The sequence below is a fragment of the Protopterus annectens genome, chromosome 9.part0, assembly GCF_019279795.1.
Source record: "Protopterus annectens isolate FY-2018-M chromosome 9.part0, PAN1.0, whole genome shotgun sequence".
NCBI lineage: Eukaryota > Metazoa > Chordata > Ceratodontiformes > Protopteridae > Protopterus > Protopterus annectens.
In genome coordinates, this window is record NC_056743.1 from 1,309,203,774 (window position 1) to 1,309,275,862 (window position 72,089).

Below are 72,089 nucleotides of genomic sequence, written 5' to 3' on the forward strand. Positions count from 1 at the left end.
AGCTCACACCTGGAACTCCCTTCCACTTAAAATAAGAAGCATCCCCCATAAGTTCCATTTCAAACTACAACTCAAACACTACCTTCTTAAGACCTGGTCCTGCCCTTGCCAAACTCCGATCTGATCCCTAACTGATTTCTTCCTAAATTCTACTTTTGATTACTTTAAGTTTTTCCTCTCTTTTTATCCACCTTTCTTTCTTGCTCTTCTAACACTCCACTTTACAGTTTATCTGTAATCAAGTTCTTGTAAATATTCTTACTCAGGGTTTATCCTGCCGCTGTTGTACTGGATTTTTTGAAACTTATATATAAATATTTTGTCTTTGTTTATTTCATTTTATGTAAATGTTTCTTGTCAATATTACTATTGTAATTTTTAGTCTTTGTATTAACTAATTTTTTTGGCATGTCTGTAATTGTAATTGGAGCTTTTCTCCTTGAGTCTCCACTGAAAATGGGCCTTTGGCTCAGTTGGACCAACTCGGTTAACAAATGACAATATATATATATATATATATATATATATATATATATATATATATATATATATAGACCTGTTTCCATTTTGGTCTATGTGCCTTCTATCTTAGTACACCATATTTTATTTACCAGTATTTATACCATGTTGCTATGCCAGCACCTCTTTTCAGGACAACTAGAATAACCATAACACTTTCTCACTAAAAAAACTCAAGGCCAAATCAGAAGAAATATACAAACTGTCTCAAAGCCTTGTCTCCTATTATGTCAGATCTATTACACATACATAAGTCTATTGGTATCATAGACACCTGCAAACGGATGAGTAACTTTAAATTCATCCCACACTTAGCACCACTGGCCCTTATAGATGGGGGAAACATGTAAATGTCCCAACATAAGCTTGCTTAGCCCATGCCTGGTTTATTCGTATGCAAACTAAAAAGGGTAGAAATGACCATGGGAATGCAAGGCTAGGCTTCTTAAGATCCTTCCAGACCAATAACCTAGTGAGTACCTATGAACTATATATAAAGGCTGTGCACACTACTGTGTGTGGCACTGGCTGGTGAAGCTCTGCTCACACTAGTGGAAAGTTGTATAACCAAGCAGGAAATAAAACAACCAGCAGCCAATTAAACATTTAAGTCCTAGCAATAGCAACAAATAAATGTGCAGAACACTGCAAATTCTGCTCTGAAAACCTGTTCCAAATGTAAAAAATAGCACAGAAAGCAACACTAGTCTTAAAGTTAATTTAAATTGCTCTGAAACTATTTTGAAAGGTTAAGTTAAAAGTATGATGGTCTTTCAGTAGTTATCACTTAAAAATGAGAAGGACAGGCAAGCATCTTGATCAGCAGGATGCCACTTTCTTTGTTTTGCAGGCACAATGTCCATGACAGGTGTATCACTTTTTCCTTATGTGATGCTTGTCACACCATAGCTGTGGTAATTCTGGAGCCAGGTGTCTATCTGTGCTCCAGTTTTGCTAGTTTATGCTGCACATATATCAAGATGCATCTTCATAGGATGGCAATTGTGACCTAAGGAAGAGTTCATATGTCTACTATATGATTAAATCACTCAATGTTGACCCTACATTGAGGTGTACATTTCATCCATCTGACCCTTGAATGGACAAATCTACAGATTTTCTTACGTGCTTCCTTCCATGTAAGGCAATAAACTCCCACTTCTGCAAGCCAGAAATGCAGGATTCTTTTTTAAATTTATTTTGTCTTTCCTATATATTCCTTAAGCTATTTCAGGTTTGGTTATAGAATAACGTCAACTCTACCAAGATAATGTGATAGTTTGGATGACCTCCATGTGAGCCTGTTGCTGGGAAGCATAACGATCAAGTCACATAGTAGTGAGATCCAAATCTCCCATAAAAATTATCCTTGTGATTTACCAATGAACATTCACTCGTAGGAACTTTATGCTAAACTTTGACTCTGGTTCATGTAGCTACTTTCTTAGCAATGCATTTTGATTTCCTTATTATGCTCACCAGGATACTACACTATACTAGACTAATTTTGCATTTTTAAAGAAGGATGCTTCCTATTAATACAAACTGTAGCATCTCTTCCAGATAAAATAATCACTTTAGCCATTGCAGCCATCAATAATTCACCAATCATACTGTATTTGTAATGACCTATTTAGTCCCTGGTAGATATTGTGCAACATGGGGTGTTTTCCCCTAGGGCTTAAACACAGTCTGCAGTGGCAGCAGGAGAGGTTGTAGATTTCAGGGGTACCAGGAAGCAAAGTAAGCGGGATCTTAGAGCACTATAATTTACTGCCTCAAATTCCATGACAGGGTTATGTATCAATAAGTGATAGTGAAAATCATGAGACCAAATCACCTTTTTCTTCTGTTTTACATGAATAGAACTATCTGTCTACCAAAGTGCATTTTTATATGGGTCCTGCTGTGCATTTGCCTGCATTCACATACTGAGCATTTTTTTGCACCAACCTTTAAAAATGTACTTAAATAAAAAAGACCTTTTGTTAAACATTAAAATGTATGCTTAGTTTGAAAATAGCCATACTGTACAATAATGAACTATGTCAAACAACCATTAAACTTGAGCTAAACAACACAGGAAAATTAGTCCAACAGTCCTTAAACTTTTATACATACATCTGCTTCCTAAATCATGATCACACTTGGTCCTCATATGTGGCAGAACATAATAAAATATCTTCTGGGCCAAATATGCAGTGCTTAAACAAGGTAAGGCAGGCTACCAAGGTAACCGTCCTTAACCATGCTTTTTCCTCCACTGCAAGGTTTAAGGAATTATTTTTCATATACTATAAACAAAATTAAGGGTGGTCAACAGATGGGAGGCCCTTGTAGGCTATATAAGGGATGGCTTCTGTCAATGCCTTCCAGACTTTTACTCTTTGGGCAAAACCACAACATATGCAAATAGTTTTTATTTGGTTCACTACACATCCGACATATTTCCTTAAAGTTTACCCAGTATATGTACTACTCTCTCACAAAATTAGTCACCCTGGAATGTTTCTACAGTGCTAAGGATAGCATGCCTACAATACACTTGCTTAGGGAAGCTTTCTTGCTATATTCACAGATCTACATGCATCTATCAAGGTTAGTTCTCTGAAAGAACCCTTGCGTGGGAGGTGGAGTCTGCCACTAAACCTATGGTCTTTTCTGACTCATCAGGAATTCTGGATTTGTTCTTCTGTCCATCTGGGAGGAGTGGTATATGACTGCCCTCCATTGTGAATTATAACCTGGGAAGCATCTGTATCATCTTGTCGAAAGATGTGTTCAGCGAACATGTCTTCATCAACAAGTAAACAGTGAACTCTGTAATCATCGAACGGCCACATGAGTGACTTTTTTCCCAGGGGAAAAAGCACTTGGCCTAATAAACAAAAAACAAACATTCAACCCCCCCCCCAACTAAATATACCAACTCTGAGATTGCACTACAGTGGGGAAAAGGGCAAATCCCTGATGATGGCCATGTGCTTTTTCCCCCTGGGAAAAAAGTCGCTGATGTGGGAGTTTGGCGATTACAGAGTTTGCTGTTTACTTGTCAATGAAGAAGTGTTCGCTAAACACATCTTTCGACAAGATAATATAGACCCACCTGGGACACCTATTATTCTCTAGTCATGTGGCAGAACACATAGCCTTTTTACAGTCATGGTCTGGATCATGTGAACTTTTCACCGTTAGCTACTGATCATCAAACTTCAGTTGCCTGTCTTTCGGCTTCAGATTGCTAGGTTGGCTAGCCTGCAACATTGGGTCCACATATTTTCTCCAGATTCTTCATTCTGTGTCCACAGAATACTACAAAGGCCAAGTTCTTGCGACAATAATTCAGTGATATTTCTCATGCCATTTTCATACTGGCCTGTATTAACAAATCTCAGGACCTGCCATGGATATTTTAAAACTGCTTATCATTTATAAATCTGTCAGTATAAGTGTGTAATAATCCCAGTTGTGTCCCAAATTTTCTTTTCAGAAATAGCATGGTGCATGCCTTGTTTATGGCTGCATGCATGCCATTTCTGTATATGCAAAGACAAAATTACCCATATTGTGATGCAGTGTTTTTTTTTTATCTGAGCTTACAACTTTCATTGCCCTTTTGGAGTTTATACAAATCACTATTGGTAGTTAGATGATGGGTAGTGAAGTAAAATGTTTACGCATTTCTGTTTTGTAAAGGATTTTGACTACCCTGATGTGACTTGCAGCCTGAACTTGGTCATGTAGCCCATTCCTTATGAATACTGTCACAAAACCTGCAGTAGTATTCTCTGCATTAGTGCAGTTAATACAGATCACATCTGGCCACTTCTCACATGGATCTACTGCTTCTAGGAATGCACTGTCCCTAAATGAGTATGCAGACATATGGATATATACTGCCATGGTGCAGCAAGCCATTGCTAGAAGTGCAATGATGCTTTTTGTGATGGCATCCATACCATGTGGCATCCTTCAGATTAGAGATCTTAATCTTCAGTTTTTCATTTTAAGCTACCACACTTAACTGGCTAAGGAACTGATCATTAACATGCAAAGATACCCCACATGCATAGCCTCTGGTACTAGAGAATACAGTTACTTCAGAATCAGCACCTTAGATCTACACAGTATCTGCCTTACCATACCGATTCATAGATTCATAGATTGTTACTGGGTTAATGACCCCGGGAGTAGCCACATTTTTCTGAAAGAATAATGATGTTCTGTATACAAATAGGACATCAAATGCCAGGCATTTATAAGCTATCTTTGTCTACAAGGGATATGGGTTCCAGGCCTGGTGTAAATTTCTTATTCCCCATCCACTAGTCTAGGTCATACTTAAATTGGCTAATATACAAAGTCAGCTTCAGATGGATGGGAGGCCTTAGTCACAGGAGAGTCAGTCTCTGGGACACATATCAGCCTCTTCAGCATGTTTGTTTAAGTCACAGACAAAATGCAAGTCCCTAGACTTTGTATTTCTGGTACTGTTGGACTTAAGAATATGCAGGAGATTCATAAGTTTGGGGTTTGCGGATGCCTTGTAAGCCAGGCATATATCGCTCCTCAGTAATCTATAAGAGACTAAGTAGACAGAAAGGGCTTTAAGGTACACTGCATAAGGTAGGTATGTTACTCCTTGTATTCTTTTTGTAAGAAACCTCTGAGATCACTCTAGTTGCTGCAAATGCCTGGTCAGGTATATACTGAATGGAGCATTGTACTCTGTGTTTGGTCTGATAAGGGCATAGTACAGTGGGATAATGACCTCTTTGGTCCTAGATGCTATGCCCTTACTTATAAGTTGCACAACATAAAGAGATTTCCTCATCACTGTGGTCACATGGTGGTTGAAGGTAATGCTACTGTCTACAGGCATACCCAGATCCCTGACTACAAGGACAACTCTTAGGTGGTGTATTATCAACATGGTAATTAGCCAGGATGGTTGACTTCCTAAAGGGTACAATTATTTATTTATTAGCACTGAGTTTAAGACAATGGCTTTGGCACCATTTGTTAGTCAGAGGTAGGCCTTCTTGAATAATGCTAGTGTCTGCAGGGGAGTCCATGATAACCTCTAGCTTGCAGTCATCTGCAGACTTAGTCTGCCATAAACCTTCAGCATTTGCTTACACTTCAGAGAAATAGATGCCAAAAGGATTCTACTAGAGATTGGCCTCTTGGTGGAGGTGGCCTCACCTATTTTGACCTCCTGGGTCCTGTCAATGAGACAGCTGGCTATCCAGTGAGTAATATAAGGGTTTATACCTAATTTAGTGAACTTGTCTATAACACCTGACTGGGGTATTGTATCAAAAACCTTGGCTAGACTGAGGCAAACAGTCTTGTCCTCATCCTTTGCTTTGGCGACCTTTTCAAAGAAGTCCACCAGAATTACTCGGCATGACCTTCCTTCAACAAAGCCGAACTGTGATAGGTCCAATGTTTGTAGGTTACCTATGTCCTTGTTTATGATGGACATGATGATTCTTTCCATGGACTTATATATGTGACTGATCAGACATGGATCTGTAACTACCAGGATTGGTGATTGGACCTCCTTTCTGCTGGGGAATAACTCTAGCCATCTTCCATTCCTTGGGCACAAAACCTGACCGTAGGCTCCAGCTGAAAAGTGATTCAAGTGGACCAGAGAGATCATGTTTCATGCTATTTAGTAAGCATCCTGGGATGTTATTGGGGCCCATTGATGCATTGTTATTGGCCTTGGAAAGTGCATTAATGACCTATTCCCTAGTAATGGTAAGGGGGATTGTGGTATATGGTATTTCCTTTGGACTATCGGGGGGAGTGGGGGAAAGAAATCTGAGTTGAACCTGTCAGACAAAAGGTTGGCAATGGCCTCCATTTCAATGTGTGTGATGCCATTTACAATGTGTTTTGTGCATTGTTGTATATTTACCTTGAGGTTAACGGACATAGCTGTAGAAAGCTTTGTGGTTGTCCTTTGCCTGAGAAGCCTTTGATGTATTAATTAATCCTCTTAGCTGCCTGTTTAAATTGGTCAGGGGGCTTTTAGTATGTTGGGCTTTGTTCTTCCTTCACTTGGCCAAGATTTTTTTTCGGTTATTGTCTAACCAATTGATATTGTGATTCCATCAGGACGGCTAGTTTTTTGAGTTTGTCTTATTCTTAATATAAGTGGGCACAGCTTGCTATATATGGCTATCAATATGGCTCTACTTGGATTTGGTAAATACCTCACTATATGTTATTGTGTTTATTGGGTTTAAGAATGCTTGGAATTCAGTCAAGGTGTTGTTTAGCAGAGAGTGGTTAGCCTTGGAATATTTTCTAAAGGTATTTGGTTTCGCTGGGTCCGTGGATTTAATTTTTATTTCTAACAATACTGAGTTATGGTCAGATCTGATGAGTGAGGACATTACATTGGGTGTGATTACAAGGTCAAGGATGTTTGAACCCCTGGTAGGAGAATGGATCAACTGTTCCAGGATGTTGGTATTAATGAAGTTTAGGAATCACTGGGCCTGTGCATTATAGGTTCATAGGTTCATAGACTAGTACTAGGCTAAATGCCCTTGCGGGCCATTTTAAGCTTAGCCAATTATCCTTTGTGAGACTCAAACCCTGAACCTTGAATGTGTAAAGCAAACACCTTAACCATTAGGCCATCCCTTTTTAACCCAAGTGGTGTAGAATTCTCAGTCTATAGAGTGGTTGTTGTGATCCCATGAAGATCATATCGGGTTGAATGGTGAGGGACCCTAGTACATTGACAGAGGTAGTATGGGTTTCCTAGGACATGGAGGGGGACCTATAGGTTGCAAGGGTATGGTACAGCATTCTGTTTATGGGGAGTTGTACTTGGATGAGTTCCAATGGGTCATACACTTTAACTAATCTGGATGTGCGGTTGCTTTAAATATAGGCTGAGATTCCTCCAACTTTAGTTCCCTCCTGTGCAATAGTTGGTCTAAAGGTGTTAAAGTCATTATAAACTTGTACTGCCAGTGTAATGTCTGTGACTTTAAACCATGTCTCTGTTACTACAAATGTCTACACTCTCAGCACAAGTAGTTTTATGTGTAGGGTCTTTACCTTGTGCAGTAGGTGTGGTGCAAGTGTCACTGACAACCCCTATAGGATTAGTTTTGGTTGCATGAGAGAGTTTTGCCTCCAGCGTTAAAGTGTATTCACAACTCACACATACAGTATTTGTTTTATTAAGACTAAGTGGGTTGTCGGTGTACATGAGGCAATTGCTAGAATGACTCAGAGTACCCATCTCAACCAGACTGGCCACAAAGAGTCAGGAAGTGCATATCTATGGCTGATAATCTACTAGGGAGGAGTGAGGAAAATTTAAATATTGAACAGGTCAATAACACAAGGAACTTGATAAATAATACCCAGTTATGTGCAAACTAGATGAAACAGTAGTTATCTGTCCAGACAGTAAGAGTATTTTAAGGAAAACTTACACTGTGAGAGATCGGCTTCTACACTAATAACAAGGGGAAATTACGCTGGGAGATAGCAATGTCTATGTAGATCACTACTAGGCACTGCTATGTGGAAAGCAGCAGTTCCAACTAAGGACTGTAAACAGAAATACTTAATTAATGCAGCTGTGACAAAATCAGTGGATAAAACAAGTGCTGAAACAGTGGATGAGGTATTGTAAGACAGCTTGCTCGTAGGTTAAGAGCCAAGCATTGTGCATTTGCAAGGCTTAAATAGCAGAGGAGACTCAAAAAACAAAACAAAAAAAAAAACAGACAAGGCCTTGAGGTCAATCAAAGACAGCACACTCTTTTTCCTTTACACAATCCCAGGCCAGAAAATGACTAAGGTCCCCTCTACTCTCACTAAAGTAGAACCAAGGCAGTTCTAAAACTGTAAAAAAGGTAAAAAAGTGCAGATTTTCACGAAAGAAACACTCAAATTAATGCAGCTGTGACAAAAACAATGTGAAAATACAAGTAGCATGGTCACAAAATGTCACCTAATGCCTCAGATCTCATTGATTATGAGTCAAGCATTGTGTAACTATGATGCTTAAATATCAGTGGAGATTCAATAAAATAAACACACACATACATACACACACACACACACATATATACACACACACACACACATGCACACACACACACACACACACACACACACACACACACACACACACGCACACACACACACACACACACACACACACACACACACACACACACACACACACACACACACACACAAATAACTGTTCTTTCCATATTAAAGGAGTGGGGTATGTGACATTGCTAAACACAAGCCATTATGCTAGAATCAGTTGCAAAACAAATGGCAGCACAGGATTATTTTGAGTCTCTCTGTGAATGTTCATATTGGTGATGATGGTCAGTGACAGATGATTGCATCCCTATGAATGTTAATTACTGATTGATGACAGCAGTTGTAACCCTAAGAATGTTTGCATCTGCAATTGGTAAGGCATTGGTAGTCTAAAGAATATTCACATTGCAAGTTTTTGGTGACAGGCAGCTGTATCCCTAAGCATGTTCATGTTGGTGATTTGTGAAAGACAGCTAGCTCTGCCCCTAATAATGTTCACATTGGTGAGGATTGTTGACAGGCAATTGTGTTCCTAAGAATGATGACTGGAGGCAGGTGGATGTGCCCCTAAGAATGTTCACACTGGTGGTGATTGGTGACTGAAGTTGTGGCCCTAAGAATGTTTACATCTGTAATTAATGAAAGGCAACTGTGTTACTAAGACTGTTCACATTGATAATGATTGGTAACAGTTGTAACCCTAAGAATGCTCACCTCAGTGATGGTTGGTGACAGGCAGTTATCGCCACAAGAATGCAGAATAAACCACTTATGTATCATCATCTGTGTTTTTCTGCATTTTTTCATATGGTAATCTGGACAGAGTGTCAGTGTTGTGGTTTTACCTAGTCTCTTTATAATCAGTATAATATGAGTGCAACCCTTAAAAAAGGACAACTGCCAAAGTCTGGTTTCAGTATTTGGGAAATTCTTCTTTTAGGGACTTAAAATATGTCTAAATTGCTGGTGCTTAGTTGCCATCATTAACCTTCTCACATGTAGGCCCAGATGGAATGTTTGCACCCCCTATAGTATTATATAGACGTCTCAGTCAGTCTGGGCAGAGTTTTCCACTCTCATGCTTCATCTGTAAAGTAAAGATTGTTAACCATTGCTGTAGGCTGGTTGTAAAACCAAAGCAAATACACTTGTAAAAAATAATAGCATTTATTTATTTAAAAAGCACGTTCATACATCATCAAAATCATCATGTATTTTATACAAATGCAATGTACTCCTACACTTCATCAAGGTCTTAAAAAGTGAAAAGCATTTTTTTTCATTTGTGCAAAGCATACACTGGTGTTTGAACAATAAAATATTTATGAATCTGCATTCATTTTGCATCCTGTCTACAGCAGTGGTTAATAGATTTGGTCATAGTTTATGCCAGCTTTCAATCAACAGTGCGATATAAAAGCAGTGGGTCTTTCTGTGCAGTCAGGAACATGTGTAATAACTTAATTATATTCCATAACAAGGAGCACTGTATGCTGTTCAGAGAAGAAAAAATAAGTCAAAGTATCAATGTGATAACGTCCTTTGTCATTCCGATGGGCCATTTACAATGGTTTGTTTACTCCTACACTGACCTTTTCTAACATATAGCATTCAATGGCTGTAACACCATTAAAAGTTTAGGTAAAACCTTGTTATAGTTCAGCATTCATAAGCAGGACTGCAGATGTTTTAGGTTTTGGTGACATTAGCAGAATTCCACTTTAGTTAGTAATTTTCTCAGGCTATTTAGGTCAATGACATGTAGACAGTACTGGACAGCTTTAACACACAGAGGGATAAAGCCCTGATTGCATCCCAGACAATCTGCATTTGATTAATGCCTTCGGTGCTGGATGATGCAGCCCTGGAGGATTGTGAGTCAATGACCGATGCTGGTTCACCTATACTGACCGGTGGGGTTGGTATACCTCCTGCAACAGAACTGACATCTGTGGTCAGATTGTACTAATTTGCTCTGGGTAAGATGTCAGGATGTAGGGCTCAAACCTGCTGAAGAAAGTACTGCTGCCTAGATAAGCACAGAGGGTGTATGTAAATGACCAGTGAAGTGGGAGCTTAGCATAACATGCTTTAACCCCTTTCCTGCCAACTAATATGTGGAGGATTTTGGAACAAAAGAATATCTTCTGATTTCCTGCAGAATGACATATTGCAATCCCTGACATATTGTCCCCTGTTCAGTATTCACATACTGGGAAGTGGGCATAGCAAATAGGTCTGTGGGGAAGATGGGGGAGTTAATGGTCACAGTTATATTAGATGGCCAAAGAAAGCCTGTAAAAATGTATACAGTAGAATAGTTCCTCCTTGAAAACTGGGAAAATGAATGCCTAACTGTTTAGAAGATTTTGTTAGTCCAGACAAAGTGATACCCCCCTCCACAGTGTGCTGGAAGTCTTGAATTCAAATCCAACACAAGTGTAAATATTTTCCTATTACATTTACAAGATTTAAAACCAGTACCTAGGAAGAAGGCTTTCAAAGAGTGTGTGCATGCGTGTGTGATTTGACCTCATTGCCATGCTAGGGTCTATATTACGGCGTAAAAACACCGTAACATCTAACACCTCATTGTTGACATGTATTCAGTGAAAATCACCTCAGCGATTTGCTGAATACTTAAAGGGCAACCAAATACTTGACCTGCAACCCAACGGAACTAAATCCACCTAAACCAAATCCACCCATGTGGGGGGCTGCACCCCCACAACCCCTGATGTGGGAGGGGCTGTGGGCCCCCCCACACACACACACCTTCTGCACCCCCCCAACTAAATATACCAACTCCAAGATTGCACTACAGTGGAGAAAAGGGCAAAATTGTGTAGTTGGCCAACTACAACTTTGCCCTGTAAGTATTCAATGAATCGCAGAAGTGATTTACGCCGAATGTGCCGACGATAAGGTGTTCGATGTTACAGTATTTCAGCGCCATAATATAGACATCCATGCTAGAGGTTTGTTTCCTAGCTGATAGGAAAGGGGCATTTAAGGGAGCACTCTGAGGCAGTGACGCTGCCACAGAATCCTGGACCTAATATTTTGCTTTCATGTTTACACGATTCATACTTGTCTGTATTGACTCTGAGCCCTTATACACTTAGCTTGACTATAACTCATTTTAAATTACTCAGAAAATTGTCTTCATTATTGTGACCTGTCACAAAAGTAATGCTGCATTTTCCAGATATCCTATTCCACTTGCTCTCTTACTTTCTGTAATATGGCTTACTTGTGCCAGTTGTCTAATGGCCAAATGTAACTTCTCTCCAGGCCATGATGATGACATAATTGCCACAGAATGTCTCTCTGCTGGCTCACCATGTGTCTTTTAGCTGTAATTTGCACTCTATTATGTCCGATAGAGGTTTGCCTCACCACCTTTTTTCCCAAACCATTTAATTAACCCAAATTATAAAATGTTCTCCAGACTGAAACTGAAATAGGTCTAATGGGATCACTTCTCTTCCCCAGCTAAGAAATTCAAGATAAAAATCAAATAAAATAAATATAGTTATCTTTTTGAAACAAATGATCATAATTGCATTTGACCAGCATAATTTCTTATTTTGGGGAATGGCCTCTGTATGTCCCATGTGGAGATTGTACTTGTTCTCTCTTACTTTTATAACTAATGTCAGGGTCTCTGTGCCATGGGGCTAAAGAAAAGTCTGCCCCCCTCAGAAGCATCTTTGTCAATTCAGACTTGTCATCAGCTGGCTGAAGTTTGCAGCCCGTTAAAAAGGCATTCACAAAAATGCATGGCAGTGGCCATTTTTAAGTTCAGTGCAGATACTGTTGTCTGTCTCTGTGTTCAGAGAATATAATCCATCTCGAGCAAGTGTATGTATGCATGTACACTCACACACACACACACACACACACACACACACACACACACACACACACACACACACACACACACTACCACCACCACTATCAGTATCAGTGACAATAGTCTACAATCAGAAATCCCCAGAATATCTTTAAGGAATTCAAGTTAAACATATTAGCTGCTCAATTATTTCTAATGGAGGTAAAGCCTGTATACATGTCTATGTTCCTTCACAGATTCCCAACAGTTGTTCATTGGCCCTGTTCATCTTATCAATAAAGTAAGCCTTTATAAAAGTTTACGATTTGGTCATCAAACATTACAAAGGACTCTACCAGGTTTTTTTTCAGAATACCAAAATGTGCAAAGACTGTTGGTGGAAAATCTTCACATTTTTATGTCTATGAATGGCAGAAAAATTAAATGCTTTTTTAATACAGGTTCTTTCTTTGTGCATTTCACTGTGTTTTTATTTTAAGATTCTTCTGAAAGATCTTGAAACTGTCACTGGAAAAATATTTACATACGATTTTAATAGCTATATGTAAATAAGCCTCAGTGCTTATTGTGATCCATTATTAATTTAGTAAATGAAGTTAAAAAAGTTCATTGCTGTTCTTTTTGTGATATAAAATGAAAAGGACAGACTAAATGCCATTCTGGAGTTTCATATTTTGTGTGATTGTTGAAAATTAACCATATATGTGAAAATGGAAAGCATATACTGCCAGTTTAACTTGACTTACTAAATCAGTGTCCTGTGGATATTAAATGCTTCCTACAAAGCCTCCTACCGCATGTTCTTTAAAATTACATTGTTTTAATGCTGTACACTGAACCTCTAAATATATTTTAACTATAAATATGCATATAGGACTTAATCTCAGGACAATAAAATCCAGACAGTTTTATGAAAGAATATCAATGATTTCACATGTCTGTATGGCAACTAGCTTTATCTTACACTTCAAAATATTCCAAAGAACATTCTAATATTCTATAATTTCCACCCAACAGTTTGGATTAATGTTACATTATAAACTGGAATAAGGGAAAAATGCCATAACTATATACTATGATCATTATTAAAAATAAATGAAGCTACTTTCAAAATGTGCCTTTTATAAGTAGATTGGCACTATTCACTTGCAGTGTTCTAGGAATCAATTAGTTAATTATATGCCTCTGCTACACAGCTTTGTTGTTTCCCCAGCAGTCAAACAATGTGCATACATATTTTTATAGGCAATAATTCTGTAATGAATCTTTCTACCTGCATTCTTTTCCTTCTGACAAAATAGTCTTTGACAGGAAAATGTTGTAGGCTTGTTTTTTTGTTCCTTCCAGATCAGATATTACTGACATGAATGTTTTTGTTTTGGGACTCATGCACTTAATTCTGGAAGCTAACACTATAGTCTTTAATTCAAAAGTTCCCAATATAGACTCTGAAACATACACAGGTCCCAGCACTAGCACCTCTGTTATACAGAAATGACACCTTGCCCCTGGACTGTAAACATTTAGATTTCATAGTGGAGCTTACTGTCTCTTTAAATTAGGGACAGCAAGCATTGGGATGAGTTCTCTAATGTTCTCAAGCTGTTCTGCTACCTTTCTCCCATGATGCCCTGCAAGTCAAGAGGGAGGTGCAGAGCTCAGCTGAGGAACACAGGATTTAATTCTATGCATCATTAAGTAGTCCCCTCAATGCACCGTCCCCTATACATCATCCATGCTTAGTAAACAGCAGGATGACATTACATTAGCAAGTGGAAATGAATTCCCTTTTTATAGGGAAATTGAGAATTGGCTGGGAAAAAAACACTAAAAACCAATTATCTAAGCATTTATGAGTTCCAGCTCCGTCTCGGATGCAAAGAACCATTTAATAGTTAATATAAAAAGAAAATTTTGATAGATTGGGGTATAGTTTTGTCTTAATTTTTTTTTTCTTCAAACATCGTAGGCAGATATGGTGACATTTAAAATGATTACAACATTATTTTCCTAATACTTCTGGTATTTTGGAGATATTTTCCTTACCTCATCTACCTTCCATGCTTCTGACAGAATGCGTTTTTGTACTGTGTTTTCAAAGCCTTAAACAAAACATGTTTCTGTTGCTTTATATGTGCCAGGTTTCAAGTTTATTTTCCTAATGTGGAGGAGGAAATAAATGTTTCCAGTTACATCATGTCCATATGAAGCACTAATTAGGTAGCTCCTACCTCCAATGACCATACCACATTTAGACATGACTCCCTATCCAGAAATCTAGAAATAACTTTTATTAGATATTATAGTAAGTTAATTTTCTTGAGACACAGACTTTCTGCATGTAGAGGCAATATTAATATAACAGTTCACTATAAAATAAAAACACATAAAAATATGATATAGATATAGTTATAACTGTAGCTATATCTATATCTATATCAATATCTTATATACCTAGTCATCTATTTATATATGAGTGTTGTGTGTTTGATTGACAGTTGCTTCAGTTGACAGCTATAGCCTTGTTTGTGCAAATGTCCAGTTTATCAAACAGATGTTATTCTCCATGTTTGCTTTGCCAAAAAAGGTAAATGGGATGTACACTAGTGTGTGTGTGTGTGTGTGTGTGTGTGTGTGTGTGTGTGTGTGTGTGTGTGTGTGTGTGTGTGTGTTAGGGTTAGAGTAAGGGTAAGATAAGGGGGTTTATTTAGAGTGCGTGTGTGTGTGTGTGTGTGTGTGTGTGTGTGTGTGTGTGTGTGTGTGTGTGTGTGTGTGTGTGTGTGTGTGAGTATTTAAGGTTAGAGTCAGGGTTAGGATAGGGGACAGATTTAGTGTGTGTGTGCACGTGTATATGTGTGTGTGTGTGTGTGTGTGTGTGTGTGTGTGTGTGTGTGTGTGTGTATGTGTGTTTGTGTTGAGTGTCTTGTTTACTGGCAATGTTACGGGAAGGGCTTTTTTAAAGTTAAGATATGCAAGAGGGTTGGAGGCACAGTTAGCATTAGGGATAGCACGTATTACTAAGATGGAGAAGGCAGGCGAAACTTGGTTACAGCACCACATAAAAGGTACCAAAAGCAGTATTGTGGGCTAAAACATAGTAGAATGCACAGTGAGGGGCAGACACTGTGGTCATACAAAGCAAAGAAAGCCTAAACTGTACTCTTCATGAAAGTAGGGTCCAAACACTGAGAATAACGGAGTGATTTTAATCGCTGTATCATTTGGCAAACATAATGCATATATACCATTCTTGGTGTATACTCCTCAAGCTGACATTGTGGCATTATCAAGGATACTTTGATATGACTGGTGGGAAATTTTGTAACAATTTGTTTAAGAGATATAAACCTTGAATAGTCCCACATTGCTACCTCTTCAGACTGCATACCACTCCATGGATTTACCTAAATTGATATCCTTCCCAAAAAGAGAAAGCAAAAAGTCAGGAAGTAAAAACAGATTAGGTCTCTACAACCTACCCATTAAATACTGGTATTTTAGGGATGCTAGATGATTCAGTCAGTAATCATTTGTTTATCTCTGTGATATCTCAAAACTACTTCAACACCAATTTCTCTGGGATAGCAGCTTAAAAAATGTATCAAAATGCCTTAACTTAATGAGCTCTGAGCATTAAATGTCTGTAGGTAAGACACTGCCCTTCACTAGATGCTGCAGTAAACAATTTTATAAGCATTGTTACTAACATTTGAAATTGTGTAGCTCCTAATACAGCTTTGAGAGTCAAAACAGCACTTCAGCCATGAATTGCACTCTTGCTGAAAGCATGTATTATACAAAGGGACAAAACATATGCTAAAGATTGCTAGGATTAAAACAGACCACATAATTCCTATACATACAGTCCAAAATACCTGTAAAATGGCTACAAAAGAAAGTAAAAAGACATGTATGAATAAAGGGAAAAAAATTCCTGAGGTTCACAAATATTCTGGGATAAGACAAGTAAATTGCTTCTAGACTGTACTTCTGTGTCATCCTTTCTTTTAGTGTCAGTAACATGGATATGGCACAGTTACACAGAAACTGTTCTGAAAGGGTAGTTCCAAATATCACAGCTCAAACTGCAAATGGAGTGTCCCAAAACATCCCAAATGATGAGCATTTTAAATTGAAGGAAGTTGGTATCCACATGGTGAGATAACCATCTCAAATGAGGAACATTTTAAATCGCAGGAAGTTAGTATCCACATGGTGAGATAACCATCCCAAATGAGGAACATTTTAAACCGAAGGAAGTTAGTATCTACATGGCAAGGTAACCTTTTACCAAAATGAAAGCCTCTGTCTACGACTCAGCTGGGTCAAATAGCCTACCAGAAAAATTTGAAAAAACGATTGTCCACTCAATAGACACATTTCTGACCATCTTAATCAATCAAAGTATTTGAGAAAGGCTGAATCCAGCTCTGTGGAAAGCCTAAGCTATTATCCTCCATCATATAATGGACATGTATGTTGAACAGAGCAACTACATGCAATCATCATCCCGAACTCTAGGGCCCATGGTCTAAAATGTAATGCACACAAGCAACTGACAATCTAAGCAGGCACTAAGAATATCCTACGTTCTACAGATTTGGTGGGAGGGGGCAGTGCACCATACAAAGTCTTTTGTTGGTGCTGTCTCAAAAAACTTTTCTGTTATGCCTAATTCCATCATCTGTTAGGCATTTTCTTCATAGAAGACCATGCTATGTTACAGGAGACACATCCAGCATGAATCCACCTAGCAGCTTCAAACCCACTGTTGGCCCTATTCACACTATCTGCATAGCAGTGTGGTGGTGAATATCAGGATGATGTTGAATCCTGAAGAGGAATGCCCAGACTGCTAGGGCCCACTAGCAGACCTTAACACTGCTTTCATTTTGTTGGTGAAGCCACTGAAGAGAGGCATGAGTCGTAAACTAGACAAATTCCATTTTGCATGAACTTCATTGTTCACCTTTTTCAGTCATCAGTGCCCCAGCCCAACCTTTAGAGCATTTATGTACCCGATAAATAGTTTGGCGAAGTCAGGGGGTACCAGAACTAGTTTAACACGAAGACTTTGATTAACCATTTGAAAAGCCTCTTTGGCTTCTAGTGTCTGCTTGACACATCCAAGTAGCTTCTTCTTGGTCACATTCATGATGGAACATGAAATGGAAGAAAAATGGTGAATGAATTTCCAATAATATCCATCAATATATACAAAAGCTTTTATCTGTCTCTGTTTGGAGAAGAGGTCGCTCTTAAACAATCTCTATCTTTTTTTGGTGGGTGGGGTGGGGCAGGGATTAAAGAGCCATCCTCCAATTATGTACCCATAAGAAATTACCTTGGGCATTCCTGCCTCACACTTTGGAGCATTAAAAGTAAGACCAACCTGCCTTTGTGAAAACTGTACTGCTTGCGCCTTTGGGAGTTGAGAATCACAGTCCTCTGAGTGGATGACAATGCCATCTATGATAGTTATAGCACAGGACTGGAGAGGCTTCACCACACAATCCATTAACCTCTGGGTCAAGGTCAAGGGCCCTTGGAGTCTGAAGAGTAAGATGGTGTACTGACATAATCCATCTACCACAGATAATACAGTTTTCTGCTTAGCCTCATTGTTTAAGAGCATCTGCCAGTAACAGTGTAAAATCTAGGATAGTTAGAAATCTAGCTTTCCACAGCTACTCCACAAATTCTTCTACACTGGATATATGGTAGTTATCAAACTTGGCAATGGTGCTGATTTTTCTCAAGTCGTTACAAATTTGGACCATACTATCTAGTTCTAGAGCTAGAACAATAGGATTACTACAATCACTTACTCCGAACTTCAACCTTTTTTTAATCTGCTCTCAGACTGCTTGTTTCTGAGCTTCAGGTAGTCTGCAGAGTCCTACATAAACATTGCCCCGGAATTATGTCTATGTACTGTTTAATAATAGCTGTACTCCCAGGCAACTCTGAAAACTCTGAAAAAACTCTAAAAAAAGGTTTTTGCTCCTCAGGGGAAACTCTCAAATCTCCTGTTTCTGAGATTTTAAAAAAGGTTTGTCCAACACTTTGAGGTGGACATAATTCATTTTCACATTCACAGTCCTTGACTTCAGATGTGTTTCTCCTTACAGAGTTTTAAGACATTTATATTATAAATCTTTTTCAGTACACATCTTCCCTGTTTGTCTTACCTTGTAGTTTGTCTCATTTATCCATTCAGTTAAACCTAGACTATCACTGACATTTTACATGGAACTTGTTGTCCCACTTGAAACTCCCTACTGCAGCATTTATGTTATAAAATCCTAGCTGTTTGACTTATGCTTTTTCTCTGTCCTCCTATCCTGTAGTCATTACCACTTTTAATATTGCCTGTAGGTCATTATAATAACATATGATACTCTTTATGGGTATCTTTTCTTCCTATGTGTTTTTCACTGCATCCAATAGCTGCCTGTGCCATCTACCATATAAAACTTCAAAGGAGCTTCATCCAGTCAAGGTTCAATGTACGTTTTGGACTGAAAACATTAAATAGTGCAACAATTGGTCTCAGTCCTTCCCATCTTTTTCAACAACCTTCCTTAACATAGATTTCAGGGTACTACAAAAATGCTCTACCAAACCATCTGTTTCGGGATGATAAATTGAGGCTTTCAGCTTTTAACATGGAAGCTTTGGCAAAAGTGCCTGATCATTTTGAAAACAAAAGGTGTTTCTTAGTTCAATAGGATCTCTTTTAGTATACCTACCTGGGAAAATAGCAACATTAGTACCTTAGCAAATGCTTTAGAATTAGCATTCATGAAGGGGTGGAAAAGCTTTGGGAAACCTAGAGTCTACTTTTGGGCCTAACTAATGGCCCTACAATATCCGTAGCAATTCTTTCAAATGGTACACCAGTTATTGGCTTTAGAATTAGAAGACTGGTGAAACCTGAATTAGGGGCTATCATTTGGCACTCAGGACAACTGACACAGTAGTTCTCAAATTCCTTTAGAACAGCTAGCAAATAAAACCTGGTTAGGACTCTTGCCTTAATTTTATATATGTCAATATGACCCTCCAATACATGACTATGTGCTATTTTCATGACTACTTGCCTGAATTGAAAGTCAAACAATTCCACATCTCTATTAACAGGCCTTCACTGCAAATCAGATCTCAAACTGGACTTCCATCTCTGAGCCATCTGCTCTGCCCTTGGTCTGTGTCTGTTTTTACCAAAAATGCTTCTGACTGAACTGGACACTCCTACACCAACCTCTGCTATACTATGTGTTCCCTGGCCATAGAAAGACATATGTGCCCTGCTGAATTCTATTAGCTGAATCTGGTTCTGATTCTTCTACAGGAGCTACCAAAAACTGCAGTACAACCTCTTCTCTCTCCTTGGCTACCCTATAGACCAGGTTGCTCTGTATTTCAAAATAGGGATAAGCTGGAGGAGATCCAGTAGGGGCATCTTTTCCCAGTACCCTGGTTATGTTTTCCTCCCACTGAGCTTCCTTAAAACTTAACTGATCTGTCTGGAGATCAGACAGAATTAGATCCTCTTCTCCCTCTATGTTTCATGAGATAGAAGGCTCCGCCTGCTCTCCTGTTAAGGCAAGAAAGGAAACCTACATGTTTGACTTCTCACACAGATAGGGTGGTATACTCCACTGCTCTGAATTGTTCTTTTTAGTAGCCTCTTGACCCAAAGCTCTACTTACTCTCTATGATTCTTCACTGCCCTTCATCTGATCCTGCAATTCCAACCCTAGTCTTAATTAATGGTGCATTTTCTCTTCTCTGAGGGTCTTGGAACCCTCTCTCAGTCTATGCTGGGTGTTTCTGTATAACATAAATGGGATCCTTCCCTTTTTGAGACATGTGTAGCCATACTTTGGTCTGCCCAGAGCCCTCTGCTGTTTTTCCAGCCCTTATAGACCCCTTCTTTTATATGGCTGTTGGTTCCTAGGAGTGCCTGCATCCTGCAAATTGTTGAACTGCCTTGGTTTTTATTCTTCTACAGGGGCTATACTGGATTACTTAGTGTTATCCCATTCCCACAGTTTCCAATGATTCTTGAATAATAGGAAGTATTTCCTAATTATTATATCATGCATGAGACAGAGAACCATCACTACTGGGTGCAGGACTTGAATCAGTTTTGCACCTTCACCTATGTAACTGGATTGTTCCCATGGATACATACTACCACAGTACACGTTCATAAACAGGCTTTCTTCTTACATATGCATTATACTTTCACTAAAGAAAGCATACTGCCAGAATCTAACAGCCCTTGCAGTCCCTTGTTAAGCATTTTGTCAGCTTTGTAGTAACTCAGTAATAGAATGCAGTCTCCACCAGCTTGGTTGCACCTTGATTACATTTCATGGCCTTTTCATCCCCCTCTTGACACTTTAGTTATTTGTAGGAGGTTTACAATTTAGTTTCTCTTCCATGGTCTTTGGCAATATACAATTGTTTATCACACCTAAAGCTAAGAAGACATAGTCCTCTTAAATTTTGTTTACTTTGTTATTGACTACTTTAGCAGATGTCTCTTAAAACACATTTTAATAGGATAGCATCCTTCCTACTAAAGCTACAAAGCTTTCAGTAACTTGAGGGTCTACTCAGCATACCCACTGTTTAATGATAGCTGGCAAAGTTCTTTTAACTCTGTCACAATAATTTCCATCGTTTCCTTGCAGTTAATACTCTGAGTCTAACCAACAGTTCACAATATGCTTTAATTCAAATAATTTTATGCTAATTGTTTTGCTGCTAAGGAAAGCAAATTCATGAAACTTAGGAGTTTGTGTATCTCAAATGATTTCTGCCCCTGTCAGCTAACTTTTCCTTAGTTTATCAAAATCATTACAGTCCAACTTAGAAATGTCCATGTAAACATGGAGGCCTCCTCCCATAAGATAACCAGCCACAATTCAGGCCCAGCTGGAATCATTACAAGTCTCCTACTTGGCTATTTTTTCAAATGTTACCAGGTAGGCTTCTAGGTCTTCAGCATTACTAAAGGTTTGAGTGGGGCCATGGCCCCTAGATGTGCTATGAATTTGACTGCAGTCACTATTCTATTAGTAGCAGTAACTTTCATCTGCAGCAGTTGTTTCATGGTTGTAATCATGTATCCCTCTTCCCAAGGACACAGCACACCCCTAGACTGTCTCCAGGAACTCCTCATCAATGCTAATCAAGCCCAGGAAAACAGAACAAAAGAGGGTCTTCTCACTTGCTTTAGGGAATTTCACTAGCAGCAACAGGTGAAATTGTAACTTTGAGTTAAAGTGAGAAGTTTTATTTGCCTGGTGCATCCATCACATATGGAATTTTCATGCAACAGACCCACTAAAGGGGGAATCAAGAAGGAACCATCATGTGTATACCTCTGTGTCCATGTAATGGTACCTTTCTCCAATTTTCTAACAGACATGTGCAGCACCACAAAAAAGATGGCTCTATGGCTGTGTTGATTGCTAATGGTGCATTCAGGGGGAAGGGGAATAAAGAAATTAGCCATTTGATGTCCCCCCAGAACTTCCTCCAGGAAGGCATCTATAAGGACAAGTAATTCAAGAAATTGCTTGGCTGTGTACATCAGCATGGCTGTCCCACCACATTACAGTACTGAACCCCCACCAAAAGGCTACGTTCAACCACCTGCCATGAATGTGGTAGTGGAGCCCACCTGCCATGAATGTGGTAGTGGAGCCAGTATCTCACTATGGAATTATCGTAAAGTCCCATAATGGCATCAACAGCAATACAGGAATAGGGTTGGGGTGATCCACTAGATACCAGAGATTAATATTAGTATTAGTATTAGCAGCAGTAGTAGCAGTAGTAGTATTAGTAGCAGTAATAGTAGTCGCAGTAGCAGTAATAGTAGTATCAGTGGTAGCAGGAGTAGTAATAGAAGCAGTAGTAAAAGCAGCACTAGTTGTAGCAGTAGTAGCACGATTAGCAGTAGTAGCAGTAGTAGTAGCAGCAGCAGTAGTAGTAATAGCAGTAGTAGCAATAGCAGCAGTAGTAGTGGCAGTAGCAGTAGTAACAGTAGCAGCAGTAGTAGTAGTTGTAATAGTAGTAGACGTAGTAGTAGCAGCAGTATTAGCAGTAGCAGTATTACTAGTACTGGCAGTTACATTCTGATTTTCTTCATTACTTTTTTCTTGTAATTTTCTTCATTTGACTGTATGAAATTGGTATTATTTCTACCACTGAATTTAGGTTTTAATGATTTTGTTGTAAGGTGCGTATTTTTCAGTACTTTTAATATGTTAACACAGTCTGGATCATTCCATCGAATGTTTCACAATACAGTCTCCTTTACCTTTATTTCTCAATATACAGCTTAGATTCATTAAAACATTACTTTTCATGTTTTCTACTACAATGTTAACTGCAATTGATTTCATAGCAAGAATTAGATTTCAGATATAAGATAACCTTATTGACAGAAAAATATATACATTGAAATTTGCTTTGAAATTACATCCCATTAGAGTTATGTGATGAACAAATTATAAACACAGACTAATATTACATACTCTTACAGAAGTTAGCCACTTAGGTGATTTTCTACACCGTATTAAATTCAAATTGTGCAATAAATGATTAGCTCACTGGAAACCTTCATTCCTAAAGCTACCTATAGACAAACCCTTGGATTCACTATGTCCTGCACGGCATGCAGGATCAGTGCAGGAGCGCTAGCAGGCAATATGTCTGGCATGTGATCCAGGAACAGCCTGCAGGGGCCTGCACGAGAGCTCCTGCACTAATCCTGCACGGACTAAGCCCTTGTATGCAAATCACCCCATTTGCAGGAGAAATCCATGCAAATGAGGTGATTTTGCAATCCAGAAAGCTTGCGACCGTCCGTGCAGGACTAGTGCAATCTGCAGAAATGTACTTGGTTAGTAACCCTGTACATTTCTGCAAAATCAAAAACGGAGCTGTGACAGCTCCAAATAAAGGCTGCATATCATTGAGGAAGCATGCCAATGGCCAAGTATAAGGCCATTGGCATTGCAAACAAAACAAAAAATAAAAAGATCAACTTTTAATTTTTTTAGCCGATCTCGGCTGTTTAAGCTTAGGGCAGTGGCACGCAAATGGGATCGAGGGGAAAATAACAAAATAAACCTAAATTAAGCATTCTAACTAAAATCAGTATTCTGCCATGCAATTCAATGGCAGGCCGAAGACAACATGGCCAGTAAGTAGTGGTTGCTAAGTGGGGATGCTCAGTGTGAGACATGTAACTATGCATCAGCAGGCAATCCTATACAAATGAGGGGAATGATAGTGAATCTCAGTTTTCCCCAGCATGTTAGTCAGGTCCCAACAATGTAAGAGCAGGAATAGCTTGGTGCAAGACTAGGAGCTAGGTGACATCATGGGGGGGTGTCAGGCATACTGTATGCAGATTGGAACCCTGTGGCTCTGGCTTACTCCTAGCTTAGCAGAGCTAAGCTAGGGGGTGTGTCTAGACCTGCCTAGCATTCTTTACAAAACCTAAGCGGGTGTGCGCACTATGCACCGGGTTTTACAGGAAGAAAAAATAAGTTAAATTAGGAAATAGCAGCCATGTGCACATTTGAGCACTGTGTTTGCACGGCGCGCACATGGGCTTAAACAGGAAGGCAATGGGAAGGAAAAACAGCAGTAGGAAGGTAATCAAGGAGAACTAGCTTAGCTGGCAGGTGAAATGTATCAGAATCAGCCAACTACACAGGCAGCAGCCCAGCCCAGCCCAGAACAACACTATAAACTAAGCAAACACCTTCCCCTCTGGCTTTTCTCACACTCTACACCACCAGTGTAAACAAGAGGGGAACTTTTAACACTCACAGCAGAAAATGATAGGTGCTGCAATAGCTATCATACAACTTGTGGAAGAGGCTGAAGGTGGTGAGGATGTGAATGGTGTCGACCAACCTACAGTGAGGAGATGGAGAAGAGTGTACAGACCCAGGGTAACCTACCAGTGGTTACATGAGCTGGAGATAGTGGAGCACTATAGGGTGGCCAGAGACCTCCTATAGAAAATTGTTGAGCTGTGTTGGCCACGCCTGACACACAGAACTAATAGAATGGAATCCATCCCAGTGGATACCAAGGTATGTGTAGGCCTAAGAATGCTAGCTACAGGTACCTTCCAAAGGCCAACTGGGAAAATGATGGGGAGTTCACAAGCATCAGCATCCAGGGTACTCCACCAGTTCCTGGATGCCATGTCAGCACATGTCGGTGAGCACATATATTTCCCTAACACCCATGAGGTGTTGGCCAGCAATATGCAACTGTTCCACCAAATAGCAGAATACCCTGAGGTAGTGGGTGCTATAGACTGCACGCACATATGCATCAAAGCACCACCCGGTGAGCGGGGTAGGGTCTACATCAACCGCAAGGGCTTCCCCTTCATCAACTGCCAGGTCATGTGTGATGCCCAGGGCATTATAATGAATGTGTGTGCTTGCTGCCCTGGAAGCTATCACGATTCCCACATCTGGCATCTGACGCAGCTGTACCAGAGATTTGCCAATGGGGACATCCCTAATGGTCACCTAGTGGGGGATGCTGGATACGCACTGGAGCCGTGGCTGATGACACCCATCAGAAATGCACACACACCCAAACAAGAACTCCATAATGAGGCATATGCACAGACCAGAATTATAGTAGAGCATGTGTTTGGGATGCTCAAGTCACGGTACACCAGCTACATGTACCCAAATCATCCTTATATGTGCCATGCTACACAATATGACCCTGTGGAAACAGCTGCAGCAGGAACAGCATGGGGCAGGGCCACACAGCCCCCCCACCATTGCCAAGGCCTGCACAGGCACAGAGTGACTCGGAGGAGGAACAACCAGAGCCTGCCCCAGTAGGCAGAAGGAGGCATGCCCAGTATGCTCTGGCCTTAGCAAAGAGGCAACACATAGCACATACACTGACACAGGAGGGACCCAGGGGATAACACCTCTCTCTGACTCTCACATACAGTAAACGGGATGCCAAACATTACACTACCTGTGCCTAACCATGTGTAGGGAGTGTACTATGTGCATCCAACATAGGCAGCCTTGCAGCACCACCCTCAATACTGGGACACCCACAAGGTAAGTGACTCACACATGCCAGTCGGGGGGGGGGTCACATAACCAACAATAGTCACAGCCGGCAGGACAGGTGTAGACAAACACAAACCCAAACAAAGGTGGTGCTATGGACTCTGAATGAGGCCTATGGGTAACCCCCCCCCCAGACCTACACAGACAGACTACAGAGGTCAGGAATTGGGATGTCAGTTCTGAAGGGTAGGATGTCAGAAACTAATATATAGGTAAGTAAAAGCTAAGATCTGTAGTACACTGGTATGCCTCTAACCAGCACAACAGGTAAGACTACAGACTGAAATTGAGTACCCGACATACCAGTACAGTCCTAGTAAATGTGTACAAGTGTCAGGTGTGCCCCCCATCCTATGGAGAAATATAGTAACAGTCAGGTGTGCCCCCCAATCCTGTATAGAACTGTAGAAATAGTCAGGTGTGCCCCCCCATCCTATGTAGAAATATAGTAACAGTCAAGTGTGCCTCCCAATCCTATGTAGAAATGTATAAATAGTCAGGTGTGTCCCGATCCTACGTAGAAATATAGTAACAGTCAGGTGTGCACCCCCAATCCTGTGTAGAAATGTAGAAATAGTCAGGTGTGTGCCCCCATCCTATGTAGAAATATAGTAATAGTCAGGTGTGCCCTGCCCAATCCTGTGTAGAAATGTAGAAACAGTCAGGTGTGCTCCCCCCTGCTATGCAGAAATGAAGTAACAGTCAATGCGAAATGATCGATGGAGACCCTCCAGAGACAGCATGCTACCTGTCGGTGTACAACACAAAGGTCAGCACTGCAGTACAAACTACCTGGAATCGATCCACACATGCAATATAGACAGCCATACTGGGCATGCTCACACACTTAGAGAAATGAAGGCAGTGTCAGGCAGTGTCAGTCAAAAACATACTGAAAAGTCATACTGGGCATGCTCACACACTTAAACACATGAAGGCCATGTCTGCAAACACCAGTGGGCCAGACATATATGGCAGTCGCAGTTGTTAGTGCAGACACTCGTCAGTATGCACCACTCATGCCTTGCACACACAATGGATAGGAATACAGACATATATGTAAGGACAACCCACTATAATAAGCCAAAGGTAGATGGACATAGATGTGTGGAAGAGGGTGACTTTGACAAGGAGCCATCCAGGCCTATCCCACCCAGCACACAGCCAAAGGGCCCCCAAATGCATGAGGTGCAGATGTCACTCACTGCAGATACTAGCCACCAGTATCTGTCAGCATGACAGACTATGTGGTGCATGTGCCAGCTGTGCAATATGACTGTACAAGGAAGTAGTCATCTAGCAGCTGTATACATGTACCTGTGAAATATGACCCTGTGTGTGTCCGCATGTGGTGTGTCAACCCCTAGATGAATGAGTTATGGCCCATGCACACACACTGCCCTCCCCATAGCCCTACTATGACAAGCCTGCTGAGGTCATCCAATGTGAAATCCACCTTTGGGAGAATTGTAGCAGTAATCTCCATGGCACATCCCATAACTGTGTACTGCTGTAGTATGATCAACTAGTTAGGTAGGAGTTCTAATCCCAGAGTTGGCAACTGTGTGTGTGTGTGTGTGTGTGTGTGTGTGTGTGTGTGTGTGTGTGTGTGTGTGTGTGTGTGTGTCAGTATGTGTGTTTGTGTGCGTGTCTGACTGTGTAGAGAGCAATGCTTTTTAGGGTAGTCACACTACCAACAATTCAAATACTCAGCTTTGGCAAGGCTGTTGATATCATCCACCTAGAAATACACCTCTGGGAAAATTTTAGCCCAGTAATTTCTGTAGTGCATCCTGTAACTGCATACTGCTGTAATGTGATAAAGTAGTTAGGTAGGTGTTCTATTCCCAGACATGGCAAGTGTTTGTCTGTCTGTGTAGAGAGCAATGCTTTTAAGGGCACTCACACTGCCTACAATTCATATGCTTAACTTTGGCAAGGCTGCTGATGTCACCCACCTAGAAATACACCTCTGGGAAGGTTATAGCCCAGTAATCTCCATAGCATGTGCCATAACTGTGTACTGCTGTAGTGTGATTTAAAACTGTGGTAGGGTTCCATCCCCAACCATGGCAGTTCTGGATGTTTTGTGTGTGTTTCAATGTCTGTGTATGGAGCAATGCATTATAGGCTAGTCACACTCACTACAATTAGAATGTCCAACTTTGGCAATCCTGCTGATGTCATTCATTGTGAAATACACCTTTGGGGAAGGAGTTCTCCAGTAATCCTCATGGTGCATCCTATAACAGCTCCATGCTGTAGTGTGATATAGACCTCTGTTAGGGGTTCTATACCCACACATGTTAGTTGTGGATGTTTTGTGTGTGTGTCACTGTCTGTGTAGGGAAAAATGCATTTTAGGCTAGTCGCACTCACTACAATTCAAATGTCCTACTTTGGCAATCCTGCTGATGTCATTCATTGTGAAATACACCTTTGGGGAAGGAGTTCTGCAGTAATCCCCATTGTGCATCCTATAACAGCTCCATGCTGTAGTTTGATATAGACCACTTTTAGTGGTTCTATACCCACGCATGTCGGTTGTGGATGTTTTGTGTGTGTGTCACTGTTGTGTGTAGGGAGCAATGCATTTTAGGCTAGTCACACTCACTACAATTAGAATGTCCTACTTTGGCAATCCTGCTGATGTCATCCAATGTGATATACACCTTTGGGGAAGGAGTACTCCAGTAATCTAAGTGGCGCGTACTATAATTGCGTAGTGCTGTAGTGAAATAAACTAGTTAGATAGGGGTTCTACTCCCAGAAATGACAAGTGTGCGTGCATGTGTGTGTCTGTGTTTGTAACTCATATCCTGTGTGGAGGTGGTTGTGACTGTGTGGCCAATGTGGAGTGGCTTTTGCATAATTCTTATATGGTGGCCCTACTATATATTGCAATGCCCACCGTACAGGGATAACAGATGTGAAATAGCTAGGAGGTTGGGGTGCAAACCCATACCCATACATGTAACATCAAGGACAGGCAATCACAGTTAGCAACCCCAGTATTACCCAGAGCACACTCTCAACCCATGTCTCATACATACACACATGCATAGGCAACAGCCAATATGTGGGTAGTACACTGCATATTGGCCACTGATAGTAACTATGGAGTGATAGTGGGCTACAGAGGGCATGGCAACCTGTCCATCTGTCCAATATGCACATACATGCAGACAGTGCACCCTCCCCATGTTCCCCAATGGACACCTGCAACACCTGTGGTGCCATCACATGTGACCCACAAAGGACATACCATGTCTGACAACATGCCCTGTATGGACAGATGCCACTGACGCCAGGGAATGCTGTTAACATACTATTAATGTAGATGCAGGGTAAACCTGCTGCCCATTACCAGTTCCCACCACAGGTGGGCAAGACTGGCACATCTGATGATAATCTGTGTTCATAAAATGGGCGAGACACCCCATGTACAGTTCCATGTGTCATTGTACATGCATGTGGGAGGTGTGCACATCCCAGACACCATCTATGTCATGGACTAAGGAACACATATATGGCAAGCTATGCACAGCATTGGCCACACACAATAGTCACCCAGGTGACTGGATGGGAGATACAATACTCACCTGTGTGGGCAAATGCAGAAACCACAGCCCTGAGCCACAGTGCACACCATTGTCATGTGGCCTGATGCCAAGATATACCCATTGCCTTGCCTTGTATAGCTGTCTGGCACAGTTAACCACCACACAGCCATGCAGACATGCACCCATGCATGTCATTACTGGCACCCTCTGTGTTTGTGTGTGTTGTATGGTGCATATTTTCACATCCACACTCACTACAATCCCCACTGGCATACTGAAGCATGCTCTCTGATGTCAGACACCTCCCGAAACCCTTTGCCCATACAACCTCTGTATGACCCGTGTGGTGCATGTGATACCTGCACAGTGATGTGTTGTGGCAATCCCACTACTGATGAATTTTAATCCTGGCCCTGTCAAGTGTGTCAGTGTGTGTGCATCCCTGTGAGAGTGTGGCTGTGTTGACGGTGGCACCTCTTCATGCGGACAGGTATGTGTGCATCACCTACCGTATAGCTACCATATCCCTGTTATAGATGCCACTCACCATCACATATAAGTTCTGAGGGCTCCACAACAGGTAACCTATGTGGCACATCCAATAACTCCATAGAACTGTGATAGCACTACATAGTCATCAGGGGTTTGATACCCTGTGCTGGTAGGTGTGTGACACAAACATGCTTAGGTTTTACTCTCCCACCTCTCCCTGACTTGTCTTTGCTGCTGTCTGCCTCTATCACTCCCTCTCTGGTGGATGTGGAGACCTACACCTGCTTAGGCAGCAGCATGTGTATTTTAAGTGATGCTCATGATCAGCTGATGGCCTCTGCACACATTGCAGCCCTCCCCTAGCTGATTGCATGTGGAACAGCTGTGGTAATATTCTCATAGCCAATTGCATGGAAATACACTCCAATATCTAGGAACATCATGTTGGTGTTGGCCCTTTTCATTCACTGTGAGCAGGAACTAGATCTGTTGTTTGGCAAACAGCAACTCAGATGGATTGGGGATTTATCTCTAACAGCATACACTGTGGAAACAGGGCAACACACAGGAGGGGGATGTGCCTGACCTGACTACAGACTGTAAGTGCTGCTATATTGCATTTGGAGTAATGTTGGTTTAACAGTGTGTGTGTGGATATGGCTGTCCTACATGTCTCAATACCTGCCATGTCAGTTCTATGTTTATGAGGAATCCCCATCTGCAGGGTCATCTGCAGACTGGGCAGTGTGTTGTGCCTTTGGTTTCATGTGTTACCCACGAAGCAGCTATCTGTGGACTGCAGAAGGTAGCGAGAGGATTGCAGTCTGTAGATGGTGAAAGCCGTGACAGTTACTGACTTCATATCCCTCATAGGACATATGTTGCAACAAACCCTTTTACAAAAGTAAATGTATGAGGTTATCACAGCAATATGTCAATATTGGTCTTGTGTATGTGCTTCCATCCCCAACTCTGTCAACCTTTGCACGTATGTCGTGCATGAAGAGGTGCATATGTGCTGTACACCATAATTAGTGTCATCATATCTGATAAGCCAGTGAGATAAACTGCTACATATGTTATGTACAGTAGGGGTTATATCTGATGACATAATCTGGACATACTGTGGTTGTTTGTACAGTACTGAGGTCTGTGTACTTATGGTGAATGTCGATAGTGTGTGTATTGTTAATATGTACCTTGACCTGTGTACAGACTGTGATAGCTGTCATCATCCTAGGTCCCATCCTATCTGATGTTACATGCTGCTCCACTGTATGTTACCATATTGGCTTACATGTTTGTAGGGTCATACACACACATGTCCCATACCACAGTCACGATACCACACCAAGAACTTTATTAGATAAAGCTTTCGGGTCTACACCCTTCATCAGTATGAGTCATTACAAAAAAATCAACATTTAAATAGGAGAATATAAAATCACATTCTTCAGCCCATCCCACTCCCTAATTAACAATCAAAACTAAAAGTAATATACAACTCATAAAGGTCTATATAAAAAATACTAAAAAAGACAGAAAATCTTTCTTTACATAAAAACTCTTCTGCTTAGAATTAAACATAAAAATTATAAAAATTATTAGTAACTTCTACAAACATTATATAAGTATTTAACATATTTATACACAATAAAGAAGTCACTAGTAGTATCTAACATTCTATGGTGTACTACATCAGGTTCTAGAAACTTGTCATAACCTATTAAAGCCTCTCTCTCTCTGCCTTTTAACTAATACTGGCTTTAAACTAACCGCATTATTTAAGCCAGGGGGTACATCCGCCTGTAGCCAAATAATCCACTCAAGTTCTCTCGATTCCAAAAAATTGTTAGTGTCACCTTTCCTTAAACTCACTGCCATTTTACTTAATACCCTAAATTTAAATACATGTCTTTCACCTTTCTCCATGGCATGCTTACTCAGAGCATTTGTCAATACTTTTCTTCTTACTTCAGATTTATGCTCCACTATTCTCTCCCTTAGTTTTCTGATCGTTTTGCCCACATAGAACGATGTGCATAAAGTACACATAGCTAGATACACTATCCTTTTCTCATTACAAGCAATTAATGTTTTTATAACAAAGACCTCTCCTGTTATTGGATGTTGAAATTTAGTGTCTCCTTCATATAAATCATTGCAACAGGAACAATTATAACATTTAATCATCCCTTCTACTTCATTTTTTCATTTAGTTTTAACCTGAAAGTCTTTATAACATATTTTCTGCTTCAGAGCTTCACAGCTCCGGTAGGCAAACCTTGGTTTGTCACCTACAATCGATTTTATCTCAGGCATAGCCAATAAGATTGGCCAGTTCCTTTCTATTATATTACATACACTCCACGTATTTAAATTGTATGTTGTCATATACCTCAAAGTTTCAACAGCTGCAGGTGAACCATCATTTGTTTTCTCATTACCAACCACCAATATTGGTCTATAATCAATCTGTCTACCCTCTATTACTTCCTCCCTTATCTTATTTATCAAATGTTTAGAATAACCACTTCTCTCAAACTCTAATGACATAATTTCTGCCTGTTCAGAAAAAACATCCTCAACTGTGTTCAGCTTACTCAATCTTATAAATTGTGCTTTAATTATTTCTTTAAAAATATGTGGAGCATGCATACTATCCCTACTCACATACCTCAAAGCACCTACCTCTTTTCTGAACACCTTAGATTCTAATCTGCTGTTGACCTTAAACAACGTTACATCCAAGAAATTCATACTGCTAACTGAAGCCTCCATTTTAAGCTTTAGAAAGTTAGTTGAGCTATAGAGGTATTGTACATAAGCTTCCAATTCCAATAGGGACCCCTTCCATATCATAAAACAATCGTCCACAAATCTTTTATAGAACAACATTTTCTCATTTGAGTAACTACTTTCATCAAATATAACTTTCTTCTCCCACTCATAAAGCACTAGATTAGCATATGTGTTGGCAATAGGAGTACCCATTGCCACACCTGTAAGCTGCAGAAAAGGTTGTGCATCAAAAATAAAAACATTGTGTAACAGAACTACTTCCAAAAGAGAACAGATGGTCTCAATGTCTCTTCCAACCATCCTCACTTCCTTATTCAAAAAATCACGTATAGCGTTAACCCCATAATCATTAGGAACAACAGTGAAAAGTGAGGTGATATCCATAGTAACCATAACATATTCAGCCACATTATTACTCAACTGCCAATTATAAAGACTACCTAGAAAATCATTTGTATCCTTTAACACAGTGGGGCAGATATCCAAGTATTTCCCCAAAACATTTTGTAGATATTTGGAGATTGGTTCTGTCACCCATCCCCCACCCGAGACAATAGGTCTCAAGGGTGGGTTGGTGATATTTTTATGTATTTTGTGATACCATATATTTGAGGTGTTCTGGGGCAAGGAACAGTCAAATAATTAAATAATTCCATGATCAAATCATCATTAATCAGAAGCTCATAAACAGCCATATTAACTTCAGTTACTATTTGTTGAACTTCCACAGGGGAAATTCTCCTAAAGGTATTTAAATCATTCAGTAATAATTTAAAGTTTTCAAAGTATTCATCCTTCTCCATTACCACAAGAGGTAGATGCTTTGAGGTATGTGAATAGGGACAGTATGCATGCTCCACATATTTTTAAAGGAATAATTAAAGCACAATTTATAAGATTGAGTAAGCTGAACACAGTTGAGGATGCTTTTTCTGAACAGGTAGAAATTATGTCATTAGAGTTTGAGAGAAGTGGTTATTCTAAACATTTGATAAATAAGATAAGGGAGGAAGTAATAGAGGGTAGACAGATTGATTATAGACCAATATTGGTGGTTGGTAATAAGAAAACAAATGATGGTTCACCTGCAGCTGTTGAAATTTTGAGGTATATGACAACATACAATTTAAATACACGGAGTGTATGTAATATAATAGAAAGGAACTGGCCAATCTTATTGGCTATGCCTGAGATAAAATCGATTGTAGGTGACAAACCAAGGTTTGCCTACCGGAGCTGTGAAGCTCTGAAGCAGAAAATATGTTATAAAGACTTTCAGGTTAAATATAAATGAAAAAATGAAGTAGAAGGGATGATTAAATGTTATAATTGTTCCTGTTGCAATGATTTATATGAAGGAGACACTAAATTTCAACATCCAATAACAGGAGAGGTCTTTGTTATAAAAATATTAATTGCTTGTCATGAGGAAAGGATAGTGTATCTAGCTATGTGTACTTTATGCACATCGTTCTATGTGGGCAAAACGATCAGAAAACTAAGGGAGAGAATAGTGGAGCATAAATCTGAAGTAAGAAGAAAAGTATTGACAAATGCTCTGAGTAAGCATGCCATGGAGAAAGGTGAAAGACATGTATTTAAATTTAGGGTATTAAGTAAAATGGCAGTGAGTTTAAGGAAAGGTGACACTAACAATTTTTTGGAGTCGAGAGAACTTGAGTGGATTATTTGGCTACAGGCGGATGTACCCCCTGGCTTAAATAATGCGGTTAGTTTAAAGCCAGTATTAGTTAAAAGGCAGAGAGAGAGGCTTTAATAGGTTATGACAAGTTTCTAGAACCTGATGTAGTACACCATAGGATGTTAGATGCTACTAGTGACTTCTTTATTGTGTATAAATATGTTAAATACTTATATAATGTTTGTAGAAGTTACTAATATTTTTTATAATTTTTATGTTTAATTCTAAGCAGAAGAGTTTTTATGCAAAGTAAGATTTTCTGTCTTTTTTAGTATTTTTTATATAGACCTTTATGAGTTGTATATTACTTTTAGTTTTCATTGTTAATTAGTGAGTGGGATGGGCTAAAGCATGTGATTTTATATTCTCCTATTTAAATGTTGATTTTTTTGTAATGACTCGTACTGATGAAGGGTGTAGACCCGAAAGCTTTATCTAATAAAGTTCGTGATGTGGTATCGTGGTTCAGTTGAATTTTAGCAGTAACACCTACTTGCTTCTACTTTCATACCACAGTCAGCCATCAGACGAAACTGTGTAGCAGCCCAGTATCTGTAGGGTTAGTGTATGAGTGGCACATATGAGGATGGTGTTGAACAGATAGTCCATATACTGTAATATTATGCTAGCTTGTCGTATGTCGCTGTGGCTCTCTTCTCATTGGTTGTGGTTATGCACTTTCACACAGTTGTATCTTACCATGTGCTGTGACATGCCTGTACAGCCTGCTATATATGGAGGTGCATGTGCATTCCCCCATAGGAGATGTAGGCCAGTGTTGAGCCAGTCTGCCTGTAGCCTGCACAGTGCATTGTTACATGCTTAGCAGCTTAGTGTACTTACTCAGTGAGATGTCATGTGCAGATACTTGGCAGATGTACTGCTGCCGGGCATCCCTTAACAGTCATATATGTCATACAGAGCAGTGAGATGCTGTACAGATGTATGTGAATATCTCATGGGTAGTATGTGGCCATGGCACCCCTGTACCAGTGGGTAGTACGTGAAATGCCAGGCAGGTGTGTGTGAATGCATAACCTATGGTGGCATATGTATACCAGTTGTTATGTGTTATACCCATCTACATCGCTGTTAACATCCATGCTGTCGGGCATGGTACACATGTTTTGCACTAAGGGGTTCTGTGTATACCTCTGGGCTGTACAGAGTGTGTCAGAATTTCCACACATATTGGCCAATATCTCTGCTGCAGTCAAAAGGGGCAGTACATGCTAGCAGTGGTACTTTACTATGGTGTGCTTAGGATGTCTGTCAGTAGCCAATGGCACACATGTGGAAAGCAGATATGACCCCCCCCACACACACCATGTCTGTGAAGCCGATCCCAATTACAGTAGCAATAGTACATATAACTGCAATAGTACACAAATAATGGTTTTCCATTCCTGCAAACTTGTGTGATGTTTTTTCCTATGACTTCTCTGTGGGTATATGTTGCAGGCAATGATTGTCATTTGTATGGGTGTCCCATACAGTGTCCAGTTGTTCAGGTGTGAACTGGAGGCATAGTGGCTGTTCCATATTTTGTGCACCTCCTACATATGTATCTTACTGTACATACCTCTGCGTGTGAATGCGTAGTCTCATTTTATATATATATATATATATATATATATATATATATATACACATATATCTGTATCTGCATATATGTGTCTGTGTATATGTATCCTGGGGATGTTGATAGCTTCCACATTTTGCATTTCCTACGGGAGCAAGACTGTACTGCATGATATGTTACCAATACCAACCTGATATCATACAGGTGTGATTGTAGTACTGTTAACATCTTGTGCCCATGTCATGTCAGGTCCTGGTTATGGGATCTGCAACACTTGGTAGAGTATTGCAGGGCGGATGTGTTTGGGTGGGGGGTATGCCTATTCGTACAAGATGTATATTGTTTGGGGCCTCTCATCCCCATTAACAGTACATGTGGACATATTGTTAATCTACCATTGCTATCTACAGATGTATGGCCACATATACCTATACAGATATATACATCAGCTTACATATGTATGACTATGTCTGTATATACCTACATAGCTATATACCTACGTACATATATGTACCTTGCTGTGCATATGTCAACATATAGGTGTAGACATATATATGTGTCAATGTAGGCATTTGCATGTATATATGTTCATATATATTTATATATATGTATATATTTCTAAATATACATATATATATCTCTGTGTATATACATATGTTGTATCTGTTATCAATAGATTTACATACACACATACATCTAGATGTTGGTTACATTCTCTGTACTGTAGCATGACTGGGCTTGATGATATGTTTCTGAAAACATCAGATTTATGTATATCTGTCATGGCTTAGTGGTCAATCACTTTGTCTATGGTGTGTAGGGTCCTGGGTTCGAGCCATGCAGAGGCTGTGTATTTTGTTGCTGGGCAGAACATGGGCCATTAGATGCAGTGTGATTAAGGCACTTTAAAGCAGTTGTAAGCGGGTTTGCGCTGAACTAAGCACTGCTAACTTCCGGTTACAGTTTCTTATACTCAGCTTCTATATTGCTTAACCTTTGTAGGTATAGCTTACCCCGCGCAAACAGGCTTAAACCCACTCACTACTGCTTAAAAGTGCTTACTCCCGTTACCCCGTGCTAATTTCTTTAAAAGAAAAGAAAAAGGGGTTGATAGGAAAGTGGTGAAAAAAGGGGCACAAAGAGGGAAAGACAGTAGAAAAAATAGTCAGGGATGTGCAGGAAGGGAGTAGGGAAGGTCAGTAGCTGCCCATTTCTTCTACAGTAAGAGCTGTGCATATACACAGAATTTGGAGGTAGATTTGGACACTCCAACCCCTGGGAGGGGGTGAGGACAACAATAATTCATTGTGATGCCAATTAGACCAGAATACATGTGTCCAGTGGACACATGTGCAAAATGGACAGCTATGTATGGGGTGAATTTTTTTTGTAGGAATAGATTGCCCTTTTTTTCCAGGTGAGAGTGGGATGTTGGGGAGGGGTAGTACGTATATTTGGGGAGGTAGGTCAGGTAGGTTAACAGACAAGACAAACAAGAAGCTTACAGGGGTGGTATATGACACATGTGGGGAGTAAAGACCTTGAATGGGGAGGGGTGTTTGGAAGTCGCAAGCCCATGAGCCCCCAAATGGAAACAGTGGGACTGAGGTCCCCACCTATGGGCAGTAACCACTGCACCTTCATGGCCCCAAGGGTGGCTGTGCTGGGGGCAGGGTAGGAAGGGCAGGCTCACCCTCTAATTGCACCACGTGGCCCTCAAGCTGGCATAGCCAGTCTCAAAACTCCCTGTCAAGCTCCCTATGCACCATGGCCCGGACCTGACAGTGTTTGACAGGTACCTCTCTACCCCCGCTCCCGGAGAGGGGGGCCAAGCCCCATCCCCTGTTGTGGTTCCACCCCAAGGTGTTGCAGGGCCAACAGAGTAGGAGGTCCCAGGCTGGGCCCCAGACGTGCTGGTGCCCAGTGCCATGGCCAGCTGAGGTGGGACAGGTGGGTCCACTGGGACCTGCCTTCCCATATGAGCTATGGTGTTGCAGTTTTAAGAATGATATGGGTTAGTAATAATCAACAGCATTCAGGTTTAGTTATAACAGCATGCATAGGTATTCCCATTAATCCAAGACACCAGATTTACAACAGTTGTAGAGCAAGCAGAAAACATGCATATATGGGACAACAGTGGCCATTACAACAGCATGCAGGTTTCATTGATGGCAACAGGCCACCAGTATGGGGGTATTTTAACATGGCACATGCATAGACTCAAATGTGAATATTTGTAAACCAATAGGACATATGTCCCAATAAAAGTATGGAGTGTACACATACCCATTGAGGTGTGTAATTGGGTTGTTGTTGCACATATGGTGGGGGAGAGAGAAAGAGAGGTCAGTTAACAAATAATATATCCCTGTAGTTTTCACAACTTTCTTAGTCACTGCAGTGGTCTGTCCCTTACATGTATTATTACACTACCCAATGGCCTTGCTTTGTACAGTGGTATGTTTATAAATTAGTATGTACTTGGCTGTGTCTTACGTATAGTCTACACCTCTTACCTGTTATAGCTGTTGAGAAAATCATTAACACTAGCTAACAAATTCTATACATACTCCCAGATGTCATGCTTGTAGACAAGTATATGAGTGAACTGTTTATTTATTTATTTATTTTATTTTACATTTGTTGACCAGGATAAACTGTATTGTAGCTACAGTCTACACCTCTTACCTGTTATAGCTGTGGGGTAGATCTTTGTTAACACTACCTGACAAATTCTACACATACTCCCAGATGCCATGTTGATGTTATACACATACTTAACAGTCTGTTATTGCACACACTCTGGTCAAGGCTTGACAGGATGCAGGTGTTAATGTGACATATTTTGGAATAGCTATCATACAGTTTGGGTGAGATGCTGTGATGACAGGTTTGTTTCCATATACATTCTCTTTTTATGTCCAGGTCTGACTATCCTTTATATGCCAGTATAGGCTGTCTACATTTCTTGGATCATCACACTTATTTGTCAGGGGAACAGGTTACTGGGCAGCAGATTTGGGCCAGTTATCTGGACATGCTGGACAGATCAGAACAGTTGAGTGGTATGACTATGCATACAGCTTACTACCTGAACATTCTGCCACAGTCTGTAGAGTTGATGGTTATGATTATGCTTACAGCTTACTATCTGATCATTCTAGCAAAGTCTGTACAATTGTTGGGTCTAATTATGCATACAGCTTTCTATCTGAACATTTTCGCAAACTCTGTACAGTTGTGGGGTATGATTATGCATACAACTTACTATCACTCCCAGGATTCAAACACCTGCTATGTGTGGTAAAAATATTACAGATGACATCACAGTCCACTGTGCTATCAGGGAATTGGTGTAAAGCATTCCAATGGTTTCTGTCTAAGTCTCCCTCCGTTGTTCTATATGACTGACCTCTTTGGACTTCCAGCATTGTTATACTGAACTTCCTACACATTTTAACTGTGTTCAGTAGTGTGGGTGAGACTGCTTAATACAACAGTACTATTTATAGAATGCAACACTACAACAACATATGAAAGCAGAATGTACACAAGCACTCCAGGCGTTATTCTTTTAATCACAAGATATTACACCTTTTTTCCATGCAACCTATACGACAGTCTTCCTGCCAGATTGTCTGGTTTATTCAGTACATCCCATACACAATGCATTTTTATACTGGTACAACACTTTCTAGTACTGTTATATTTATTTGTTATGACAGTACATTCAAGAATATTACCAACCTGCCTCGTGATGGAGCCTTTGTAGCCTAGCAGCATGGGCTTGCTGGTTCATAGCCTGCTCATCTGCAGCTGTCAGAGAAATACAGTGATATTTAGCCATTGCCTATCCATAGTATACACAAGGTAGGCAAGCATTATCTAAGTAATAGAATGAGTACTTAGTGCTAGGACATCAGCCATCTGCCTGGATTCTTGGATCCACTGGTCCAAGAGAACACCCCTCTACCACTTCAGGTCAGCATGGTGATGCCTGGCCTGCTCACCAGTCCGGGGGATACCAGTAGCACTGGTGAGGTCACGGGTGAGACTGTCCCAGGCCTCCGCTTTATACTGAGAGTCATGGTACTGACCCTGCAGTAGTCTCTCCTCATGGTGTTTTACCAGGAGCCATACCATGAATCTGGACTCCTGGGTGTCCAGGCACTGCGCTCTAAATCAAGTGCCTTCCCCAACTCCAGCCATTCTGCCTACAGAAGGGAGCTACAAGCAGTTATGGAAATTATTGGCACCTGTGGGGTTTAAATACACCCAATTTCCCACACTTTCCAATGATTAGATGGTTTTGAAAATGGTTAAGCTATGGGCACACCTGCTTACCTAACGTTGGCATTGCTTAAAGGGGCATACTACTGGGCAGATTGAGTTAGCCGGCCTACACACTGCTTACACCACATAAGCTGACCTGTGCAATGCTTAGCATTGCTTAATATGTACTTAGCATTATATTTTCCTTTTGACATTGATTTATTATTTGTTACATGTTATATCTGTGTCTGGTATCTGCGATTCATGTGTACATACACTGTATGGGGTCCTGGGGAATTCAACACTTTATTACAATAATGTTTCACATCCGGCCTTACTGCAGTACTCCAGTTCACATATTTATGTTATGTAGCAGGTTATACAACATCACACTGTACATAGATTCATTTCACATGTTCAGTTTAATTTTCCTATGGTGAGGATTTGTTTGTTGAAACCTCAATTTTATGTACTGCTGAGATGGCTTAGTGGTTAACTACTGTGACTGTAGTGTGCAGGGTCCTGGGTTCAAGACTTGCAGAGGCTGTTTACTTTGTTGCTGGGCAGAACACAGGCCATTGGATACAGAGTTATTAAGGCACTTTAAAGCAGTTGTAAGTGGGTGTGCATGTTTGCGCAGAGCTAAGCACTGCTAACTTCCGGTTATAGTTTCTTTTACTCAGTAAGCTTCCAGATTGCTTAATCTGTGTAGGCAGTGCTTACCCCGTGCAAACACACTCAAACACGCTTACTAGTGCTTACATATGCTTACTACTGCTTAGTTGTGATTAGACCTGCTTACTAGTGCCTTATTCATTATGACACTGATACTTCACATGTGCATTTCCTGCAGTACTCTAGTTCATAAATATATGTTATTAAGTGGGTTTTTCAACAAAAATATTGGTTATACATGCTTTGCCATGTAAAATAGACTGTGCTGCAGTGGGACTCGAACCGGGGAATGCCTACTTTTTAGGCGATTGCTCTGCCCACTACACTATTGCTGTGGTGCTTCATTTGCATATGTCTTCCTTGTTATTCTCTTCAGCCTTTTAAGCTGCTTTAACCATAGATAAGCGATGGGCACACCCGCACCTACGGTTAGCTTTAATCGGATTAAAAAAAAAATAAAAGTTTTTTTCATTTACTTTTTCTGTACTGTTGCTGTTGTACACATGGGGAACTGTTGGTGGGGATCTGTGGACACCTATGAGCGATCTCGCTCCTTTCTTCCCACTTTCTGCTGTTCTACATTGCAGGGGCATGTTTATTCTGAGAGCTCTGCTCTCAGATACGCCCCCTGCACTCGTACACACTCCGTGAAAGCCTAGGAGCTCAGGCAGCATGCCTTCATTGATATGCATGGCACGCTGCCGTCCTGCTCCTAAACTGGCGTTTCCATGCAGGACTAAGCTAGTCCTGCACGGAAGATTGGTGAATCCGGGGGAGTGCTGTACAAGCCAGTCCTGACCCTTCAGATTCAGATTCCTGCTTTCTTCAACTGCCATATGGTAAGCACTTTAAAATAATCTTTAAAATTGCTCAATTTAACTTAGATCTTTAATTCTTGATTTTTGTTTATTAAGATGATTATTTGCTAAACAGAGTACAATAAAGACAAGAATATGTAATAAATAAACAGAGTGATTAAAAATAGGATTAACAATCAAAATGGAATACAACAGCTTAAGCAGGTAACATTTTGTATGAATACATACACACAGTTGTATATACAGTACATATATATATATATATATATATATATATATATATATATATATATATATATATATATATACAATACATATCTATCTATCTATCTATCTATCTATCTATCTGACAGAAGAATGCCAAAGAAGCTGAAAAGTAAGGTGTACAATACAGTGGTGTGACCAGTACTATTGTATGGTACAGAAACCTGGACAGTACAGGCAGAACAGTAGAAGCAGCTAGAGTTGAGGGAAATTAAGTACCTGAAAAAGGGGGTAGGATGCACACTGTGAGAGAGAAAAAGAAATGAGGATATAAGAGTAGAAGCCAAAGTAGCTCAAATTGCAGAAAATATCAAAGAGAACAGATTACGGTGGTTTGGGCACATGTGTAGAAAAGCAGAAGACAATCTGGTGAGGAAGATTTGGGACAGACAGGAAGAAGGTAAGAGGAAATGAGGATGTCCAGCAAAGAGGTGGATGGATTGTGTGAAAGAAGATTTGTGACAGTCAGGCATGAGTGTTGAAGAAGGCAGGAGTGTGGCACTGAATCGAGAGAGTTGGCAACAGTTAACACAATACCCCAACCCCATGTAGAAAAATGGGAAAAAACAGGACTGATGATGATGATGATGATATATATATATATATATATATATATATATATATATATATATATGTGTGTGTGTGTGTGTGTGTGTGTGTGTGTGTGTGTGTACATATCTCTCACTATATATCTAAGCCCACTTCAATAAAGCACTGGAGCTACGAAGTTCTTCCCATGGTAAGTAACCTGTTGTGTGAGATGTCAAATTTTGCACTTTTCCCAACTGTAGTGCGATTTTGGAGTTGGTATATTTAGTTAAGGGGGTGTGGGGGCACAGCTCCACACCTGGGTGGGTTAGGGATGGTGCTGTTTGGGTTTTCTTTCTTTTTGGGTAAGTTGTTACTTACCTGGGAAGATCTTCATACTTCTGGTCCTTCGGTGAAGTGGGCTTCGACATTTTCATTATCAACAAAATGACATTCAATACTATATAGGTTCATAGGATGATACTAGGCTATTGGCCAGGAGACCCTTATAAGCCTAGCCAAGAAATTTGCCCATGTTCCCATAAAGTCAGCACCTGCTCCTCTGTCTAGCAGGGACACAGGTGGGATCTCAGGGGTGTATTTTCTGTTTCCCATCCAGTCGTTCAGGTTACTCTTAAAGCGGGCTAGAGAGATACTCTGCTTGACATGGAAAGGGAGTCTATTCCACAGATGGAGGAGTCTTTGGACAAAAATCTATCCCGCCAACAATTTATATTAATATCACAGGCCAGGTTGAGGCTTTGGGTGTGGTTTGTGTGAGTGGAGTTTGACTTACAGATATGCAGCAGCTCCATCAAGGCTGGGTCTGAGATGGCCTTATATGCCAGACACAGGTCATCTCTGAGCAGTCTGTATGAGACTGAGTACAGGGACAGGGCTTTTAGTCTACCTATATAGGATAGGTGTTTGAGACTCTGGATTTTCCTGGTCAGAAACCTCTGTGATCACTCCAACTGCTGCATGTGCTTGGCAAGGTACATGCCAAAGGGGGCATTGTACTCAATAATGGGTCTGACAAGGGAGGCATACAGGGATGTTATTTCTGGATAAAATACACTTATTTATGAGGTGGGCCATGTAGAAAGCCTTCTGTATAATGGAGGCAATGTGGTGGTCAAAAGTCAGGTTGCTATCAACCTGGGTGCTCAAGTCCTTCACGACTGACTGTGTGTTTAGTACACTGTTATTAATGTGATAATTAGGAGAGATGACATTTTCCCCAAAAGGGATAATGATGCATTTCTTGGCATTCAGTTTAAGGCCATGCTTCAGGCACTAGTCATTAGTTTGAGTAAAACCCTCTTGGAGGATGTTCATATCCCTAGGGGAATTTAAGACAGCATCCAGCTTGCAGTCATCTGCAAACTTGGTTAGCCACAGACCACTGGTTCTGGCTTGCACCTCAGAAAAGTATATCCCAAACAGTAGGGGCCCCAGGATTGATCCTTGGGGATACACCCCTCATTATGGATCTACTACTAGAGGTGGCTTCCCCTATTTTGACTGAGTGGGTTCTATCAGTGAGCTAGATAGCTACCCATCTGGTAACATATGGGTTGATGCCTAGCTGAGAGAGTTTATCTATTATGCCTGAGTGGGAAATAATATCAAAGGCTTTTGCTAGGTGTAGTTAGGTGGTGTGTACCACATTCCCCTCATCCATGGCTTTGGTGACTGTTTCAAAGAAGTCAACCAAGTTTAACAGGTATGATCTCTTTGACAAAACTAAACTATTTGGGGTCAAGCATTTAGAGGTTGCCAATGTCTTTGTTTATGAGGTCCATGATAATGCATTCTATGGCCTTGCAGATCAAGCTAATTACGCTGGTGGGCCTATAATTGCCTGGGTCAGTGGATGATACCTTTGTGTAAAGGGATGACAATGGCTGTCCTCCATTCGGTTGGGACAAAGCCAGTGCTCAGGTTTTGGTTGAATAGGGTGCCTAATGGAGCTGAGAGCTCATGCCTGAGTTCATGTAGAATACAGCCAGCGATGTTATTGGGTCCCATGGAGACTGTATTTTTTACCTATGAAAGGGTATTTATTGAAGAACTGCCCCCTGGTGATGAGGGGAGGGGGGCAGATGCTGGGTATGTCCTGGTTTAGTGATAGACGGGGGGGGGGTAAAGTTTTCACTGAACCTGTCTGTCAGCAGGTTGGGTATATCTATGGCTTTTGTGTATGTGGTGTTATTGACCACCAGTTCAGAGCAGGTTTGGGTGTTACCTTTGAGATTGCAGATGTATGTGAAGAAGGCCTTGTGATTGTCCTTAGTGGATGTGGCCAAGTTGGACTCAAAGTTAGCCTTAGAGGATTTCACCAGTGACCTTAATTGCTTGATCAGACAAAGGAGAGATTACTTCCAACTTGGCACCTGCTCTTTCTTGGTTTTAGACAGTAATTTTTTTCCTTTTATTATAGAGTTTGTTTATTGCTGCTATTCACTATGCATGTTTACTCTTCCTTGAGAAAGATGATTTGGTCCTGTCAGGTACTGTTGAGTCCATACAGCTATGTAGGTGCTCGCATAGTTTTTTTGGTGTAGTCTTGGACATTAGTGCTAGTTCTAACTGAAGGGATGGTGGCTGTGAAGCTGCTTATATCAGCTTTGAGGAGATTGTAGTCAGCTTTGGAAAAGTTTTTTGTTTGACGGTGACAAGGGGTGGTCAAGGGAGATGGTGACTTTAAAAGTGATCGCTTTATGGTCAGATCTTACCAAGAAGGATGACACTATAGGGGTGCTACAGTGGCTACTCATGTTGGTTAGGAGCAGGTCCAGGATATTTTCACCTCTCGTAGGGGTGTCGATCAGCTGATCCAATGCACTGGCATTGTTAAAATCGAGGAATCTCTTTACATTAATTTTTGGGCTAGAATAGGTGTCTTCTACTCTATGGTTGGTTAGTTAAAGTCACCCAAGATCAGGGTAGAGGGTTGACTCTTGATATTATAGCACTTTGACAAAATCAAGTAAGATTCATATATATATATATATATATATATATATATATATATATATATATATATATATGTGTGTGTGTAAAATCCAAACTGGAAGCAGCAGTCAGCCCACCCAGGTATAAATATATATATATATATATATATATATATATATATATATATATATATATATATATATATATATATATATATATATATGGATTCAGACACATTCTTCTGAATAAATGAGGTTTGAGGGGGAATCTCTGGAATTTAGCCTCATTTATGCACATGCTGATTCAACAAACTAAAAGATTTTATAAGACAGTAATTCATCTTTCTGGGGAATAATAAAAATAGCTGTCTTGTTACTCAGTATAACTAGACAATCTCCTTTTCTCCTGGACACTGCAATGTTGCAGATAAGTTCCCTAAGGTTGTATGTATTTGTTTGTATGCCACACGCTTCAGAGTCAGCTGACGATCACTTTTGTGAATGTCAGTTTGATCAATGAGTTCATTTGTATGAATTACATTACACAGACTGTTATGTAGCTGTACAATATTTACAGAAGTCATTGACTTTGGGGTGATATTTGGGGTCTTTGGTGAGTTAAGCAGTGGGTTTTTGGATTTTGCTTACCATTAGTGTAAAAGTTAGGGATTCATTTTAGGTTTGGGTGTAGGTTTATGGTGAGATTTAGAGCTATAGCTTAGTTTTGAGGCTGGATTGAAGACGAGAATTAGTTGGTTATGTCTGGTCTTCATTTTCAAAAATGTAATTAATGTGAGTTTTGAATGTCTGAATTTTTTCTACTTGTTGCTTGATTGAAAACAAGCAGACAAACAAACAAACAAAATAGTATAATTTCAGTTGTTGCTGTGTCTTTCGGCTTTTCCCGGTTAGGGTTCGCCACAGCTGAACTTCGGTCCGCTAATGATTGGCAGTAGATTTTTATGTGCTGAGTTGCCAGCCCTGATGCACAACCTTCAACGAAGGTACGCCCATTCACGCATGTCTCCACACAGAAGACGCTTTAGCTGAGAATCGGACCGGACAGCATCTTACTGTGAGGCAACAACGCTATCGCAGCACCACCAATAGTATAATTTCAGTATGTATTAATATTTCCAAAAGAAGGCTTATGCATTTCCCAATTAATCTGATTTCCATAGTCCCTCCTTCCCTTCTTTCATTGCTACTGCCTGTTGTATAAAGTATTCATGTAGTCTTCCCACAGATTGTTTTCAATAGATCCATGACACTGAGCTCCAACAAGCCACTACTGCCCTTGAGCAAACCTCCTTTGCTATGTACTGTCCTCTGCTCATTTTCTTAGAGCTCAGCAAAGCTTGGAGTTCTAGCCTGCATTCCAGAAGTGTTTTACTTGTACCTAGTATCATCCGGACAAAATTAAGTACCATTGATTGCAAAATCGCACTTGTTATTTTGAGTGATTGCTACTGAATCCTGCTTTTATGTGTGCATTTCAATGATTTTTTTTTTTATAAACAAAAACTGCTCTTCCTCACACTGTTACCGCTGTAAGACTTGTCTTGAAATTGCCTTTAGCAAGGGATTTCCAGCTAGCTGTTTAAGTGGTTTGTGGTAGCATTGCACTTGTGGTCTCTTCTACTGTGTTTTTACATTAGGGGGACTGGGTTTATTCAAATTGTGGTAGAAGATGTTTGTCTGATTTACCTGAGTTTGGAAACATACAAAAAGACTCATCATGTAGTAATTTTATTGACCAAAATGCTCACTAGTTCATTTTCTGTTTTTTTTCTGTGCTACAATAAATTTTGCAATTTCACCTGGCTTAGCAGTGCCCTGTATAGTAACAAACACCTGAAAAGAATGGTTCTTAAAACTCCACCCTGTTAAGTAGCAATATGTTGCAAATACCTTGTGCAAGCTTAGAGCAGTTAGTTGAGAATCAAGTGGCAATACCTACAGATTTAGTTGAATTCAGTATTGTGTAAACACTTAAGTTACTAGAATTTAGTACTGTTTAGCATAATCTGCTCCAATAAAGTACCATTAGTAGCTTTCTAACACCAATACCCCCCCATAGCTCACAAATCAAAGGACTGGACAGTATGGCTATACAATTTTCTAACTTTTCTGTAGCCAGCTTGGTGAATATGGGCATCTTGAGACAATGTAGCAATTGTCTCATGTTTACTGACAACCACTTAATCCTTAAAGAAGCAGACACAGTATGTGAGAGGAATACTTACACAATTACACTGTTGCTAAGCTCTCACATACAAGTGCACATCAAGTTTGCTGAAATCACACACACACAACACCCACCTTACATAGTACACGATAGACACACACAGACTAACGCATGCTGAGACACTAAAAAGCAATCTTTCTAGACAACTAAGATCACCTAGACCATCCATCTTCAAATCTATGCCTCAGCATGCCCAAAAGCACACAGGACAAAACAACTTCTAACACCATGCATACTGTCATTCTCAGTGGAGCCCCAAACACTAAGTCCCTAAGGCAAACAAATATATTTCTCAGGACTCTCTTCATAGGGAACCCCATTGTAGAATATACTGATTCCCCTCTAAGTGGGCTGAACAAGGAGAAGAGAACTGTTAGTTGTTATCTGGAACCAGAATCCTCCAAATAACACATGTACGCAAGTCATTATGCCACAGGTACCAGTATGATTCTATCATTGTCCATGTAGGTGTAAATGACCTGCGATGTACCCCCCTGGACTATATAAAGAGAGACATTATGGAGCTCTAAGACTATGTGCCTCAGGCTGGTATGAGCCATGCATTGAAGAGCATATTACAATCACCGAGGATGATGCAACAATATGAGCAAAAACTGATTTCAACAACTGACTGCTTTTTTTCTGTCATTCTAAGGGGATCCAATATTTGTCTGCTTGGGAGGACATGGTTGACAGACCACATTGCTTTGCCAAGGATGGTCTGCACCTCTCCCCCTCTAGGCTTTTGAATGCTGGCAAAATCTTTATCCACCTCCACAGTGCCTTTTTTGGGCCATGCCAAATCGACAAACCTACTGACATTGCAAAATAAACCCAAATGAACATCAAGGTGTTATTGCTCATTATCAGGAGCCTAAACAACAACAACAACAAAAAAAAAAACTATACTCTCTCCAAGCCCTCCTCACATTCAAGAATATAGACATTTGTGCAGTTATTGAAACATGGTTTAAAGCGGCAGACAGTAGCCTGGCAGTGCAAGGTTTCACTGCCTTCCACACTTTTAAACCAGTAGCTTCACAGACAAGGTGCAAAGGAGGAGGTGTCTCAATACATATCAGTAACAAGCATAGCTCTAAGGTGGTCCAACAGGATGATGTGCTGGAATTCCTCCATATCCAGATCACCACAGACAAAATCCTGTACCATATTCTAGCGAGCTATTGGACACCCTTCATGTCCAAAGAAGCTCACAATGCATACTTAGACCTACCAGAGACAATTACCATCCAACCTAATGCCCTGCTCATGGATGACTTTAATTACATTCTGTAGACTTGTAATACTACAAAACCTCAAATCAGCAGGCACAGAGTCCCAAACTTCATAAATGCAAACACTCTTGACCAAATAGTGAATATGCCCACTAGAGGCTCTAACATACTGGACCTTGTGCTTACAAATATGGGAGAATGCTGCCCACCTAACAATGTTTCATCCTACCTGGTAAGGTCTGACCATAAAACTGTCCCCTTTGAAATCAAAATTGGCTCCATAATCCCATTAAAACCAGCAACAGTTAGAAACTATTCAATGGCAAATTACCTTTTATTAAGTGATCTAAACCACTGAGTAAAAAGGTCACACAGAAAAAACAATCGGTTAACAAACAAAAAGGAAAATCGAGCAAAGCTAGACTTTTTACTGTGTGATTCCATAAACCTCATGCATCAGAGGCAACATGGGATATATGCAAACTACCGGTTAAGGACATCAGGTGTTTCAGCTAAATACCAATTCTGAAAGTCCATGATGTTTTCTTTTAAGTTTATTTATGGACAAATTCAGGCCAATAAAACCAAACCCCACTAGCTGTGGATATGCATACTTCTGCATTATTATGGAATCATCAGCAGCATAAGTGGAATGTTTGGCTAACATTTGGAAACACAGGGTTGTCATACCCAGCTGATATCCATAAACCTTAGGGTGACTGAAAAATATCCCAATGAACAAAATAAAAGAATGAGTAAAAAGGTCACAAAGAAAAAACAATCAGTTAACAAACAAAAAGAAAAAGAAAAATCTAGCAAAGCTAGACTTTCCACTGTGTGATTCCTTATACCTCTTGTATTCAACATGACATGGGATATATGCAAATTACCCTTTAAGAACATCGGGTGCTTCAGCTAAATGGCAATTCTGAATGTCCACGACTTTTTCTTTTAAGTCAATTTATAAACCAATTCAGGTCAATAAAGTCAAACCCCACTAATGGTGGACATGCATGTTTCTGCCTTACTGTGGCATCATCAGCACAGCATAAGTGGAATGTTTGCCTAACATTTGGAAACACGGGGTTGTCATATCCAAATGATATCCATAAACCTTAGGGTGATTGCAAAAATATCCCAACTAACAAACTAAAACAATGAGTAAAAAGGTCACACAGAAACAACAATTGGTTAACAAACAAAAAGCGAAAGAAAAATCTAGCAAAGCTAGACTTTCCACAGTGTGATTCCTTAAACTTTTATTAAGTGATGGATTGCCAAAATTAAATGTCCCTCCAAACCCAGAGAACACAGCAGCCTATGTTGAATTGCTCTCAGAAACTCTGTGTGACAGTGTCAATGCTGTATCTAGCAGAAGTAAGCCCAGGAATAGCTATAGAAACAAAGGAGGTGACTTTGATAGTTTTATTTGAACATTTAAATCTATACAGCACCAAAACCAAACAGTCTGTGGACAATAAGTGAAGTTTTTTAACTCCTCTGCTCTTGGGGAAGGCAATACATGCTTTGTCTAAAATATCCGAGTCTGAGTGTTCTGAGTATTTGAAAGTAAAAATGAGCTTTTTGAATGTTTTTTACTTTGAAACTTGCAGGCAAAGGGTTACAGAATGTGGCAGAAAACCGAAATACAGCATTTGATTCCATTATAGAAATAAGTACTTAGTTTAATTGGTAGAGTAGTAGCTGTCAAGTTACTACTTATGAAATGTTTGGGCACCTTATAATAATGAAACAGGCACTTAGTACCTTGCCTGAGTATATGGAATATGGATGGCAGACTAGAAATGTACACAATGTAAAAATATTAGAAAGATATGGATAAAGGGTAACTTTATCTACCCAGCAGAGAACACCTTCAAAAGAGGATGCTACATATCACTACACATGAATTGCATATGAATATAAGGAAATGCATGTATGGCAGGATAAACCATTACAGTAAGTTCCACAGTAAAATGGGAAAGCCACTACTCCCAGCAAACACAGTGTCTTGACAGTAAATATTTTCAGTGTAACCAAGTAGAGGTTGTACAATTCAAACATTCACATAGACTTGGTAGGAAGCAAAAGCCACATGAGGTATCTAACAGATGTAGCACCACAGTGATGGTGGGTTGTCTTGGCACTGCAGCTGCTCCAGATTATTTTAGGGCCTAGACCGTACCATGGTAGAAGTGCAAAGAAAGCATTGTTACAGGGGATGCATCAGATATAACTATTGTTAGGCTTACGGTTGGTAGATAGGAATTTGTATTGCCTAGTAAACCTACACCAGTTAGGCTGATGGAAGGAGTACCTTGGCCAAGATTCAATTGTACTGAAAAGAAGGCAGGGAGACAAGCTGATGGCTATGTTGGAAAATACCCCTGCTGACATTTTAAGAGGAGATGACTTTGATGACATAGTACCTTGTGTATGTGTAGTTATGTGTAGCCAGGTATGGATATAATCACATGAAGAGTGTAGCAGGGGGCATTCAACAAGTTCCACACCTCCAGTAAAAGCTGATGATGTGGTATGTCAGGGGAAAGAAATAGGTAGTATTAGCATGCCAAAATATGATTCAGGGCTGTTCAAAGGTAATAGACTTCCACTAGAAGTGGTCACATCAGAGGAAGAGAAAGGGTGGTAGCAAAAAGCCTAAATATAAGACCCAGAGTTAAAAAAAAAAGATTGGTCTTCCATAGGAAGGGGACCCAGGAAATCCAGAAAGAGAAGCAGAGATATAAATGAGACAGTACTCATGTCCCATTTTACTGCCATTGAAGGAAGTGGCCAGTGATGCCTGCAGTTCTCTGATTCTTGAGAACAGAAACAGACTGAGACAAGGGATTTTGTAAAAAGAATGAACTACTCAAGGAATGGTCAGCATTCGGAAGTTACAAGGGCCTAGTTTTTCATGCATGTGTCCATAGCCAACAATATTATTTTTTCAGATCATCTGTGCATAAAGCATAGATAAAGAGGCTTTTGTAAAATTGTATTAACCTAGCTTTGCAAAAGGCATTAGAGGGCACCGCAAGGCATACAGGCAGTGTCAAAATGTTGATGAGCCAGGAAACAAAGCTAAGGCTGCTTTTTTTACTATTACGTTATTGACGGACCATTTTAGAGGAGAAGTATGGATATTGTGGGACCTGTTATCACTCTAAGCACCACAGATAAGAGACATGTATTAGTGGTGGTAGGTTATGCCACTGGCTACTTTTAGACAATGGCTTTGTCATCTATGGAAGCAAAATGATGGAAAGTGGTCTATTAGACACTTGCAATGGGGTAGGTCTTCCCTGAAAAATATTGACTTTATACCAGACCTGCTAACTTGTTTGCGTAAAGCAATTAAGAAAATAAATTTTCAGAGTAGAGGCCGGGAGAAAAACTCCACAGGAGGGGATGGAATACAACAAAACCAAACAAATATATAGTTTACAGATTAATGGTATTGTTGATATGAAGGGAAGGAAGGAGATTGTTATCAATTGTGACACAACCAGTTTTCACACTTAGAAAATACAGCTTGTGTGTAAGTTAAGTTGAAGTTCAGATTTAGAGCAAGCAAATAAAGTGTGGAGTCATCAGCATATTGAATGCAGATAGCCTGAGGAATGGCTACTTGCAAGTCATTTAAGATGAGAGTTTGTTATCCAGAGGGACAGCTTGTTTCCTGTTAGTGAGATATGAGCTGAACCAGTGGGGTTGACCAGAATTTTTTGAGGATTATGTGATTCACTTGCTGAAGATTGCTATAATAGTTCTTGATTTGTTTCTAGTGACATTTTTTGTCTAGTCTCTTTTTTTTTGCAGAGGGCTAGCCTAGCCTAATTCTATAAGAGCGAACGTTGGTGCATGATAATCAAGTTAGGAATGTGTTGTTAAAAAAAAATTAACAGCTTTTGAAAAGGAAGTGTTTTAGTGGGTTCCAGTTACAAGCCTTTAGTTCCGTTTTAAGGGTTGCGTCTAATAATATAGGGTAGGTTGGTTGTAATCACGTCATGGTGTCAGGTCAGACTGATATTTTATTGAGGAGGTTTGTTTAAAAATCAATCAGAATACTTTCTTTTGTTATTAGTTTGTTAATCCCTAGTAGTGGTATTAATAGTTTGTTAATATGGGGGGGTTGGTAGTGGATGGATATTGAGGACCAGTCTAAGTTGAGGGTCCCTAGTATTATGGTTTCTTGTGGGTAGGTGGATGAGGCCCAACTGGTTCTACTTCTATAGTAGTAAGAGTTATTTTAGGGCAGATATATACAGATGATATAGATGGATTTTTGAGGTTAAGTTGCAGCTTTGAGATAAAGTTGGTTTTAGAGTTAGTAATCCAAAGGTTCTCAAGGTACTAATGTTATTTTTAGTTCTGTTTTGAACAATAGTAAAGGGTTTTTAACCAGGTTTCTGTTAACAAAAGAATGTCAAAGGAGTGGTGTATAGAAAGTACTTCTAATCAGAGGTTTCTGACTTTTTATGTTTTTCAATCTGGTGGTATTATTTAGAAGAGAGTAGCTAGAGGTAGATGTGATGTTTAATTGAGAAAAGTTTAGGCTTTTGAAATGCAATACACAAGCCAATAGATTGGTGGAGATGTTTAATTCTACACTGAAGACTATGCTGAGACCATTCAATAGGTTCATAGATTAGTACTAGGCTAACTGCTCCTAGGGGCCATTTTAAGACTAGCCAATTACCTCATGTAAGAATCAAACCCTGCACCTTGTATTTGTACAGTAAACACCTTAACCATTATACCAACCACCCAAGCAAATAGTAAGCCCTGCCAAGTCTCAAACCCAGGATGCTCTCCCTACAAACACAGCAAAATACCACTACACCATCTGAGCTGTAAATAAACAGCCCTTGCAGGTCTTGTACCCAGGACCCTGCACACCATAGTCAAAGCAATTTACCAGTAAGCCAGTTCAGCTGTTAAACCAGTTTAAATAGAAGTTTGCATACAGAGATGTCCCTAAAGAATTCACACTTTTCACCATTAGAGATACATTCTGGCCACAGGGTGAAGGAACCCTTTTATTTGTGTGATAACTGGGAGGATGAATATGATTCAGACAAAATTCTGTTAAGGATTTTGTGCTGAATTTCAGGACTAAGTTTAGGAGGTTCATGAGGCTTAGACAAGAACACCTTGCAAAAGCACAGTGGCAATAAAAGTTCTGGTATGACTAGACATTGAATACCTTAAAAAATACAGATGCACAAAAGCTAATGGTACTTATTCCTGTTTAAGAGACTAAGCTACAGTTGGCATAGGAAGATTATTTTATTGTTGTAAGAAAATTAATTGATGTTAATTATGTAGCAGATTTGCAAGACTGAAGTCAGAAATGCAAATTCTATCAAGTTAATATGATGAAGCATTACCTTGATACAGTGACACAGTTAGTATCTGCAGTATGTATCAAGAGAAATCAGTGGAGACTATGGTGGTAGGTCTCCATAGAGATGCTCAGAGAGATGTCTCTGTAGATGATGTAGTAATGCCACAGCACCTATCCTGTACACAGGTCCAGAAAATCTAAGCAGTGCTATGAGAACTTGGGGACATGTTCACTGCTGAAACAAGGTATACCAAACTAGTACATCATCATGTAGTCACAAGGACCCACCAGCCAATCAGAAGGGCAGTTAACTGTCATAGAAAACATATGCTAGGTAAAAATGGCAAAAGTGTTCTAGAATTTACCAAAAATGCAAATGGCCTTTCGGGACAAGGGATTATATAGTTGACTGAAAAGGCTGTTTAGCCACCAAGTTGTGTTTCTTGAGGGTTTCCAAAAATATGGACTTAGGTCTAAGAAAAGGGGGATCTGACAAACATTGTTATGAATGAAAGAAAATGCAGATTTTTTTTCACAAGAAAAATATAGGAGAGGTGAATTTTTAGGAGAGATTATTTATTTAAAAAATGATGTTAAGTATTTTTATTTTTAGGAAATAAACATGAAAGAAAAATAATGTAAAAATAATGCAAGCTGTACAGAATATACACTTGCATTCAGTAGAAATGCAGAAATGTATTAAAATGAATACTGTTTTCAAAGATGCACGTATTGGCAGAGTTCACTATTTTTTAGAATGTTACTCTTTGTCAAATGGCATAATTCCGTATTTGGACTGCAACTTTTTATGTTCAAAACAGCTTTGCTTAAAAGAAAAATCAGTTTAGATTTAAACAGCTTCCTCTAAGGAATGATAAACATGGATAGCTGTACTGAAGTGTCTTTGACTTTGTGAAAGGGGATGGGCAATTAGTTTAATGCACTATGCCAACTATATGCTTTTCAGTGTTGCATTATTTTGGGACAGCCCCCTTGGACAATTAATAGTAGTGTGACTCTTCCCAATTTAAAATGCAACTGTCAAAAATTCAGTAAGTCTGTGTTTGCTTTCTGGAATGTGCATAGGGGGACTGCATTCCTGACAGAGCTCAAGCTGATAAAGCATTGCCTGTGAGTTCTCTGTAACAATTATTTGGACTTTCAAATAAGCAGTAGGTAGCAAGTAGTAACCTGAATAGTTTAGCTAATTAATGTTTTATTGTGTATCATCTGCTCATTCAAATATTCTTCTATTCCTTATGCAAGTCTGTACTAGATCTAGCCACAGTGGTGCAGCGGTAGCATGGTTGCCTCACAGCAAGAGGTTCTCCTGTTTGATTCTCGGCTAGAGTGCCTTCTGTGTGGAGTCTGCATGTCCTCCCTGCATTCGAGTGGTATTCGAAAGACATGTGTGAATGGCCATGCCTTCACTGAAGGTTGGGCATCGGGCTGGCAACTCGGCACCATAAAAATCTACTGCCAATCATTAGCTGACCGGAGTTTCGCTGTGGCGACCCCTAACCGGGAAAAGCCAAAAAGACAAACAATGCAAGCTGTACCAGACTGTATATTTAGTTTTCTAGTGCATTGCCTATTTTTATTTCATGTGTAGTGTTCCATTATTACATTTCAGAAAATTGTGGTTGGTGATTGATTGATTGATTGACTGATTGTTTGATTGTTTAAAACTAACCACCACCCTCAGTAATGTATCAACTGCTGGAATCCATCATTTGAAGATCAACTGGTTACAGATATTGCTGCAATACAAATATTTAAAAGCTGGCTTATTTCAAGGACAAATAGTAATTGTGATGCTGGTGTACCAGATTGGTTTGGCTAGTGGACATATGATACCATGACAGCAGGAACAGGGTGCTGGTGAGACAGAGTTATCATCCAACCCTAGAAAAAATGGGGTCTATATTAGAAGACCGAAGATCTGTTTGAGCGAATCTGAAAAGAGTGACACATGTTACGTGAACGATGAAAACGGCAAACGTCCAAAACTGTGAAAGTTGAAATGTCGATTTGTTATGGTTGGCCCATCTGTAGTATAGCTCTGTAAGGTAAGTGTGCGATACTTACGGACCTTAGGGTTAGGGTGCAAGTTAAGATAAGTACATATATAGGTAATGTATATAAGGTTTAGTGTAGGGTTAGAAGTAGGGTTTTGTTAAGTGTATGTGTGTGGATTATTTGTTTGTTTTGGGTATATCTCCGTAGGATAAGTGTGCGATGGTTATGGGCCTTAGGGTTAGGGTGTGAGTTAAGGTAAGTGCATAGATAGTAATGTATTTAAGGTTTAGTGTAGGGTTAGAAGTAGGGTTTGGTTAGTGTATGTATGTGGTTTATTTATTATGTTTGGGTACGCAGTATGTAGTGCATGGTGGGGTTGGCCGACTATGACGATTTGAGATTTTACATTTTGCGGTTTAGAGGTTTTGGCATATTTGCAGTTCGGGCTATATGTGTCGCTGTTGTAGTATTCACTCAAAAGGGTTTTTGGGTTTATAATATAGACTCGAAAAAATGTGTATGTGTGTGTGTGTGTGTGTGTGTGTGTGTGTGTGTGTGTGTGTGTGTGTGTGTGTGCATATGCTAAATCATGTTGGACAAGTTTCAGTCACAGCTGGTAAACAGCAATGGAAGACACTGAGGTAGGAGCAAGTTGGGTTACATTCTGAGGTGCCAGTGATTATAACTCTGTGCTATAGCTGGCCCCTTTGCCATTCATTTGGGTGGTGCAGTTGTTGGCTGTTGTCAGAGGCAATACTGTATATTTACCATACACTCTTTTGACCAACTGCCCCTTGAATACTAGTCTATCTGTGGCATGGATTGCGCCACTGTATCGTCTGAACATGGCATATTACTTGGTGACATCTGAAGTGACTATCTGTCCATTCATCACACCATTTACAATGGAATGAGTCCCTAAAGTAAGGGAAACAGGAAGATCACGAGACATCTGAAGAAAAACTATGGACATGGGAAAGAAAAAGAGATTTAATATGGTGTAATAGTTATCCAAATGAGGAAAGCAAAACTGATCAATACAAAAAGAGCGGCACCAAAGATATTTGAAGAGAAATACAGGCAAATGAATCCAGACATGGAAAACTTTACAATACAAAAATAAGAAGACAGAGAGGAAAAGTAGAAAAGGAGATTAGTAATGGAGAAGTTAAAGAAATAGAAACTGAGGTTATTGAGTACCTCCAAAGTGAAGAATTCAGTGTAGAAAATCTAATTCAGAAAGCACCACAACAGGATAGAGCAACAGACATCCAAATTATGGGGAAACCAGTGGAATGGGAAGCAATTGGTCAGGTACCATATGAAGATATTTTGGAGTCTTCCACAGGAAACCAGTATAAACATTTACTTGAAGCTGGACAGCAAGAGAAGGAACAGGAAACTGTGGAAACTCTGAAACAGTCGATGTTAAGCAGTGATAGGTTAGTGAATTCCCATATGACAGAGCCAACGGATGGCACAGGATGAAATTGAAGAGAATGTGCCACAGGAAAATGCAATAGAATTTTCTATGGAATGCCTCAGGAAATGGAAAACAAAAAATGTGCCCTCAGTTTAGAAGAAAACGAGCTAAGAGTAGAGTTGCTTGATTTAATAGAGAAAGACAGACATATTAAGATCAATAAAAGAAATAGACTGCAGATGGTTAATAAAACCCAAAAAGTCAGAAATCTGATAAAACAAATGAACACAGTAATTAGGACTGTCCATAGAGATCTATGCAATATAACAGAAGTAAACAGGATATATTACTGTGCAGCTAAATTAATAACTGATAAAGCTCTACCACAGGAACACATGGTAGTGAGAGAAAGTAAGGGGAGAAATCGAATACCATCATGGAAGTATCAAATAAAGAAAACTATAAAGCAATTAAGACAAGAAGTGTCACTATTAGAAGAGTATAGAAGAGGGAACAGATCAACAAAACTACTTAGAAAGATAGATGTGATAAACGCAATGCTCAGTATTAGAACAGCTCAGGATCTATCATGTACTATCACAAATAACAAACTAAAAATTTCAGCACAGGCAGAAAAACATAGAAGATACACAAATAAATACAAAGGAAAAGTACAAAATAAGCAATTTATTGATGACCCAAAAAGTTTTATGGAGACTTGGGAAACAAGGTAAAAGGAATTGAAAGACCACCAAAAAAAGAAATATATACATTTTGGAGAAGTATCTGTGAAGATCCTGTGGAACATAAAGATGCTAAATGGATAGAAGAAGTAAAACAAAGAATAAGAAGTTTAAAGGTACAGGATATGAAATGGGATGAAGTAACAGCCAGAGAGATTGAAACAAAGTTAAGAAAAGTCTCTAATTGGAAAACCCCAGGCCCAGATGCAGTACCTAACTTTTGGTTAAAAGTATTAACACGTTTGCACAAAGATTTAGCCATGAGTAAGAACTATTTATATATGTAGCCTGAACAGACACCAACCTGGCTAACAATAGGAAAAACAATGCTCCTACTTGAGTGAACCTGCAAGCTACCCTAGCTACCCTAAAAATTATAAACCAAGACTTGGGAAACAAGGTAAAAGGAATTGAAAGACCACCAAAAAAAGAAATATATACATTTTGGAGAAGTATCTGTGAAGATACTGTGGAACATAAAGATGCTAAATGGATAGAAGAAGTAAAACAAAGAATAAGAAGCATAGCGCAACATCGAGCAGCGCCGCCTAATTGGGTTTAAACTATTCCTGGATCCACAAAGTCTGCTCTTCACTTTTTCCCTTAGAACTGCTCTATCTCTCAAATTAAACACCATATTCTCATTCTAAGGCCCCTCACTGGTCCAAATAAGTAATCTTACAAGTTAGCACTAATAAACCATAAGCACTACTTACTCTTATACTCTCTATGATTACCTTGTCCCCTATTGGTCCATTTTAATTCAGTTCCCTATATTACTCTAGCATGTCCAAAGGTCAGTCAATGATTTCCTCTCCAGTCCAGCTGGTGAATCTGGGAATTTTGAGGCAATGTTACAACTGTCTCATGTACACGGACAACCCTCTCCTCCTCCAAACAGGTTCAAATATATGTGAGAGATGCAACCATATAGCCAAACTGGAGGCTGAGCTCTCTCATCTCAAAACTGGTGTAACCAGTCAGTAGGAGAAGGTAACCTCACACAACACAATTCCAGTATCACATAGTCCCACCACAACAGCGAACCAAACACATAAAAACACAAAAACATACTCGGAGGCTCTAAATAAAAATCTACCTAAGCAACAGAGACCTCCAAAGCAGACATCCAAGCAAACACTACCCCAAAACAAAACACATGCAACACATAACACACAAAGTCAGTGTGCCAAGCAGTCACAGCCCTTAAGGCTGAATAACACACCTGATACCATTGTAATAGGTGACTCTATTGTCAGACACACTGACGTCCTGCTCACCAGGCTGAATAAAGAGAAGGTCACAGTGAGCTGCCTGTCAGGCGCTAGGATCCGCCACATAACACAAGCACTCAGGTTACTCCAAAGCAAATACAAATATGACTCAGTCATTGTACATGCTGGCGTGAATGACCTGAGATGTACCTCCCTCGACTACATGAAAAGAGACATAGAGGAGCTCTCTGATCATGTAGCCCAGGACGGTATGACCCTGACTTTGAGCAGCATCTTACCCTCACCTAGAATGATGCCACAGTATAAAGACAAAATGATCGATTTTAACAGTTGGCTAAAATTTTGGTGTCATTCAAAGGGGATCCAGTGTCTGTCAGCCTGGGATGACATGCTCGACAAGCCACGTTGTTTCGCTAGGGATGGCTTGCACCTGTCACCCCTGGGCTTTCGGATATTGGCAAAGGCTCTTGCCACCCCCATAGTGCCTTTTTTTAGGCAAGGCTCAAAAGTCAAACCCACCTCCATAGACAGCACAAAGAACAAGAAACTAAGGGTAATGCTGCTAAACGCCAGAAGTCTTAACCTCAAGATGCATGCACTCGAAGCTCTCCTCAGTATGGAGGACATTGATATCTGTGCAGTGACAGAAACCTGGTTCAAGGCTCCAGAGAGCACCCCAGCACTACCAGGTATACCTCATATCATGCTTTTCGGCCCCAAAACCCGGACTGAACCACTAAAAGAGGGGGAGTTTCCATATTTATCAAGGATATCCATACCTCCAGGTTAGTGGCAGTGCACGAAGTATCGGAGACCATCCATGTGCAACTGACAGTGGGCAAGACTGCTTTTCAGTTTATAGCATCCTACAGACCTCCCACTCAAAGTCAGGAATCCCACTCGGCTTTCCTGAAAACATTTTTTTTTCAAAACAGGTTTATTGTTTTAACATATAAGAGAAATATCATAACAATTTTATACAAGTAATTAAAATAGGTATTATTATAATATTCAACAAAACAACTAAAGTATTTACAAAGACATCCACTACAATCAGATCAATTAATTAAACTAAAATACCATGCTATTGAAATTAAAATTTTTTTAACAAATTTTGTAAATTATCCCATACAATAAAATAAGATGTTTTTCTATTTGTTCTAGTCCTAATTGTGTTTATTTCCATATGGCACACTATATTCATAACATTTTTAAATTCATTGAACGAAGGAGGTGTATCTGAAATCCAATTTCTAGTTATTATTTTCCTAGCCACTGCTAGAATAGACCATAACAAGGGAAGCTTAACCTTTTTAACACTTTGAGGTACAGGTGTGTTGAATAATATAAGAGATTTAGAAATAATGAAATTATCTGTAAAAGAGCCTGCAAAATTCATTAATTGACTTCCAGTATTCTTTCAATTTTATACAGTCATAAAACATATGAGCCCAGTCAGCATTAATTTCTACATTACATCTCTTACATAGATTATCTTTATTATTTATTTTATTCATCATCAAAGGTGTATAAAAAGATCTATGTAAAATTTCCATGTATAAAGTCTCCAGACAATGGAAGACATAGTTCTATAAGCAGATTCCAATATATATTGTTTATCTTGTTGATTTGGTGGGTCCCCATTAATAGAAGTGAAATAATTCCAGTATGAATCTACACTGTAAAAAGTTTCTTGTCTGATAACTTTATGTATGTATGAAAGTTTACCTTTATCAGAAACTTTATGTTGTAAATTTAATATCAAGTAATCAATCAGTGTTGGAATAGATTCTTTAACAGTTATAGACATTAAATCTATTTTATTAATGAGATGTTGTCTAAAGGTCTGAACCTCTAACCAGCAAGTTTCTCTTAGATCAAATTCTTGTTTTAAGAAATCTAGATTTTTAACTTTATTATCAGATATCAACTGATACCAGTACTTTAGATCATTATCTATAGCTGAATGAGTTCCTTCAGATGTAGATGACAAAAGCATACCCTGAGTATACATTATAGGAAATACAATAAAATTCCATTCCCTATACTTAGGGTGCATGAATATAAAGTTACGATAACTAATAATAATATTTAATGGGTAACAAACCATATGTTTAGGTGTAATAGGTGAAGTACAAAATTCCTTTAGTAACCATAACATGGAGTTATTTATAATCATATTTTAGATTTTCATGAAGTGTATACTAATTAGCTCCCAATAATCTTTCCATTTTGTGACATATGACTGATCTATTAATAAAGTAATAACTTTTACAATAGAAGAGATAGTATATAAATTAAAGTCTGGAAAAGAAATACCTTGAGACCAGCTATTAGTATGTTTCTTTAATGCAATCCTAGGTCTATTAGGTGCCCATAATAAATTTAACATTAGTGTGTTCAGTTTCTTGATAATTATTTTTGTAGGTGGAAGTATTATTGATTGTATTAAGTATAAAATCTTGGGGAATATTATCATTTTAATAATTGTAAGTCTCTCCTCCATAGTAAAAACATATTATTCCAGGTATTAAAAAGATTTTGTATATTAAGAAAACAGGTATTATAATTATTATATATAATAGATTTAATATCTTTAGATCGTATTATACCTAAATAAGTTATCTGACCTGAATTGGGTACATATTTAGTAAAATCACTAATGAGAATATTTTTTCGTGTATATATAGGTAGTATTTTAGTTTTTTCTTCATTGAATATTAAACCAGAAATACTTTTAAAATTCATCATGTTATCAAATAGAGACTGTATAGAAGAATTAGATCCTGCTGATGTAATTAGAACATCATCTGCAAAAAGTTGAATTTTGGATGTTGTATTTTCATCTATTTCAAAACCCTCTATGTCAGTACTGTTTGGCTTTCCTGAAAACATTTGAGAACACCAAGATCTCTCCGAACACCATTATATTGGGTGACTTCAACTACTCAAACATAGACTGGGAGCATTACTCAAACCCCAGCACCTTAGCCCAAAGGTTCCTGGAATTTATAAACTCAAACGCTATGGAACAACTAGTCACCACTCCCACAAGAGGGGAAAACATACTAGACCTGATCATTACCAACATGGGCCTCTATGCTCCATACCAGAAGTATATCCCTCATTGGTAAGATCAGACCATAAATTAATTTCACTGGATATCCACATCCCGACCCCACCCCCAGCCCAGAAAACCATAGTGAAAAACTTCTCAAAAGCGAATGTCACACTTCTCAAAACTGAAGTGGAATCCTTCAAGGCCCCAGGGCCAGTGGAAACTACGGCCCAAACTGCAGAATCCTATATAAACGCATTCTACAGACATCTTCAGGAATGCATGGATCATGCTATCCCAAACAAAATCAAGACCCAATCATCCAAAGGCAGGCGTCCAGTCTGGTGGACCCCAGCCATAAATAAACTGTACAACAGAAGGAGGAAGCTACTACATGATAGAGCAAAATCCCTAAAAGGGAAGGCATCTCTGATCAGTACTAGCAAAAAATTACGATCCCTCATAAAATCCTCCAAGGCCAGCTTCAAGAGAAAAATTGCACAGGGCACTAAAGACAATCATAAGGCTTTTTTCAGTTATGTTAGGAACCTGGGATGCAACTCCCAGACTTGTTCTGAGTTGATTCTAAACGACAAAAAATACACTGAACCCACAGACATCACCAATATCCTGGCAGACAGGTTCAGTGCAAACTCCCCCCCCCCAAAAGAGCAAGTATCTATCCCGGCAGAGCGCAGCCTCCCAAACATCTCTGATGCTCAGGTGAAGGCCGCCCTCTCCAAAGCAAAAAACACTGCTTCCATGGGACCAGAGGGCATCCTGGGTTGTGTCCTACATGAACTCCAAGAAGAACTAATCCCTCAAGTAAAACTGCTGTACGATCTCAGCCTCACTACAAGATATGTGCCCAAAGAATGGCGTACAGCAACAGTGGTCCCACTCCACAAAGGTGGCGTCTCTGCGGACCCTTGAAACTATCGCCCCATAAGCCTGACTAGCCTAGTATGCAAGGCTATGGAGGGGATCATCATGAAACTCATAAACAAAGACATTGGGGACCTACAGACACTAGATCCTACCCAATTTGGCTTCATCAAGGGCAGATCCTGCCTTTTGAACCTGGTCGACTTCTTCAAAACAGTCACCAAGGCCATAGATGAAGGGAAGGTAGTCCACACAGTCAATCTGGACCTTGCAAAGGCATTTGACACAGTACCCCACTCGGGCATCATAGATAAGCTATCCAGCCTAAATATAAACCCCTATGTCACAAGATGGGTCGCAAACTGGCTCAAAGACAGAACCCACAGAGTCAGAGTTACTGAAGCCATGTCAGACTCGAAACCGGTCACAAGTGGTGTCCCACAAGGTTCTGTCCTGGGACCTCTCTTGTTCGGTATTTACCTTTCTGAGGTACAGGCCAACGTGGGAGGACTATGGCTCACCAAGTTCGCAGATGACTGCAAACTGGGTGCCATAATAGACTCTCCAGCTGGCACAAACATCCTTCAAAAAGGTCTTGCAGAGACGGATAACTAATGCCAGAGCCATGGTCTAAAGCTAAATGTCAAAAAGTGTATAGTCATACCCTTTGGCAAAAACAATGTGCCCACAAATTACCACATAGGTGGTAACCCATTAAGTACAGAGAAAGTAGTTAGGGATCTGGGGACCCAAGTTGATAGCAATCTCTCCTTTGACAACCACATTGCCAAAGTGGTTAGAAAGACCTTCTACATAGCCTACCTCATCATGAAAGGATTCACATCTAGATCAAGAGAGGTAATTGTGCCCCTTTATTCATCCCTCATCAGGCCCATCATAGAATACAATGCCCCCTTTGGGATGTACCTTACCTGACACCTTCAGCAATTAAAAAGACCCCAAAAGTACCTCACCAGGAGGATCAAGGGACTCAAACAGATGCCATATGCCGCTCGGTTAAAAAATCTCCAGCTCTACTCAGTTGCATACCGCCTACTTTGAGGCGATCTATGCCTGACATATAAAGCTATGTCCAACCCAGAATTAATGGACATGCTCCACCTCAGTAAATCTAAGTCCCTTAGAGCCACGCGCTCAAGGGACTTGAACCTCAGCACAGAAATAAATAGAACATGCTTGAGGGACAGATTCATAACCCAGAGGCTCCCTTCGCTCTGGAATAGAATTCCAATTCATGTTAGGCAGAGCACCTCACTGACTCTCTTCAAGAAGAATCTTGATGAGTGGATGGGAGATCGTAGGTTTGTCCCAGGGATTACTTCCGTGTCACTATTAGACAGAGGCACAGTAAACTAAACTTTAAAAAGGGCACAGTATACTCAAATCAAGGGGTGGCGTAAGCCAAACACAATTGGGCTAGGCTTATAAATGCCCCAGGGCAGATAGCCTAGTATGAACCTATGAACCTATGAAGTTTAAAGGTACAGGATATGAAATGGGATGAAGTAACAGCCAGAGAGATTGAAACAAAGTTAAGAAAAGTCTCTAATTGGAAAACCCCAGGCCCAGATGCAGTACCTAACTTTTGGTTAAAAGTATTAACATGTTTGCACAAAGATTTAGCCATGAGTAAGAACTATTTATATATGTAGCCTGAACAGACACCAACCTGGCTAACAATAGGAAAAACAATGCTCCTACTTGAGTGAACCTGCAAGCTACCCTAGCTACCCTAAAAATTATAAACCAATAACTTGCCTTCTGACAACGTATAAACTATACACTGGAATTTATGCAAACAGGGTTTATAGTCATTTAAAAGACAACTCAATTATGGCAATGGAACTAAAGGGCAATAAAAGAAAGTCATATGGAACAAAGGATCGTTTTCTATTAAATAAAGTCATATTGGAGTACTCTAAAAAGGGTAAGAATTTAAGTATGGCATGGATTGACTACAAAAAAATATTTGATTGTTTCCCACATTCATGGATAAAAGAGTGCTTAAAATGTATAACATACACCCTACACTGATCGACTACATTACAATGACCGTGAAACAGTGGCAGACCACTTTACAATTAAGGCGTCACAAAGGACAAATTATTATTCCTGGGATAAAAATTCAAAGGGGGATATTCCAGGGTGACTCTCTGTCACTGCTGCTATTCTGCCTTGTCCTTAACCCCATTAAGCTGTCTACTTAACAGCGTAGGCCATGGCTATAATTTGGCTCCTAGAAATAAACAGACTGTAAAGATTTTTTATCTTTTCTTTGTCAGTGATTTAAAACTGTATAGCTCATCAGATGAGGTACTGAAATCAGAGCTGCAGGTTGTCAAAAATTTTTCAGATGATAAAAGTATGTAATTTGGTCTTGATAAATGTGCAAAAGCAACCTTTAAAGTAGGAAAAACTGCAGCAACATGAAAACATCAGTTTGGGACAAGAATGTGATATAAATGAACTTGAGCAAGAGGGGGTATATAAGTATTTGGGGCTTGATAATGGATCAGCAATAAAACATGAACAAATGGGAATAACACTTAGTAAGGAATACTTTAGAAGAATTAAACTAATCCTGAAAACAGCTTTGACATCTAGGAACAAAATCCAAGCTATAAATCAATTTGCTCTTCCTGTCATAACTTAGAATTTTAGAATGATTGACTGGCCCCAAAATGTGTTGGATAGATTAGATAGAAAACAAGAACAATGCTTCATGCTCACTAAATGATTTATAAAAATCACTGCATACCAAGATTATATTTTCCCCATTTTGAAGGAGGGATGGGCCTCCTTGAAATTGATTACATCAGCAATCATAGGACTTCACACATATCTGCTGACCTCACAAGACCCAAATGTAGTGAAAGTTTTGAAGTATGAGGAGAATAACTCTAAGATAACTTCCCTGCTTAGTCTAGCAGGAGCATATCAGCATTAAGCAGGAATGGAAATTAAACCAGAAATAGATAAAAATCAGGCAGCAATTGAATGTGCCAAAAAAGAAAAGAAAGAATATAAGGTGAAGGACCAGATGAGAAGGCAAGAAATGAGGAAAATGTATTAATATAGTTGCAAGTATAGAAAACTTCTGGAAGAACCTCATGTTGATCAGGAGTGAATGCAGGAATGGTTAAGAAGAGGCAAATTCAAACCAAGAGATGAAAGGTTAATATTGGCCCCACATGATAGTGGGCTATGTACACATTGGTTTCCAAAATCCATTGAACATATGGGAGAAACAGACAAATGTAGGTTTTGTAAAACAGAATTGGAAACAGTTGCACACCTCATTGGTGGTTGTGACATACTAATGGCAGAAGGACTGTATACTGAAAGGCATAATAATGTGGCAAGACTATTGCACCGGCGATTGTGCAAACATTATAGTACTAAAGTGGATTAAAAACACTGGAAACATGAGCCACAAAGCATCATAGAAAAAGAGTAAGTCTACATTACATGGAATCATCCATTACCAACAGTTCAAAAGATAGATGCTAGAAAACTGGATATAGTGGTCCATGAAAAGAAGGCAAATGTAGCACTGATCACTGAAATCGTCACACCAGTGACTACAGTGTCTTGTGTACAAAGAGACACAAAGTCATAAAATATCACAATTTGCAGGCAAAAATGAGAGCAATGTACAAAAAAGATACCCAGACAGCTCCAATAGTAGTAGGAGCAACGGGTCTGATAAAAAATAATCTACAGTTATGTTTAGATATGTTACCAATACTTGTAACTCTGTATCATTTGCGGAATGAGTCATTACTGGGTACATTGTGGGTGCTGGGAAGAGCACTTCTGGCTGACATCAAAGACTGAAACAATACTAATTTCATGAACTTTAATCTTACTTTGACTTAGGAATGGGGTGCATTGGCATCATGGTATCAGAAACCCCAAAGATTTGGAGAAATTAATTGGCTGAAAAACACTGGAAACATGACCCACAAAGCATCATAGAAAATGATGAAGTCTATATTACATGGGATCATCCATTACCAACAGTTCAAAAGATAGATGCTAGAAAACTGGATACAGTGGTCCATGAAAAGTAGACAAAAGTAACACTGATCATTAAAATCGCCACACCCAGTGACTACAGTGTCTTGTATACAGAGACACAAAGTCATAAAATATCAGGATTTGCAGGCAGAAATGAGAGCAATGTGGAAGAAAGATACCCAGACAGTTCCAATAGTAGTAAAAGCAACAGGTCTTATAAAAAAGAATCTATAATTGTATGTAGATATGTTACCAATACATGTAACTGTGTATGAATTGCAAAAAGAGTTATTATTGCGCCCATTGTGGATGCTGCGAAGAATACTTCTGGCTGACATCAAAGAGTAAAACAATACTAATTTCATGAACTTTAATTGTACTTTGACTTAGGAATGGGGTCCATACCCATCGTGGTATTAAAAACCCAAAAGATTTGGAGAAATTAAAGAGAGACACGAAAATATTTCCACAAGTAAAACTGTCAGAAGCTTCGAAAGCAAATTTGTGTTTGTTAATACAACATATCCATGAAAAACACATGTAGACCAAAAAAACCTGGGCCATTTGGAAAAAGAAACAACGGATGAAGTGCAAAAATATAAAGAACAAAATCTAGAGACTTTTGAAAGGTATAAAATAGAAATATGGACATGGGAAAGAAAGCGAGATCTGATATGGTGCAATACTTATGCAAAGAAGAAAGCCAAATTAATCAACACAAAAAAAGCAGCCCCGAAGATATCCAAAGAGAAATACAGGCAAAGGCATCCAGATATGGAAAATTACACAATAAAAAATTAATAGGATCACAAAGAGGGAACATAGAGCAGAAGGTTAGTCAAGTAGAAGTTAAAAAATATAGACGCTGATGTTATGGAATACTTGTGAAGTGAAGGATTTCACGTAGGAAGTCTAACATGGTTTATATTGCAGCATGGTGGAACAACGCATCCCGAAAGTAAGGAGAAACAGGAGGAGCAGGAGACATTTGAAGACAAAATATGGACACGGGAAAGAAAAAGAGATTTACTATGGTGCAACAGCAGCACCAAAGATATTTAAAGAGAAATACAAGCAAAGGCCTCCAGACATGGAAAATTTTGCAATACAAAAAAAATAAGAAAGCAAAGAGGAAAAGTAGAAGAGGATTAGTAACGGAAACATTAAAGAAATCGAAATTGAGGTTATGGAGCACATGCAAAGTAAAGGATTTAGTGTAGAAAGTTTACCTCAGATAACATCATAGCAGTATAGAGCAATGGACATCCAAATTAAGGAGAAACCAGTGGAAGAGAAAGCATCTGATCATTTGCCAAATGAAGATAATTTGGAGCCTCCAACAGGAAACCAGTACAAGCATTCAGTTGGAGTTGTACAGCAAAGGAAGGAACAGGAAACTGTGGCAACTCTGACACAGTAAATGTTGTGGAGTAATACACCAGTGAGTTTCCATATGAAAAAACAATGAATCACACAGAATGAAACTGAAAAGAATATGGCAAAGAAAGATGCTCTGGAGCATTCTATAGACTGCCCGCAGAAAATGGAGAACGAAGAATGTGCCCTTAGTTTAGAAGAAAATGATCTAGAAGAGTTGCTTGATTTAATAGAGATGTACAGACATATCAAGATCAGTGAAAGAAATAGACTACAGAAGGTCAATAAACCCCCAAAATTTAGAAGTTTGTAAAACAAATGAACACAGTAATTAGGACTGTCCATAGAAATTCATGCAATATAACAGAAGTAAATAGGAAATATTACTATACAGCTAAATTAATAACAGATAAAGCCTTACTACAAGAACACAGGGTAGTAAGGGAAAGGAAGGGGAGAAATCAAATGCCATTCTAGATGTTTCAAATAGAGAAAACTATAAAGCAATTAAGACAAGAGGTGTCACTGTTAGAAGAGTATACAAGAGGGAACATGTTAACAAAAATACTCAGAAAGACAGACACAATAAAAGCAACACAGTATTATAACAGATCAGGCTCTATCATGCACTATTGCAAATAATAAACTAAAAATATCAGCACAGACAGAAAAATTTAGAATATATGTACATAAATATAAAGAAAAAGTACAAAATAAGCAATTTATTGATGACCCATGAAAAGTTTTATAGAGAATTGGGAAACAAGGCAAAAGGAATTGAAACACCACAAAAAAAGAGGAAATAGATTCATTTTGTAGAAATATCTATGAAGATCATGTGGTACTTTACAAAGATGCTAAATGGATAGAATAAGTAAAAGAAAGAATAAGAAGTTCAAATGTACAGGATATAACATGGGATGAAGTAACCGTCAGACAGATTGAAACAAAGTTAAGGAAAGCTCCTAATTGGAAAATCCCACACCCAGATGGAGTACCTAACTTCTGGCTAAAAGTATTTACATCTTTGCATGAAGAATGAGGCATGAATAAGAACTATTTGCATTACACATCCTGAACAGACACCAGCCTGGTTACTATACACTAGAATTGATGCCGACAGAGTTTATAGACATTTAGAAGAAAACTCAATCATGGCAATAGAACAAAAAAGTAATAGAAGAAAGTCATATGGAATAAAGGATCATTTGTTGCTAAATAACGTCATGATGGAGAACTGTAAAAGGGGAAGAATCTAAGCATGGTATGGATAGACTACAAAAAAGCATTTAACAGTATCCTACATGCATGGATAAAAGAGTGCTTAAAAATTTATAAAATACACCCTACACTGATCAATTACATTACAGCAACCATGAAACAGTGGCAAACCATTTTGCAGTTAAGCCATGATAAAGGACAAATTATTATTCCAGGGTTAAGAATTCAAAGGGGGATATTCCAAAGTGACTCTGTCACAGCTGTACTTTTGTCTTGCCCTTATCCCATGGAGCTGTCTGCTTAACAGATTAGGTGATGGCTACAGTTTGGCTCCCAGAAATCAACAAAGTATAAAGACTTCTCATCTTCTTTTCATAGATGATTTAAAACTGTATAGTTCATTACATGAGCAACCGAAAGCACAACTGCAAGTGGTCAAAACTTTTTCAGATGATCTAAGAATGTCATTTGTTCTTGCCAAATGTGCAAAATCAACTTTTAAAACAGGAAAGCTGCAGCACCAAAAAAAAAAACATCAGTTTGGGACAAGAATGTTATATAAAAGAACTTGAGCAAGAAGGATTGTATAAATATTTGAGAAACGATGAAGGATCAACAATACAACATGAACAAATGTAGATCAAACTTAGTAAAGAATATTTTAGAAGACTTAAATTAATACTGAAAACAGCACTGACATACAGGAACAAAGTCCAAGCTACAAACCAATTTGCTCTTCCTGTCCTAACTTATGGTTTTGGAGTAACTAACTGGCCCCAAAAGGTGTTCAATAGGTTGGACAGAAAAACAAGAATGATGCTTCATGCTCATCAAATGATTTATAAAAATCAGTGCATACCAAGATTATGGAGGTATGGGCCTATTCAAAATTGATTACATGTATAGATCTGCAATCATGGGACTGCATACATATCTGCTGACCTCACAAGACCCAAACATAGTGAATGTTTTGAAACATGAGGAGAATAAGTCCAAGATGACTTCTCTGCTTAGTTTAGCAGTTTGGCATTGCCTAAAAAAGGCACTATGGGGGAAGAGAATGTTTTAGCTAATATTCCAAAGCCTAGATGGGAGAGGTGCAGACCATCCCTGGCAAAGCAGAATGATCTGTTGACCATGTCCTTCTATGTTGACAAATTTTGCACCCCCTTAGAATGACACCAGAAACTAAGCCAATTATTAAAGTCAATCATCTTTTGTTAGTATTGTGGCATTGTACTTGGAGAAAGTAAAATGATTCTTAGTGCTAGGCTCATACCGGCCTGGGAAACATATCCAAGGCCTCCATGATGTCTCTCTTCATATAGTCTAGGGAGGTATGTCTCAGGTCATTTATACCCACATGGACTATGACTGAGTCATACTGGTACTTGTTATCTGATGACCTGAGTGATAAAGTGGCAGATCCTAGCCCCTGATAAGGAACTGATGGTGACCTTCTCCTTACTTAGGCTGATGAGAGGGATATCAGTGTGTCTCACACAGGAGTTTCCAATGACCAGAATGTTGGATTGTGTGGTGGCTTTCCTTATGTGCTTAAAAGTAGAGGCTCCATGAGACATGACTGTATGTGTGTTGATATGGATGTTGTTCTGAAAGAGTACATTCAGGGCTGCTGAGGGTATTTGTTATGTGTACTTCATCTAAGAGGTCTTTAGGGTTTATGAAGGTTACATTTAAGTGCCTCAGCATATGTGGGTCTATATGTCTGCTTTGAACTGTATGTGATGGGTGCAGCGTGTATACTATTGACAATCTTACTGACATTAGGAGTACTTTTATGTGACAGCTTTGCCTCCAGTGACATTGTATAAATACATCTCTCACATACTATATCAGTGGTTGTCAGTAAACATGATTCAATTTCTACATTGCCTCAGGATGCCCATATCCACCAAGCTGGTAACAGAGATAATGGGAAAGCTCATATCCATTGCAGCAGA